Source organism: Protopterus annectens, chromosome 3.part1, assembly GCF_019279795.1.
Source record: "Protopterus annectens isolate FY-2018-M chromosome 3.part1, PAN1.0, whole genome shotgun sequence".
Lineage (NCBI taxonomy): Eukaryota > Metazoa > Chordata > Ceratodontiformes > Protopteridae > Protopterus > Protopterus annectens.
The window spans coordinates 1,771,861,293-1,771,929,808 of record NC_056732.1 but is presented as its reverse complement, the minus strand read 5'-3'; the positions used below and the strand labels follow the sequence as shown (position 1 = coordinate 1,771,929,808).

Sequence of the window (68,516 nt, the reverse complement as noted above, 5' to 3'; positions counted from 1 at the left end):
TTTCAGTGAATGAGAGTGTGAAAAGTGTGATTTTTTTTTTTTCATTCAGTTTTCAGTCAAATGAGTGATGTCCCAATATATATATATATATATATATATATATATATATATATATATATATATATATTTATATATATATATATATATATATATGTATATATATATATATATATATATATATATATATATATATATATATATATATATATAGAGAGAGTTATATAGGTTCATAGGCAGGTGCTAGGCTACTGGCCATAGGGCCTATATAAGCTTAGCCAAAGAGGTACCCTGGCTTTCGCCACCCAAGAAAATTATTTTCCTGTGCCCCCGTAGAGAAGAGCCACAGAAGTGATCACCGGGGTGAATTTCCTATCTCCCATCCAATCATCAAGATTTTTCTTGAAGAGTGCTAATGAGGAGCTTTGTTTGACATAGATAGGTAGTTTGTTCCAGAATATTTGAAGTCTCTGAGACATGAATCTATCCCTCCAGCTTGTTCTGTTTATTGTGGTGACAAGGTTTAGTTCTCTAAAGCATGTAGCTCAGAGGAATTGGGATTTCTTTAAGTAGATCATATCCAACAGCTATGGGTTTGACATAGCTTTGTATATTGGGCAGAGATCGCCTCTGAGTAGGCGATATGCAACGGAGTAAAGCTGGAGTTTTTTTGAGACAGTCTGCATAGGGCATCTGTTTGAGGCCAGTAATCCTCTTTGTGAGGTATTTCTGTGGCCTTTCCAGTTGTAGATGACTTGTGAGGTACATATGAAAAGGGGCGCTGTATTCTTTAATGGGTCTAATGAGTGACAAGTAGAGGGGAACAACGACCTCCTTTTTCCTGGATGAGAAACCTTTTTTGATGAGGTGTGTCATGTAGAAGGATTTCCTCACTACTGTGGCGATGAGATTAGCAAAGGAGAGGCTACTGTCTACCTGGGTCCCATTATCTCTTATCACACTTTTGGTGTTAAGTAGACTTCTGACTATGTGGTAGTTCATGGGTACAGAGTTTTTACCAAAGGGATGACAGTGCACTTTTTGGCATTGAGCTTAAGGCCATGGCTTTGACACCAGGCATCTGCCTCAGTGAGGCCCTTTTGTAGGATGTCCACATCATTAGGAGTTTTGATTATGGCTCCTAGTTTGCAGTCATCTGTGAACTTCATTAGCCAAAGACCTTCTGTGTTAGTCTGTACTTCAGAGAAGTAGATACCAAACAGGAGGGGACCCAGGACTGAACCCTGTGGTACTCTACTTGTTACTGGTCTGAAGTCGGATTTGGAGTCTGCTACTTTCAGAGTGTGGGTACTGTCAGTGAGACAGTTTGCAACCCATCTTGTGACATAGGGATTTATATCTAGTTTAGTGAGTTTATCTATAATTCCAGAGTGGGGGATGGTGTCAAAAGCCTTAGCGAGATCTAGATAGGCTGTGAGAATCACCTTATCCTCATGTACGGCTTTGGTGACCACTTCAAAGAAGTCTATCAAGTTTAGGAGACATGATCTGACTTTTACAAACCCAAACTGGGTGAGGTCCAGAGTTTGGAGATTACCAATGTCATTGTTTATAAGTTCCATGATGATACGTTCCATAGCCTTGCAGACCAGCCTCATCAGGCTAATGGGGCGGTAGTTCCCGGGATCCATGCTGGCTCCCACTTTGTGGATTGGGATGACAATTGCTGTGCTCCATTCAGTGGGCACAAAGCCTGAGGTAAGTCTATGATTGAACATGGCACTTAGGTGGGGTGCCAGTTCATTCTGTAGTTTGTGTAGAACACAGCCTGGGATTTCGTCAGGTCCCATGGATGCTGTGTTCTTAGCTTTGGAGAGTGTGGTTTTTACCTGTGCAACTGTGATTACAGGAACTTTGCATTCTTCCAGTTTAGAGATTAGCCCTTTAGGGGGTGAGGGGGGGTAAAGTTAGCACTGAACCTATCTGCCAGGATGTTGGCAATATCAGTTGGTTCTGTATATTCAGTGCCATTGTGCTGTAACTCAGAGCAGATCTGAGTGTTGCCCTTGAGAATCTTGACATAGCTGTAGAATGCTTTGTGGTTGTCTTTAGAATCAGTGGCAATTTTGTTTTCTTAACTAGCTTTGGAGGATTTTATGAGGGATCTCAGCTTCTTACTGAGGCTGACCAGGGAGTTCCTCCAATCATGGGATTGTACTCTTTTTTGCAACAGTTTCTTTCTTCTGTTGTAGACTTCGTTTATGGCAGGGGACCACCAGATTGCCTTCCTTTTTTTGAAGGATAGCATCTTGGCTGTGTTAGGGATTGCACGATCCATGCAGTCGTGTAAGTGCTTATAAAGTGCATTTGTGTAGGATTCAGCAGTCATACCTCTATTGTCCATCTGCATGGGTGTCATGAAGTTTGCCACGTCTGTCTTAAGAAGCGTAAAGTTGGCTTTGGAGAAATTTTTATGGTGGTTTCACTAATGGGGGGTGGGGGCAGGATGTGGATGTCTAGAGTGACTAGCTTATGGTCGGATCTGACCAATGAGGAACACCGGTTGCCCATGTTGGTAATGACTAGGTCTAAGATATTCCTGCCCCTGGTGGGGTTGTAGATAAGTTGATCCAAGGCATTGGAATTTATTAATTCCAGAAAATGTTGAGCAAAAGAGTTGGTACATGCGTAGTTTTCCCAGTTAATGGTGGGGTAGTTGAAATCGCCCATTATTAGGGTGTTGGGTTGTACCTTAATATTTTCCATTGTATCAAGAAATGAGGAGTGGGAATCCTGGAGCATGGTGGGGAATCTGTTCAAGCTACAGTTTGGATTGTGGTCTTGCCCAGAGTTAGTTGCACTTGGATAATTTTGGATGCATTATGCAGAGCAACTAGCCTGGAGGTGTGGATATCCTTAATGAATATGGACACTCCTCCGACTTTAGAGTTTCGGTCCAGGTTAGATGGCCGAAAGATGTGGTATGAATTATAGCCTGGTAATGCAGGGGTGCTGTCTGTAGCCTTGATCCAGGTCTCTGTCACTGCACAGATGTCAATGTACTCCATTTTAAGGAGTGCCTCAAGTGAGTGCATTTTGAGGTTTAGATTTCTAGCATTGAGTAGCATTATCCTCAGATTTTGCTTGCTTGTACCTGTTATGGTGGTGAATTTGCCATTTGAACCTTACCTAAAAAGGCACTATAGGGGTGGCAAGAACCTTAGCCAGTATCCAGAATCCCAAGGGCGACAAGTGCAAGCCATCTCTGGCAAAGTATCGTGGTCTGTCGATCATGTCATCCCAGGCAAATAGATACTGGATCCCCTTAGAATGACACCAGAAGATTAGCCAATTGTTGAAGCCAGTCATTTTGTCCTTGTAATATGGTATAATTCTGTGTGATGGCAGGATGCTACTTGGGGCTAGGGTCATACCTGCCTGAGCTACAACATTGGACAGCTCCTCCATGTCTCTTTTCATGTAGTCCAGAGAGGTATGTCTCAGGTCATTCACAAGGACAATGAAAGAGTCATATTTGTACTTGTGGAGTGAACTGAGTGCATGCATTATATGGCGGATCCTGACACTTGACAGGCAGCTGACAGTAGCTTTCTCTTTGTTTAGCCTGGTGATTGGAACATCAGTGTGCCTGACTATAGAGTCACCTATGACTAGAGTGTTGGGTATGTTGTTATGCCTTATGGGCTGTGGTTGAGTGGCACACTGAGTTTGTGGGCTGTGTGTCATATGGGTTGTGTTGGGGGGTGGAGGTTACTTGCGTTTCTGCTTTTGAGGTACCTGTTTCTTGGGCAGATTTTTATTGAAAGCCTCTGCAAATGTAGGTGTGTGTTTTGTGTTTCTATGTGTGTGTTTTTGTGGTGTGGTTTTGAGGGACTATGTGATGAGTGTGGTGTGGTGCAAGTGTTTACCTTCTCCTCTTGACTGTGTAGTCCAGTCTTGGGTGAAGACAGCTTTGTTTCTTGTTTGGCTATATAAGTGCATCTTGCACAGGTTGTAGTGTTGGATGGTAGGAGGAGAGGGTTGTCTGTGTACATGAGGCAATTGCTTCATTGCCCCAAGATGCCCAGATTCATCAGGTAGACAGGAGAAAACACCAGGAGCTGACCCTTAGACATGCCTGGATAGGTGCTTATTTATTAAGTACTAAAAACTGTTTTCCTCTAGACAAGTGAGGAAAGTTGAGTGCTGTAGTAATTTGTAGCTTATCTAGTGCTTATAATGAGTTCTGAACAAGTGCTGAGCTCAAAGAAACAGATTTGATTGCTAAAACTAAAAAACTGGCTAGGCACCAGAAATAGTTTAACCCTAGCTAAGCAAAGATGCATAAAGTGTTTTTTTTTTAGATAAGTTACCTAGTGCTTATCTCTCCCACTAATAAGCTAGAAGGCTTCCCTCCAACACAAAAAGGCTTGGGGGCTCAGAAACTTACAAACAGTCCTAGATACAGCAAATCTGTATCTGGACTAGACAACTTACAGGAAAGGCAGGAAACAAGCTTAGAATTGTTTTTTTGTAAAGTGGAAAGGGAGAAAGGAGGAGCAGAAGATAATTCATGGTTAAGAAACTAAGTGGGTTGGCCTTCTCAAATGTTCTCCCTGTATTAGGTAGAATGAGATAATGACACTAGACTAGACTGGGAGGAGTGTCCCAGATCAAGTTTACAGTAGGGGTGGGCATCTGCAAAACCAAGTATAAGAACTGGATACCAATATATATATATATATATATATATATATATATATATATATATATATATATATATATATATATATATATATATATATATATATATATATATATATATATATATATATATATATATATATATATATATATATATATATATACATGCATACACAGAGATACATGTATAATACATATACAAATACAAGAGCCCAACGCCCATGTGGCAGCCTTGTAAGATCTGCAATGACTTCCTTAGGAGGTGCATGCAGACTTCCACATGGTATACTCATTGCAGCCTAGAGATGACCAAGATCATATTGCTACTGTGGGAAGCCATCATTGGCCTCTCACTCCCAACCTTCCTAACCTAGTCCCCCAGTGTCCTTATAGGTAATCAGTCACAGGTCATCTGAGCCATAGTAAATTCTTTATCCCTCTGTGACATGGGTCTGAGTTGAACTGCATGACCTTCAAGCTGTCCTACAACTTGAAGGCATCTGTGCTGGTGTGGTTACTGAGACTGCTTTTTAGTGTAAAGACAGCAAACCTTCATGCTTGGGTTTCTATGTATAACTCATTCACTCCAGAGCAGCTCAGGAAAAGCTGCCTGCTGAATTCCACCATAGGAACAACAGAGCAGCCTGAGCTCATTTTCAGAAAATCCATTTGTAATACTATACAGAAAACAAATGCTCATAACTCTTTAACTATAAGAGCTACACTAAAAGTGTAAACGCGAAAGTTGTTCAGCAGACACTGACCTTTCCAACAGTGTAAATGTTGATAGTGCATATCAAAGTCATAATGAAATATTTGGCAAGGAATGCTGATATTGTGCATTTTTAATTTTTTGGAAAAGCAAAGCACAATATCTTGGTCTATGTACCATGCAGACCCATACAATTTGAATTTAATTTGTTAGTATGAATGTCAGCTTTAAAATGATACTTTAACCATAACTGTGTGACACTCCTTTCATGAGATATTCACAGAAATATGATTAGTATATTATTTCTCATAATTGATAAATAAACAAAGCATAATATCTCATCACCTGTAACAGACAGAGCCTACATATCAGTGTAGAAGTTGTGCATCTGAATGTCAGCTTCAAAATGACGCATCATTTGTGTGATTACCATGCTCCCAAGCAAAGATATGGGCATAATAATGAGAAGTATTGTAAATGTATAATTTTCATATTTGTACAAGACTAAACAAACTGTAATATCTGTACGTGTACAGTGCATAGACATAGTTCTTTTACCATGTTGTAAGGAGTAACACTGTCTTCAAAATGATGCATTACTTCACACAATGTGGTGCTCCCTTGCAAAGTTATTTACCAAAATATGGAAAAAATCATAATTTCCATAACCTAAGTCAGAAACAAACTTTGATATCTGCCTATGAGTACAACATACAGGTACCATTCTTTTACCACGTTAGAACTATAAATAATCTTTTCAAAATGAGATATTACTTGGCACATTCAGATGCTCCCTTGCAAAGTTATTTACCAAAATATGAAAAAATATCATAATTTCCATAACCATAAGTCTCAAACAAACTTTGGTTTCTGCACATGTGTCAAACATACTGGCACAATTCTTTTACCATATTAGAACCAGCAATACTGTCTTCAAAATGAGATATTACTTGGCACATTCAGATGCTCCCTTGCAAAGTTATTTACCAAAATATGAAAAAATATCATAATTTCCATAACCATAAGTCTCAAACAAACTTTGGTTTCTGCACATGAGTACAACATACTGGCACAATTCTTTTACCATGTTAGAACTATAAATAATCTTTTCAAAATGAGGTATTACTTAGCACATTCATATGCTCCCTTGCAAAGTTATTTACCAAAATATGAAAAAAAATATAATTTCCATAACCATAAGTCTCAAACAAACTTTGATATCTGCACATGTGTCAAACATACTGGCACAATTCTTTTACCATATTAGAACCAGCAATACTGTCTTCAAAATGAGATATTACTTGGCACATTCAGATGCTCCCTTGCAAAGTTATTTACCAAAATATGAAAAAATATCATAATTTCCATAACCATAAGTCTCAAACAAACTTTGATTTCTGCACATGAGTACAACATACTGGCACAATTCTTTTACCATGTTAGAACTATAAATAATCTTTTCAAAATGAGGTATTACTTAGCACATTCATATGCTCCCTTGCAAAGTTATTTACCAAAATATGAAAAAATTATAATTTCCATAACCATAAGTCTCAAACAAACTTTGATATCTGCACATGTGTCAAACATACTGGCACAATTCTTTTACCATATTAGAACCAGCAATACTGTCTTCAAAATGAGATATTACTTGGCACATTCAGATGCTCCCTTGCAAAGTTATTTACCAAAATATGAAAAATATCATAATTTCCATAACCATAAGTCTCAAACAAACTTTGATTTCTGCACATGAGTACAACATACTGGCACAATTCTTTTACCATGTTAGAACTATAAATAATCTTTTCAAAATGAGGTATTACTTAGCACATTCATATGCTCCCTTGCAAAGTTATTTACCAAAATATGAAAAAAATTATAATTTCCATAACCATAAGTCTCAAACAAACTTTGATATCTGCACATGTGTCAAACATACTGGCACAATTATTTTACCATATTAGAACCAGCAATACTGTCTTCAAAATGAGATATTACTTTCCACATTCAGATGCTCCCTTGCAAAGTTATTTACCAAAATATGAAAAAATATCATAATTTCCATAACCATAAGTCTCAAACAAACTTTGATTTCTGCACATGTGTCAAACATACTGGCACAATTCTTTTACCACATTAGAACCAGCAATACTGTCTTCAAAATGAGATATTACTTGGCACATTCAGATGCTCCCTTGCAAAGTTATTTACCAAAATATGAAAAAATATCATAATTTCCATAACAGTTATTTGCCAAGCTCAGAGAAATAAATTTTACATAACACATTTCATAATAGTGTTTTACTTACTATACTGGTCCAGCTTGGTCATGGGTGTTTTCCATTCTTCTCACAATCATGCAGGGCTCTCCTCACGCCATTGTGGAGGTTGGTCAAGAAGAATGCAATGGCCTCCTCAGTTAGGTGAATGCCATCCCTTCTGAACCAGTGAACATCTTCCCTTCCTCATCTGAAATAAAGCATGGGTGGACACTGACAAGGGTGCACAGCCAGGGCACATGTAAAGAGAAAAGCAGGGTAAGGACCGCCGCTCCACTAATATGCCAAGGACAGGCATGGGGCTCCAGATGTTGGTTATCTGTAGTGTCCCATAGCTGTGCCGGCTGCCCACTCAGACTGCTGATACCACTATGGTCTCATGACCTCCTTCAGTGCCAGCAGTCTGCCTTACCTCTGCCTTTTCTCTTTACATGTGCCCATTCAGCAATGGACCTAAGGGATGAGGGACTGAAGTAACTCACTAATTGCTGTCCTGACCTACCGGAAGGGAGGGAGACTGAGGGAGAGCTACATCAAGGCAACATGTCAAAGACCAAGACTGACCCAGGCTGTCTCCTTTTGCATGTTTTTGCAGTACATCACAGTGGCACACCCAAGCCCATGCTTACCGAGGACAGCAGCACTATGGGACTGTGCTGTAGAGTCTCCAGGTTCCCAAGTGCAATCCCGTGGATCACAAGATCCACGCTGGCTGGTATGCCCCTGTGATGCACCCAGCAACACAATATTCGGCGATGGGACAGCGTAAGGTTTCGGCTGCTCCTTTCCAGTGACTCCCAGAACAGCAGAAGACAGTCTTACCTTATCTGAAATAAAGCATGGGTGGACACTGACAAGGGTGCACAGCCAGGGCACATGTAAAGAGAAAAAGCAGGGTAAGGACCACCGCTCCACTAATATGCCAAGGACAGGCATGGGGCTCCAGATGTTGGTTATCTGTAGTGTCCCATAGCTGTGCCGGCTGCCCACTCAGACTGCTGATACCACTATGGTCTCATGACCTCCTTCAGTGCCAGCAGTCTGCCTTACCTCTGCCTTTTCTCTTTACATGTGCCCATTCAGCAATGGACCTAAGGGATGAGGGACTGAAGTAACTCACTAATTGCTGTCCTGACCTACCGGAAGGGAGGGAGACTGAGGGAGAGCTACATCAAGGCAACATGTCAAAAGACCAAGACTGACCCAGGCTGTGTCTTTTGCATGTTTTGCAGTACATCACAGTGGCACACCCAAGCCCATGCTTACCGAGGACAGCAGCACTATGGGACTGTGCTGTAGAGTCTCCAGGTTCCCAAGTGCGATCCCGGTGGATCACAAGATCCACGCTGGCTGGTATGCCCCTGTGATGCACCCAGCAACACAATATTCGGCGATGGGACAGCGTAAGGTTTTCGGCTGCTCCCTTTCCAGTGACTCCCAGAACAGCAGAAGACAGTCTTACCTTATCTGAAATAAAGCATGGGTGGACACTGACAAGGGTGCATAGCCAGGGCACATGTAAAGAGAAAAAGCAGGGTAAGGACCGCCGCTCCACTAATATGCCAAGGACAGGCATGGGGCTCCAGATGTTGGTTATCTGTAGTGTCCCATAGCTGTGCCGGCTGCCCACTCAGACTGCTGATACCACTATGGTCTCATGACCTCCTTCAGTGCCAGCAGTCTGCCTTACCTCTGCCTTTTCTCTTTACATGTGCCCATTCAGCAATGGACCTAAGGGATGAGGGACTGAAGTAACTCACTAATTGCTGTTCTGACCTACCAGAAGGGAGGGAGACTGAGGGGAGAACTACATCAAGGCAACATGTCAAAAGACCAAGACTGACCCAGGCTGTGTCTTTTTGCATGTTTCTGCAGTACATCACAGTGACACACCCAAGCCCATGCTTACCGAGGACAGCAGCACTACGGGCCTGTGCTGTAGACTCTCCAGGTTCCCAAGTGCGATCCCGTGGATCACAAGATCCATGCTGGCGGGTATGCCCCTGTGATGCACCCAGCAACACAATATTCGGCGATGGGACAGCGTAAGGTTTTGGCTGCTCCTTTCCAGTGACTCCCAGAACAGCAGAAGACAGTCTTACCTTATCTGAAATAAAGCATGGGTGGACACTGACAAGGGTGCACAGCCAGGGCACATGTAAAGAGAAAAGCAGGGTAAGGACCGCGCTCCACTAATATGCCAAGGACAGGCATGGGGCTCCAGATGTTGGTTATCTGTAGTGTCCCATAGCTGTGCCGGCTGCCCACTCAGACTGCTGATACCACTATGGTCTCATGACCTCCTTCAGTGCCAGCAGTCTGCCTTACCTCTGCCTTTTCTCTTTACATGTGCCCATTCAGCAATGGACCTAAGGGATGAGGGACTGAAGTAACTCACTAATTGCTGTCCTGACCTACCGGAAGGGAGGGAGACTGAGGGAGAGCTATATCAAGGCAACATGTCAAAGACCAAGACTGACCCAGGCTGTGTCTTTTGCATGTTTTGCAGTACATCACAGTGGCACACCCAAGCCCATGCTTACCGAGGACAGCAGCACTATGGGACTGTGCTGTAGAGTCTCCAGGTTCCCAAGTGCGATCCCGGTGGATCACAAGATCCACGCTGGCTGGTATGCCCCTGTGATGCACCCAGCAACACAATATTCGCGATGGGACAGCGTAAGGTTTTGGCTGCTCCCTTCCCAGTGACTCCCAGAACAGCAGAAGACAGTCTTACCTTATCTGAAATAAAGCATGGGTGGACACTGACAAGGGTGCACAGCCAGGGCACATGTAAAGAGAAAAGCAGGGTAAGGACCGCTCCACTAATATGCCAAGGACAGGCATGGGGCTCCAGATGTTGGTTATCTGTAGTGTCCCATAGCTGTGCCGGCTGCCCACTCAGGCTGCTGATACCACTATGGTCTCATGACCTCCTTCAGTGCCAGCAGTCTGCCTTACCTCTGCCTTTTCTCTTTACATGTGCCCATTCAGCAATGGACCTAAGGGATGAGGGACTGAAGTAACTCACTAATTGCTGTCCTGACCTACCGGAAGGGAGGGAGACTGAGGGGAGAACTACATCAAGGCAACATGTCAAAAGACCAAGACTGACCCAGGCTGTGTCTTTTTGCATGTTTTTGCAGTACATCACACTGGCACACCCAAGCCCATGCTTACCGAGGACAGCAGCACTACGGGACTGTGCTGTAGAGTCTCCAGGTTCCCAAGTGCGATCCCGGTGGATCACAAGATCCACGCTGGCTGGGTATGCCCCCTGTGATGCACCCACCAACCTAAGAGCAGTTGGCAAAACAAAAGTGAAGAGGGACCTTCCTGGCATTGTTGCTGAAGGGCTTAGCTGCTAACTCACATGGGGGCACAGAAAGAGCACATGTACACTGAAAATGCAGTTGAGGCACTCTGCTTTACCTCTGCCTCTTCCATTTACATGTGTCCTTTCTGCAATGGGCCGAAGGGAGGAGCTAATTTAAAGGCCTAGACTGACCCAGGCTGTGTTTTTTTGCATGTGTCCTTTGCCTGAGGGAACCATTACATCAGTGGCACACTCAAGGCCCACAGCACTATGGGAGAGATTTATGGCCATGGTACTCTCCAAAGCATTCAACACACAGGTTGACCTTGCAAGTTGGACATCCCCATGATGGCTCAGCACGTTTACCCTTGCTGGCACAGTTTTTGCATCTTGATTTATGCCATTTCACTGGAAAGTGAGAGCCATGCTCAAATCTGCTCACAGCCTCTGGGACAGTAATCTCAGTGCATCGTTTCCTCTTTGTGTAACTGGCAAGTAGATGCAAGCCTAGGTTCCTTCGGAACTGCAACTGTGTTGCTGGAATAATACGTCCAGAATGTGATAGTTGCTGATGTCTGATACTTTCACAGAATATAATGAAAGCATTGACAATGGCCACATCCCATAAGAACCAGAACAAGTACAGCCACCATTTGCGGGCCTTTCTGGCACTGGGATACTGCGTCCTCAGCTGATCTGCTCTGTCCACCCCATTCATGTAACTGTTGTACATGTTTACAACTGGTGGACATGGCACTGATGTCTTTATTCCATCACGCTTTCTTCTGTATGTGCTGGAGACTGGCAAGGTTGGGTTACAGTTAGTTGACAGGAGGAATACTGGTTTGCTATCCTTCCATTCAGTAGCTAGCAGTGGTCCACTCTGCAATTGCTTGTAGTAGCCTCAAGCTGCTTTTCCAATGGCCTGTCTGTTGAATGTAAGAGGCCATCCTGACCTATTGGTGTGCATGGTTCCACAACAGTATAGATCATCTTTCAGCAATTGCTGTGCTAGTGGAACAGAGGTAAAGAAGTTATCAAAGTAAATGTGATGCTTCTTGCCAATCAGTCCCCTAGTTAAGTCAACTACAACTCTGTGTGCGAGCCCGACCTCTGTATTCTGCTCCGTTTTTCCAGTGTATACCTGGAATTCACGTACATACCCATTGGTTGAGTCTGCCAACACCCAAACCTTAATGCCATACCTCTCAGGCTTACCAGGCATAAACTGTCTAAATGTCAAGCGTCCACGGAAGCCAACCATGGCTTCTACAGCCACCTCACGATGCACATTGTAACGTGTCCTACATGCATGAAGTACTGCATCCAGTATTGGCCATACGTGATGTAGCTTGTCATGACCCACAGCACCATGTGGTAGGCTCAGGCTGTTATCATTGCAGTGGAAGTACTGCTGAATTTTTTCAAACCTATCTCTGGTCATGTACTCTGCTATTGGGAAGCGACCATATACATGGTGTGTTTCCCAGTACTGCCTCAATTCAGGAACATGTACAATAGACATGTATATTCTGACACCTAGAAATGTGCGTATGTCTCCTGGGCACACAGGACTCCACACAGATCAACCTTGCCTGCTGCGGCCTGGCTCTGTGCAGCATAGCGATTGGTTTCATTAGCAATACAGGTGTATAGCTCCTCTGGGAACATCAAATTCAGGAAGTCCATCTCTGTGCTATCTGAGCCCAAGTGATCTATTGGTCCTACTGGCCCCACAAATTCCTCAATGTGTAAAGTTTGAAGATGTTTTTCCCACATGATTTTACGTGGTGGGCATGCTCGGCGACACTGACTGGGTCGCAAGGAAGAGTTGGAAATGGGAAAGGCCGAAGGGTTGAGAGATGATGCTCTCTCAATGCCAGTAGCAACTGTACTGCTTGCAGTTGGTAGTGAACTGTTGACACATGTTCCCTGCTGAGGCACACCCATATCAGTCTCTGACAAGGAGCTACTTGGACTCATATCTAGAGGATTATCTCCATCACAATCACCAAACTGTGGACTACTTCCCACATCATACACAGTCGAAGGCACATCCATACCCTTATCAGCACTTGCAGTGCCATGCACTGTGGAGGACTGCATAGCTGTGTCAGTCAGACCAGGTGCTTTCGTGAACACAGATAAAGTCATGTCATACTCTGAATGCCCTTGGTGGCCATAGTGTGTGGCCAACTTGTGTGTGGGCACCTTCCTTAGGTGTGCAAGTGGCACGTCATCCTCACTGTCTTGGTCACTGTCATAATTACTGGTCAGGTCTGCTTTGGCAACTGGTAGTGGTCTTTCAGGAATGGCGGGCACAGGAGCATCATCCTTATCACAGGCAATGGCCTTTGCACGCAGACGGCGAGGGGAATGTCATCATCTGAGTCATAATCATCATCCTCACTCTGGTTGGCATTATGTGGTACATCAAGGTGCATACCATTGTCTGAACCACTGCTAGAACCATCACAGTCAGTTTCTTCACCCAACAGGTAAATGCTGCTTGCTTTCTCCTCAACAGATGGCATCTTTGGATGGTGGCTGTGTTGCTTTACACTTGAAATCACACCTGAAAAACAATGCAATACAACATTCAGATGTAATATACCTGCAGAGAGGCACGTGAAAATCAGCAATTCTACTTACTAGCATAGCTAAATACTCTTACACAGACATTAAATTAAGAAAAAAATAACAGATCAGTATGGCCTTTAGAAATTTAATTTAATTGAATCTAAAAAATGTTTGCACTACATGCATGTAAGCTTTACTTCTGATCTTCGTATCTAAACAAATGATAAATGTATTATAACCGCACCGTTCTGCTCACTCACATCAGCAACACTAGAAGTCACAATAGAAGTGACAATACTTTTAGGTGAGCTGGCTTTCTAAATTCAGGTAAAAAATCTATTAAAAAGATTAAAAGATGCCCTGGTAAGATACTAACCAGCAACCATAATGCTCTGACTTTATTGACATTTCAGGAGTCTAGAAATGAGCGTGTTTCTCTTGCAGCACAGAGTACACTCATGCCCAGTATAAATGCATAATTGTTTTCAATCATGAACAGCTAGTCACCTCTACAACAAAGGTGAGATATTGTACTAGACCTGATAATCAAAAACATGGGGACAAAGTGCTCCACACCGAAGTATACCCCTCACTAGTGAGATCTGCCCACAAATTAATCACCCTGGATATACAGATCCCTGGATATACAGATCCACCTCTACCCACAACACAAGACTACAGTGAAAAACTTCTCAAAAGCCGACTTCACACTTCTTATAACTGAGATAGTATCCTTTAATCCGACTGGGCCAGTGGAAACCACATCCCACAAGGCAGAATCCTTCACAAATGCTTTCTACGACATCTCCAAGAATGCATGGATCATGCAATCCCAAATAAAACCAAGACCCTCTCCACCAAGGGAAGGTGTCCTGACTGGTGGACCCCAGCCATAAACAAATTGTACAACAAAAGGAAACTACTGCACGACAGAGCAAAATCCCATAAAGAGAAGGCATCTCTGATCAGCACTAGTAGAAAGCTATGTTCTCTCATAAAAAACATCCAAGGCCAACTTTGAGAGAAAATTGCTATGGACACTAAAATGAACCACAAGGCCTGCTTCAGCAGGGCTGGAAGACTTGATACTAGTGCACAGAATCAGGCTGGAAACTGAAAAGTTCACTGACAGGACTCCAACTCCCCTACAGCAGCTTACAGAGATTAATAAATACTGTAGATAGCCATACTTCAGCTTTATGCGAGCAAGCTATATGAATGAACTAATCCAACAAAATCATTCAGTCTGTACAGCAAAGTCTCAAACAATCCCCAGTATCCCCAGAAAAGTGAAACTAATCCAACAAAATAATTCAGTGTGTATACCAAAGTCTCAAACAATGCCCAGTATCCCCAGAAAAGCAAGCCATCACAAAAGTCTATTTGGAATAATTGATTAACAGAATTTACAAGAAGACAAACTGAAAGAGTCTCTAACTTAGTATTATGACCAATAAAGGCACTTTAAATTAATCTAATGCCAAACACCAAACATTATTACAATCATATAATGCCCAATACCATGCCCAAACTGAAAAAAAATACAATTTCTATTATAACTAAAAATATGAAGTAGACAATGAAGGCCATGTATAAAAGCAGTTCAAGATCCTATAACACCATATCACCAGTAATCAAATTATTAATTAATGACCAATCTGCGGAAGTATTTATAAGCAAGCAAACAGTGATTACAACAGACCACTACAATGACCACCCTTACTACATAAAGGTACTCATCTCAAAAAATTAGCACATCTACTACGCAAATGAAGTTACCCCCCCTTTCTGACCTGCTTATACAAAAAACTGCAACAATTAAAATTGAGCCAGAAAATGGTGTACCGCTGGGTCACCAATCCACCCAGTCAAGAAAAATAGCATGCATTTACTTTAGCAACAAACTATACATACATTCCAGGGAAGACCCTAACTAGCCATACAAAGCACTGCAACTGCAAGTAAACCACCAACAGGTTACAAAGAGGTCTATTATGGGCATTTAAAATGAAAAGAAACACTTATGTCCTATACTGCATGCTCCCAACTGCTCGCAACTGCTTCACTTATCAATTATCATTATAAAACATTAAAGATTCATAATACAAAACCAATGATAATAATGCATACATCTCACTTTCATAGTGTGATTAATCTGGACACATTCTGCTCTTATCAACTTACAAATTTGATAAGACTAACAGGTTTTACATTAGCATACATTTTCTGAAGGGCCTGAAGTCTTGCCACAAGCAAAACCTATTTTTACCAGTCACCAATCAGTAGTATCCACATCCCTTGCAAAAAATACACCTCAATATATGGAACTTTATTTTCAAGATGATAACCACAGAAGATGGAAATTCAGCCACATAGGAAAATAAAAGAACTAACAATAGTGGGTGCAGGTTCTTTGTCGGCCCTCCACAAATTACCATAAACACAAGAAAAATCATGGTACTCACTATCAATGCTCCTACTATATATATTATTACCATAAACACAAGAAAATCCTGGTACTCACTATCAATGCTCCTACTACTAATATATATATATATATATATATATATATATATATATATATATATATATATATATATATATATATATATACCAAGCTACTTTACAACCTACTTAGCTCACCAAACAGATCTCAGTCACAAAGGGAGGTATATATTTAATGATAAATAAAAGAGAAAGACTATAATAAATAACGCAACAGAATGACTTCATAGTTCAAAAGCAAAGGAAATAATTTACCACCGCAGTGTTGAATAGTCTCAAATAAATACAATACATGCGTTTGGATATTGTCATTGCCTTAGTTAAAAAAAATTGATTTTCTGTCAAATGACAGGATGCAAGGCAGTCAATAATAATATATACTCAAATTAGTCATAAAGTACACCACAAAGCCTCTTATTCTAGCCACTGTCTCAAGAAAAACAGCAATTGAAGATGTAATGTCTACTATTTTCCTCCTAGACTGCTGATATTTCTTGAAATTTTATTCATGACATATGAAAGTAGTATGGAGGGTGGGGTGTATTGCAATCACTGCAAGTGGAGAAAGAGCCAAATGTTAATCGTGCATTCATCAATGTGATAACGACTTCTGCTTATGTGAATCACAGTGACAGCTGCTGACAGTTTTACCTGAAAAGTGACAATGACTCAGCGCTATATTGTAACTGCACTGTGCTAATGACTTGCAAAGTTATGCATGGTGCACTGTGCTAATGACTTGCAAAGTTATGCATGCCCAGACACAGGTGATAATTGTTGACATTCATTACATTACCTTCTGCAGGTGTTATGCAACAGTCACAATCTGTTATAAGTCCATAGTCAAATAGTACAACACTTACATATTGCTATATTGCTATATATTATCTGTTATAAGGCCATAGTCAAAGAGTACAACACTTACATATTGCTGTGCCCTTGGTCCCACCTACATTCCACGCGACTGACAAAGCCAGGAGAAATGCATAAAAATATGCTGTCAGGATTTGTACTAGGTTTCTGTGACCCTACTTTCATATTTTCTAAATATCATAATTATTTGTATTATTTCTAGAGCTTTTCTCCTCAGGTGTCCACTGAAAATGGGCCCCTGGCTCAACTGGACTAACCTGGTTAACAAAATGTCAATAAAAGTTTTTTTTTTTGTTTTTACGTCAGTCCCTGGACAATCACGTGTGTAAGTATCATCACCTACAATAACCTAAAATACCTGGAATACATTCAAATAATGAAAAGTGAGCTGGATATAGTCTTTGTAAAAAATCAGTCCCAAAAAATATTATAGCTATTAAGTATCTCCATTTTTACAGAGCAAGCCTTTTCAAATTTAAAGTTTGCTGTCTCAATATGCAACATACATAACTGAAATTAAATTCACGAAACATCCCCTTCTACATGATTAAACCAATCTTGTTTATACACTTGAAAATAAAGGTAATATCTAATTTGGATCCACTTGAAACCCTGATCTTGCACATACTAACAAATTGGCAAACATATTTCCTTCCCCTTTACCCACCACACAAGGCACCACAACTACATCCTTTCCATCCTCCATTATAACATCTCAAGGAAAAATCTTTTATAGCTCCATATTTAGTGAAGTAACCACAATGACCAGTATCAAAAAAACACATACTTGATCTCATCATCACGAACATGGGATCACAATGTTCAACACCGGAAGAATACCCCTCACTGGTGAGATCAGATCATAAACTAATCTCGCTGGAGGTCCTCATCCTGCCCCCACCTGAAACAAAAAAGACCACAGTGAAAAACTTCTCAAAAGCGACTTCACACTTCTAAAAACTAGTGTGGTCTCCTTTAAGGCCCCTGAGCCAGTGGTAAACATTACTCAAACCGCTGAATCACTTACAAATGCCTTCTACCAGCACCTACAGGACTGCATGGATCAGGCAATCCCAAACAAAACTAAGACTCTTTGTACCAAAGGCAAGCGTCCAGTCTGGTGGACCCCAGCCATAAACAAGCTCTACAACAAAAGGAGGAAGCTACTACAAGATAGAGCAAAATCCTTGAAAGGCAAGACACCTTTGATCATTATAAGTTAAATGCCAAGAAATGCATAGTCATACCCTTCGGGAAAAACAAGGTTACCCCTAGCTACCATATAGGTGGCAATCCACTGAGCACAGAAGAAGTCATCAGGGATCTGGGGACCCAGGTTGACAGTAGCCTTTCGTTTCACACTCATGTTGCTAAAGTAGTTAGGAAAACCTTCTACATTGCCCACCTGATCATGAAGGGATTCACATCTAGATCAAGGGAGGTCATCGCCCCCCTGTACTCATCACTCATTAGACCTATGATTGAGTACAATGCCCCATTCGGAATGCATCTGACCAGACACCTGCAGCAACTGGAAAGGCCCCAAAAGTTCCTCACCAAAAGGATAAAGGGTCTCAAAAATATGTCTTATGCTGCCCGACTGAAAGCACTCCAGCTCTATTCAGTCTCATACCGCTTGCTCAGAGGTGAACTGTGCCTGACATATAAGGCCATGTCAAACCCTGATTTGATGAATATGCTTCACCTCAAAAAATCTAGATCCCTCAGAACCACAAGGGTGGGAGACTTAAACCTTGACACGGTTATTAATAGAACATGCTGGAGGGACAGATTCATCACCCAGAGACTCCCTATGCTGTGGAACAAAATCCCGGTACATGTGAGGCAGAGCACCTCGCTGGCCTTGTTCAAGAGGAATCTTGACCAATGGATGGCGGATCGCAGATATACCCCAGGGATTACTTCAGTGTCACTGCTTGACAGAGGCACAGCAAAATAATAGGCATAGTTTTATTCAAACTAAAGGGGTGGCGAAAGCCAAATAACTATGGGCTAGGCTTATAAATGCCCTTGGGCAGATAGCCTAGTATGAACCTATGAACCTATGAACCACCTCAGTGAATTCAGTCAAATCCAATTGCAGCAGAAGGAAAACAAAGAGGGTGGGGGGCTGTACTATTTTTGTCTAGAACAAGGTGGCATTGGCAAATCTCCCTATATCACAGTTTCTGTAGGGTGATTAATGCATGTTTATAACCCTGTGGGGGCTTGTACCATCCGTCTGACTCTTGGAGCTCTATCTTACCCAAATTAATAAAATGGGAAAAAAAGCTTCATCAGCAGATAAAATAACATCCTACATTGACCACTGTGTACAGCATTTAGAAATTCCACAAGAAAGTTTTAAGACTGCAACCTAAACACTTAAAATCATGTTTACATGTGAAAGTCTCACCCTAGGTTTGTCTAACAGCATTTTAACACGTCAATATTCAATATACAAGAATTCTACAATATACCAAGTAGCTCTCCGACTACATATTTGCTAATGATTTCCTGCCATGTTTTTATCAGAGACTTGGGTGAGCTCCAAAGCCAACATTAATCTTTTTCTGTCTGGTGTTAGAACACTGTCCCAAGGTTTTCTAAATGTTATCCTCTAAGTTGCATTTTCTGAAAACATCATTATGTCAGTAAATAGTGCCTATTTCTAAGAGATCCCAACTTCTAAGCAGTGCTGTAATGGGTGCACATTTCTGATGTCAAGGCGTATCTTAACCACTGGAAAAGAGTTACAAGTGTTTTGGAACATTTGCATAAAACACAAAATTAACTTTCACTCCAGTACCAGACACTACAGCAACCTCTACACCAATTACAGCCAAATGGAAAAAAAATCCGAGTACTTACAGATAACATGTTCAACCAGCCTAATGGATATATTTATAAACACTGCATCAGAATTCAAATGTTCCTCCAATAATGATGTATTAACATTTCAAGTCTTTATAAATATAAACTAAAAAATTACAATTCTATATTTATACATAGAATATTCCTTGATGGCATAACCCAGCTTACAGATCACCCCCCAAAGGCTCTGAAGAATGGGACTGAAAGGTTGGGGGGGGGTGTTAAATTCCAGGCAATCCTCCCAAATTAAACACCTACATACATCCCTCTCACACCTGCATCGCCTACAATTCCTGCTGCAAGGCCACTGAGGCCCACACTCAATCCAGCACCCAACTGTAGGAAGCTCCTGAACAGTGAAATAGTAGGAGTTAGAGAATTGACAATAAGCACTGCAACCACCAAGCCATAAATGGCAATAATACCCGCCATGACAACAGGAATGATGGATTTCATGATGAGTTCAGGCCTCATAACAGACATAGCAGCAATACCAGTTCCACTCTTTGCTGTGCCATATGCAGCTCCCAAGGCGCTGAATACCATAGCAGATGAAGCGCCCATTACACACGTTAATTCAATCATGTTAAACATTGTTTTACATATATCTGAAAAACAAGCATCCCCACTGTATCTGAAACCACACTGAAAGGGGTGTAAAATCCAGCAAACAATTAATCCAATATGATCTCATATTCTCGGTAAAAAAGGCTACGATAAAACAGATTGGAATAAAGTGGCAAAAACTATGACCAATCAGTTTAAATACTACTAGCACAGATCTCCGGCTAATTTTGAAAAAGTAGCAAAACTTTGACAGCAAGATGATTTGTTTAATATGCTACGTACATAAGTTAATTCAATAATTTTAAGCATTGTTTTTACATATATCAGAAAAAAACAGTATCTCCACTGTATCCGAAACCACACTGAAATCTCTGATCGCGTTTACAGCATAAACTTAAAAACACACCTAGAACTTGGCATCTACAGATTAAAGGCTTAGGGTTTGTATTCCCAATGCTTCCAAAAATAAGGCAATTATTTCCCAACTATTCACTACACTGTTTTTAATGTCCACTCAAATCAAATGGCTTCACTGCATCTTTTACCATCACAAAAGATAACTAGTCAGGATACACCACGAGACACCTTCTTCAACGAAAAGTCTTTATTCCAATAAGTAAACAGGTAGAGATAAGCGCTTTCGCTGCTGGCAAGCTTCTTCAGATCAATATCAATGTGTTTTTTCAGTTGTTTATATACCAAAATGGTGTTTGCTAATCACATCATTAAACAATTCATTATACAATTAAAACCTGTCCCCAACTGAATAATTCATTTCTGAATCAAACAACTAAACATCCTTGTATGCTGTGGTGGTTAGCTGAATAGATCTCTTTCCTTGTCTCTACATAAATTAATAAATCACTATGTTTTATATAAACCTCAGCGTGTTGCTGGTCTTAAAATGTTAAAATCAAACACATCAAAACAATCTATCGCCATATAGCTGAGTATTCACAATACTTCAGAGTTAATAGATTAATACATTTCTGTTGACTGGAAGTCCTAGCCCTTTTCTTACACAAGTACAAAGCAAAACTGTCACCAGAAATATCTCATGTAAATACTGGTTGATTATCAGCATAAGTCCTTGATGTGATTCTAAAACTATTCCAGACACATACAAATCAAATCATTCAAATGAATTCAAAGAAGATGAAAGGAAATGAAATAAATTTAAAATGAATTTTCATGGCCTTATGTAATGCAGTATAGCGTTAAATAGATTAAAGCTCCACTGATGCTTCTGTTGCTGCTGGTAAGAGCAGTATCGCATGGCCTTCATATAACCAAAGATGTATCAACCGATGCGTGAAATATATATATATAACAAATGTATGTAAATAGAGAATGTATATAAATGAATAAATAAAATATATAATATATATATATAATGTACATGTACGTATAATGAATGAAATAAAATGAAATAAGATAAAATAAAATGTTCATAGATTTCAGAATTATCTATCTTATACACAAGTTCATGTGATACATGTATACATATATTGCTGTTATAGTCCTTGCTTCATCATATAATAACGAAAACACTTCATTTGGATTCTATTAAAAATGTTGTTGTGAATTAAATATCAAGCCTCAGATGTGTCAAGACGTATATATATTTTCTAACCTATCTGACGATCGGCGCTGAAATAAGCAGCCCATCTAGTATGAGATATTAAATCTTTGACCTCAGCTATTCACTATAAATACACTGGATGTCAATTCATTTAACGGCACAAGCCTAGCTCGCTGTCATCTAAGAGAAAGTTAGTATCTCTAAGTAAAACATCCTAACTATCTATAATCTCTGGGCCTCGCTTTCATCTGTGTATAAAGTGCAATGTGCTATGTAATAGTGGTCACTGAATATCAGATGGATCTCTTCTTTTTGCATCTTTTACCATGTAGAAATAACGGAAGTACAAATACCTACATCTATAAATCAGACCACGCCATGTAAAAACTCTAAAGTATAACGAAAGGTGAACCAACAACTCAACAAAAGTTAATGCATTTCTAGCACCTCAAACGCCAGTTTCCCAACAGGTAAACATTACTTCCTTCTAACATAAAGCTATACTGATAAACGTATGCCACACTCACCCACTCATTAGCCTTAGAGTTGAACGTGTAAAGTGCTACCTGTCCGGTAACGTCAACAATACTATTTATATAGTCATAATCATGTTGTTTTAAGGCTGCAAGACTCATACTATGTCCCGCTTTACCTATCGACTCCATTTTGGATGATATTTACATAAAATTTGTTCCAAAGAGAAGACATTACTGTTCACCAAGTTATGAGAGAATGCCTATCAACAACCAGCTTCTCAACTCTACAGCAAAGTCCATGGAGTTCGAGGCTTACAATAAAAGGCAACTTATTAAAAAAAAACGAAGTTTAAAAGGGGTCGCTGGCCCTGCACCCATGCCTAAATCCATATTACAATAAAAACAGTATCTCCACTGTATCCGAAACCACACTGAAATCTCTGATCGCGTTTACAGCATAAACTTAAAAACACACCTAGAACTTGGCATCTACAGATTAAAGGCTTAGGGTTTGTATTCCCAATGCTTCCAAAAATAAGGCAATTATTTCCCAACTATTCACTACACTGTTTTTAATGTCCACTCAAATCAAATGGCTTCACTGCATCTTTTACCATGTAGAAATAACGGAAGTACAAATACCTACATCTATAAATCAGACCACGCCATGTAAAAAACGAAAGGTGAACCAACAACTCAACAAAAGTTACTGCATTTCTAGCACCTCAAACGCCAGTTTCCCAACAGGTAACCATTACTTCCTTCTAACAAAGCTATACTGATAAACCATGCTTCAATTTTAGGCAACTTACTAAAAAAAAAAAAACGCAAGTTTAAAGGCTCGCATGCCCCTGCACCCATGCCGAAATCCGTATTACAATAAAAACAAGTAGAGGAATAACTGTACAGGAAAAAACAAGTACTGTACCTCAAAAATTATTTTAGGAACGGCAGAAAGAAGGTATTTGCTGAGCTGACCGGGAACTCGAAACTCCAGTGGCTGAACGGGAACTCCTCGTAGTGCCTATATGGCAGTCCGTGAATAGAGGATCCAGTAGCAGGTAAAATCTCCAGTTCTTCGCAAAAAGAAAGAAGGAAATACCTGCTGCTGGACCCACTATTTATTAGGGGCGAACAAAAGAAGCTTGGGTATGGGGTGGAGGTGTTATGCAAGTGGTGGCTCGGAATGCAAGAATCCGATTGGCTGCCACCACTTGCTTAGCAAGAACGCTTTAAAATGATTTTTCTGCAAAAACTTCAATGTGACCTTAATGTTAAAACACACTGAATCGTAACTAGATATGATAAATTACATATTTAGTTACGATTTCAGAGTGTTTTACATTAAGTTGCACTAAAAATTAGCAGTACACTTTCTCTTGCTTGTAGAAGCACTCGGGGGGAATGGCTTGTAAACTGTATCTTCTCATGGCGCGCTCGGCCTTAAAGGCACAGGCGCCATGAGAAGGCACTCGGGGTGAATGAGATAATATGTATTTTGGCCAGGTGGTATCTGTGGAGGCAATTCCATATTTGTCAGGGACTCCATGTCTGCCTGTCACAATGCCAGGAAACCCAAAAAGTTATCTAACTGAAGTTAGCTTGAACAAGACAAGCTAACAATGACTCCCTAATAAAATGGTGGCAGTTGAAATGTTGAATGCCAACAAGCAGAAAACAAAATAGACCAAACACACAGGAAAAGAGCAAATTTTGAACAATACTCTTCTCCTTTAAAATTATTTTTGCAGGCAAAAGACCATCTCCACCCTATGTGGAAGGCAAGCCCCAATAAGCCTCAAACCTATATATGCCAGTTTTTTGAACATTCAGTTCTCATTGTTCCAGGTACATGATACTCTATTTGTCCATGATTACTAAATGAACATAAAGAAATATACACCAGAAACACCTTCACAATAACAGAGTTAAACTGGCCTTTAGGAAAACACATCACTTATACTGCCAAGGTATTGTAGACACAGAGATTCTTAGATTTAATTAAAAAATTGCTGCAATAGATAGATAAACCAACTACTAGACATAATATTCTTGACATGGTTACAATTAATATAGCCACTAAATGCACAACTCTCAAAATGTTCCATACATGAAGACTAAGTACAGCAATGAGTTTGTGTCTTTATCTTTCAAAGTCTCTAACCACTAGCAGTCAATAATTCTAAAGTCAAGGATTTCAGATGAGCAAAACTCATCAGACCCTCTGATAAGCAATCCAAATTTCATATCTACTGGTGTAGTGTCTAATGGTGTTATAGCTGCTATTTATGCAAAGGAGTTTGTTCACACTTGGAAAAAATGCCTAGACTACTTCATCCCACCCAGTTGGTTCACCAGTTTAAATAAATTCTCCAACAAGATGAAAAAAATTGGAACTACAACAGATCTCACATTCTTCATATGAAAGATTGGATAAAAATATTAATAAGCAAGTAAAAGAAGAAGAGGAGAGGTAGCAGTTTAGGTTGGAGTGGGACAAGGATAGGTCCTGTAATTAGTAAATACAGTATGTCCTTTAGAATTTTTTTTTTGAAGTTAAGGAATTTGTCATTTGTTCTTATAGAAAGGGACGTTTCTGACAGGTGTTGGCAATGGAGTGACTGTATAAAACTTTGCCAATATTTTTATTGGGTTTGTAGATGTCTGGGAGGTGTAGGTCTGTGCTGTATATGTTATGCTTAGGAGGGTAAGGAGTGATGAGGTCCGTGAGGGCAGGACAGCAGGAGGATTGATTTAAGATAGTGTGTGTGAGGTGGAGTTGGGGAAGAAAGAGTTGATTATGTAACTCAAGCCATTTTAGGTTTTTTAAAGCTATGCAGTGGTGAGAGCGATACAGAAGGTTGGCGGCAAATCTGGCTATGTTGTTGTAGGTGGTTTCAAATTTAGCTAATAGATTAGATTGAATATTAGTGAGAATTGGGGCAGCATAAAGTAAGGTTGGGAGAAGGAAAATATGTGCTAGAGAATGTTTGTCTTTAATAGTGAGGCATTTTTATGTCTGTATAAGAGAGCAAACCTTTGGTGGGTCTTTTTGATGGCTTGCTGAATATGCATATCAAACTTTAGTTGGTCATCTATGATTGCACCAAGATGTTTAGTATGTGGTTCAACAGAGGTAAGTGTATTATTAAGAGAAGATACTGTGAATATATTTTTGTGTTGCTGTAGCGATTTGGGGAAGAAGAGTAGAAGTTTTGTTTTTTTAGGATTGAGAGGTAGTTGATTACTGGTCAGCCATTTTTTGACCAAAAGGAGGGAATTTTGAGTAAGAGCAAGGAGGTGGGGAAGGTTATCTGATTATGAGATAATAGTGGAGTTGTCTGTGTATTGTATTAGTGAGGAGTTTGGACAGGAAGTATGTAAGTTATTTACAAAGATATTAAAAAGGAGAGGTCCAAGGATTGACCCTTGGGAAACATCTGTTTGGATTGGGAGGAAGGGGGAGGAGGTAGAAAGCCATTTGACAGATTGGAATCTGCTGTCCAAGGATTGACCCTTGGGGTATACCTGTTTGGATTGGGAGGAAAGGGGAGGAGGCAGAATGCCATTTGACAGATTGGAATCGGTTGGAGAGATAACTGGAGAACCATAGTATAGCAGAAGAGGAGAGGTTAGGGAAAGAAAGTTTTGAAAGCAGTAAGGTATGGAAACAGTGCTGAATGGTTTAGATAGGTCAAGGAAGAGGCACAAGACTAGTTTGTTATTGTCCGTGCATTGGTGATATTCTGTGTAAATGAAATGAGGGCTGTAGAGGTGTTATGGTGAGGATGGAAACAATGTTGGGTGGGAGTTAGCAGGTTGTCTTGTATGATGTGTTTGAGAAACTGGTTATGAATACATTTTTCTAGAATTTTGTATAAGGGAATAGTATGCCGATAGATCTATAGTTGGTTGTTTCAGTTGAATTGCCACCTTTGTGGAGGGGTATGACATAGGATTTTTTCCAGATGTCAGGGACTGTGTTCTCTTGAATAGACCTGTTTATTAATATGGAGACTGGATGTGCAATAGAGTTAGCTGAAAGTTTAAGGAACAGAGGAGGTAAGTGGTCAGCAGAGGGGGAGCAGGTTTTCAGTTTGGTAAGAAAAGATTTGATGTATGCAGTAGGGACAGGTTTAAGACAAACCTGGGTGGAATTGATAGAGGGAAGGGAGTCAGAAGGGGAGAGGGAGGTGTTGTCAGGTTTAGTTAACTTTTCTATAGTGTTGAGGAAGAAGGAATTAAGAAAGGAAGCAGTGTCTGTTGGTGAGCTGTTAGGATAGGGGCTGGGGGTAGAAGGGTTGCCTGGATGTAAGAGTTTGTTGATACTATTCCAAAACATTTTCATGATGGAGTTGGGTTATCTACTATTTTTTGACAGTATTGTTTTTGTCCATATTGACTTTTTTCTTGGTTAGGTTCCTAAGTTTTCTATAGGTTTGGTTTTAGCAAGAGGGGATAGTATGGCAATTGGGCACTAGTTACTCAGTTTTGTAGATGTACTACCTTTGTGTAGTGAAATAATATAGGAGATTTTCCAAATGTCAGGGCCTTTATTTTTTGACATAGGTCGATTAGTAAGAATGGCAACTGGGTAGGGGATTGCATTGGCAGGGATTCACAGAAAGTCAGGTTGTAACTTGTCTGCTGCCAGTGTTGTGGGTCTGCTGCCAGTGTTGTGGGTTTTCATAGGATCATAGGATCATAGGAGGTTACTAGGCTAATAGCCCTGGGGCCCTTACAAGTATAGCCAAAAGTGTATCCCCAAAAAAAGAAACCTCAGTCAGCACTTGTCACCCCTGTCAATGAGGGACAAAGGTGGAACCCCTGGGACAAATTCGTGGTCTCCCATCCACTCATCAGGGTTGGGCTTGAAGAGGGTCAGTGAGGTACTCTGTTTGACATGTATGAGAAGTCTGTTCCAGAGATGGGGCAGCATCTGGGAGACAAATCTGTCTCTCCAGCAGGTTTGTTGATGTCGCATATTAAATTTAGGCCTATTGAGTGGGTAATTGTGAGGAGCTTAAGGAGTGTTATCTTTTAAAGCCATTTTTGTATCATATCTATTGAGGTAGGTTGAAAGTTAAAGGTGTTGTTGTTGTTACATGACTTGGAAGGTTCTAAGGAGGAGAGGTAGGTTTGTTGGTTAGTTAGGGTTAGAATGGTTTCAGTTGTTAAGGTGGGAGTACTAGATTTGTCAGGAAGGAGTATGTTATTGATGACTGTCCAGAATTTTTGAGAGTTGTTTTGATACTTAACTTGTATGCTATGGTAGTAATTGATCTTGTCAAGTTTAACTAGTTTCTTTGATTTATTTCTAAGTTCAAGGTATGCCTGTTTTGTGGTTGGGGTCCTAATTTTATGCCATTGGTCCCAGGCTTTGTCTCTAGCTTTATGCAGTGACCTGGTATCTTTATTTAGCCAATGAGAAAAATTTGATTTGATTCTTATAGTTCTAGGAGGGGCATGTAGATTTAGGATATCCAGAAAGCTAGAGTTGAAGTAGTGAACAGCTTTTTCAAGTTAAAGTTGTTTGAGTGGAACCCAGTTACAACTTTTAAGGGCAAATATGAAATTGATGGGTTAAAGGTATTGGTTTCTTATTAGTTGATAGACAGTACCTTTGGTATGTTAAATACATTTTCCTAGTAGAAAGGTTGGAAGATGGTCACTCAGGCCATCTAGAACTCAACCATTGAGGAAGGAGTGGGCTGGTCTATCTATTAGTATCCGATTGTGGACTGATTTGCCACTTGGATGTTTTGTCAATTCTTGTAGGATTCCATATGATTTGTGTAAATCATAGGTCCATCGGTTCATAGGTTGGTACTAGGCTATTGGCCCTAGGGCCTATACAAGCCTAGCAATAACAATTCCCTGGCTATTTCTTCCCACAATATTTACTTCCCTGGACCCCCCCATCTAGCAAGGTGACTAATGTGATCCCCGGAATAATTTCCTATCTCCTATCCAATCATCAAGGTTCCTTTTGAAGAGGGCCAACGAGGTGCTCTGCTTGACATGTATGGACAGTCTATTCCAGAGTATGGGGAGTCTCTGGGTCAGGAACCTATCCCTTCAGCATGCTTTGTTTATTGTGATGACAAAGTTTAGGTCCCTGGACCGTGTGGCTCTGATGGATTGGGATTTCTTTAAGTGTAGTATAGCTGCAGTTTTTTTATTCGGTCAGCATAGGGCATCTGCTTTAGGCCTGTGATTCTTTTAGTGAGGTGTTTTTGTGGTCTTTCCAGTTGTTGCAGATGTCTTGTGAAGTACATACCAAATGGGGCATTGTACTCTATGATGGGTCTAATGAGGGATGAGTACAGCGGGACAATGACCTAATTTTTCTGGATGAAAAGCCCTTAGTGATGAGGTGTGCCACATAGAAGGATTTCCTGACTGTTGTGGCGATGTGGTTATCAAAGGTGAGACCACTGTCCACCTGTGTTCCTAAGTCTCTTATCACAGTTTTGGTGTTTAATGTACTGCCACCTATGTGGTAATTCATGGGTACATGTTTTTTTCCCAAAGGGGATAACTATACATTTTTGTCATTGAGTTTGAACCCATGGCTCTGACACCAATCATCTGTTTCTGTAAGGCCCTTTTGTAGACTATCCACATCATTTGGGGATACAATAATGGCTCCCAGTTTGCAGTCATCTGCAAACTTTGTTAGCCAGAGTCCCTTAGTGTTGGCCTGGACTTCAGAGAAGTAGATGCCAAACAAGAGTGGTCCCAGGACTGAACCCTGAGGTACGAACCCTGAGGTACTCCACTTGTCACTTGTCTGGAGCTGAATTTGGAGTCTGCTACTTTTACACTGTGGGTTCTGACAGTAAGCCAGTTGGCAACCCATTGAGTGACGTAGGGATTTATTCCCAGCTTAGTACGTTTATCTATGATTCCAGTGTGGGGGATGGTGTCGAAGGCCTTGGCGAGGTTCAGATAGGCTGTGTGGACTGCCTTACCCTCGTCCACGGTTCTGGAGACTGATTCAAAAAAGTCATTCAGATTCAGGAGACATGATCAGCCCTTCACGAACCCAAACTGGGTGGGGTCCAATGTTTGAAGGGTGCCAATGACATTGTTTATAAGTTCCATGATAATATGTTCCATGGCCTTGCAGATCATACTTGTCAGACTGATGGGACAGTAGTTCCTGGGATCCAAGGTGGATCCCCCCCCTTATGGAGTGGGATAACTGTAGCTGTGTGCCACTCAGTGGGCATGAAGCCTGAGGTGAGGCTATAATTAAACATGACACTTAGGTGAGGTGCCAGTTTATTTTGTAGTTCATGTAGTATACAGCCTGGGATGTCATCTGGTCCCATGGATGCTGTATTCTTAGCTTGGAGAATTCAGTTTTCACCTGTGTGGCCGTGATTACCAGAATTTGGCAATCTTTCAGTATTGAGATGGGCCCTTTAGGGGGTGGGAGAGGTGGAAGTTAGCACTGATTCGATCTGCCAGGATATTGGCAATGTCCTTGGGATCAGTATATTTAATGCCATTCTGTTGTAGCTCAGAGCAGATCTCAGCATTGCCATTTAGATTCTTGACATAGCTATAAAATTCCTTGTGGTTGTCTTTGGAATCTTTGGCAATTTTATTTTCATAACTGGCTTTTGAGGATTTTTACTGAGGCTGGTAAGGGAGTTTTTTTCCATCCTGGGATTTTCCACTTTTTCTGCAACAGTTTCTTCCTTCTGTTGTATAATTTGTTTATGACAGGGGACTACCAGATTGGCTTCCTGTTTTTGGAGGAGAGTGTCTTGGTTTTATTTGGGATGGCACAATTCTTGCATGAGTGGATGAGCTCATACAGTGCTTTAGTGTAGGATTCGGCAGTCGAACTTTCAGTTCCCATCTGCATGGGCGTCATGAAGTTTGTCACTTCTGACTTGAGTAACATGAAGTTGGCCTTGGAAAAGTTTTTTATGGATGTTTCCATACTGGGGGTTGGGATGTGGATGTCAAAGTTGATTAGCTTTTCGTGAGACCTAACCAACGAGGGGGTGACCACTGGTGTGGAGCATCGATTTACCATGTTGGTAATGACCAGGTCCAGGATATTGGAGCCCCTGGTGGGACTATGGATTAGTTGATCGAGGGCATTGGAATTTATGAATTCCAAGAACCGTTGGGCAAGGGTGTTGGTACACGAGTAGTTTTCCTAGTTAATGGCAGGGTAGTTGAAAGCACCCAGTATTAGGGTGTTTGGTTGTATCTTAATATTTTCCAGTATGTTTAGAAAGGTGCAGTGAGAATCTTGGGTCATGGTGGCGGATCTGTAGCAAGCTACAATTTGGATTGCAGTCTTACTTAGTGTTAGTTGCACCTGGAGAATTTTAGATGCATTGTGTTGGGCAACTAGCCTGGAAGTGTGAATATCTTTGATGAATATGGACACTCCTCCACATTTTGTGTTTTGGTCCTGGTTTGGTGGCTGGAAATTGTGGTAAGAATTGTAGCCTGGTATTGCAGGGGTGCTGTCTGGATCCTTGAACCAGGTCTCAGTTACTGCACAGATATCGTTCTCCATTATTAGGAGTGCCTCGAGAGAGTGCATTTTGAGGTTTAGGCTTCTAGCATTGAGTAGCATTAACTTCAGATTTTGCATACTTGTACCTGTTGCGGTGGTAATTTTGTCCTTCGAGCCTTGCCTAAAAAAGGCACTATAGGGGTGGCAAGAGCCTTAGCCAGTAACCTGAATCCCAGGGGCAGCAGGTGCAGACCATCTCTGGCAAAGTATCATGGTTTGTCGATCATGTCATCCCAGGCAGACAGATACTGGATCCCCTTTGTATGACACCAGAAGCTTAGCCAATTGTTGAAGTCAGTCATTTTGTCCTTATACTATGGTATCATTCTGGGTGAAGGCAGGATGCTACTCAGAGGGTCATACCTGCCTGGGCCACATGATTTGAGAGCTCTTCCATGTCTCTTTTCATGTAGTCCAGGGAGGTATGTCTCAAGTCATTCACTCCAACATGGACAATGGCAGAGTCATATTTGTACTTGTTGTGGAGTGACTTGAGTGCATGCATTATGTGGCAGATCCTGGCACCTGACTGGCAGATGACTGTAATTTTCTCCTTGTTCAGCCTGGTGAGTGGGACATCAGTGTGCCTGACTATAGTCACCTATGACTGAAATGTTGGGTACGTTGTCTTGCCTTAGGGGATGTTGTTGGGTGGCACACTGGTGTTGTCAGCTATGTGATCCCTTGGTTGTGATTGGTGTTTGTTTACATTTCAGCTTCGGAGGTCCTTGTTGCTTGGGCAGGTTAATGTTAAGGGTCTCGGCATATGTGGGTTTAGTGTTTCTATGTGTGGATGTTGGTGGTGAGGGTTTTGAAGGGCTATGTGTTGCTTGAGGTGTAGTGTGGGTGTTAACCTTCTCCTCTTGATTGTTTAGCACAATCTTGGCTGGAGAGAGCTTTCCTTCCAGTTTGGCTATGTAAGTGCATCTCTCGCAGGTTGTAGTGTTGGGTGGTAGAAGGAGGTAATTAGTGGGGTTGTCAGAGTTGCAGGTAAGCCAATCCATGTTAAAAACACTCATGGTGATAATTTTATATTGGAGTGCATTGCAGGACAAATACAGTAGGTTCTCGAGAATGGATATATTGTTTCCAGGTGGGATAAATCATCCGGTTATGTTTATCAGCTTTTTGGAGTTAATTTGGTTGGAATTATTTCAGTATTGTCTAAGCTGGGGATAGGTCCATTATCTCCACTTAAAGGTGGGTTTTAAATAGTATTGCTATGCCACCTCTCCTTTTGCCTATTGTGTCCATCCTTAGGATATTATATCCTGGAGCCAGGATTTCATTATTACTATTGTCGGGTTTTAGACATGTTTCACTTAGTAGCACAATATCAGGTGAGTATAGTGAAATACTGGCATGTAGATCATGAATTTTGTTAATAATGCTTCAAATATTAATATTTGATAACAGTAGCTTAGTCATTTTCTTTGGGAGATGAAGTATGCTATAGGAGAGGTAGGTAAATTGGGAAGATGGGTAGTTCTGATTTGTTATTAGTACAGGATTAGAATGAATGTCTCCACTGAAAGACAGTTTAGTTAATATGAAGGTTATAGTTTTTATGATTTTTGGCAAGTATCTATTATATTTCTGCAAATGTTTGGGGGAGTGATGGAAGGGTTGTAATTTGAAGAGAGTGTATTGAGTGGGAGACGAGTTAAAGATAGATGCGGAGATTATGAAGTTGTTAGAATTAGTATTTTGAAGATAGAGAGAGGTAGCCTGTTGTGGAATTGGTTCTTTTAGGTTGACATGATATGAGGTAAAATGGGCAATTTATGTTAGTATTGCTAGAGCAGTAAAGTGTAGCTGGGGCACGTTTTAGAGTAGGAAGAGTTTGTTGTAGGATATAATTTATTTTCTTACTTTGGTATGGTTTGAGACTGAGGAATTAAGTAGGTGTTATCTAGTGTGAGAGAAGACATGTATTTGCATGGTTAGTGACTTAGTAGATGACTTTGTTAAACTGATGGAGGTAGGAGGATGATTGGATAATGATGCAGATGGGTGTGGCTAGGTTGAAATAAGTGTAGGCATACGAGGGTAGTTGGGAAATGGGATAGGGTAGGGAAGCAGAGTTGGTTTACAAAGCCTGTTGAACATGTAAAAGAAACAGACAAAGTCTATTGAACATGTGATAGAAACAGACAAATGTAGGTTTTATAAAACAGAATTGGAAATAGTCACACATCTTGTTGTTGGTTGTGATATATTAATGGCAGAAGGACTATATACTGAAAGGCCTAATAATGTGGCAAGACTGTTGCATTGGGAATTGTGAAAACATAATATTGAGGTAGCTGAAAAACACTGGAAACATGAGCCACAAAGCATTATAGAAAATGAAGAAGTTTATATCACATGGGAACATCCATTACCAACAGTTCAAAAAATAGATGCGAGAAAACCAGATATAGTAACCCATGAAATAAGGCAAAAGTAGGATTGATTATTGAAATGTTACACCTAGTGACTACAGTGTCGTAAGTACAAAGAGACACAAAGTCATAAACTACCAGGATTTGCAGGCAGAAATGAGGGCAATGTGGAAAAAGGATACCCAGACAGTTCCAGCACTAGTAGGAGCAACAGGTCTTACCCAGACAGTTTCAGTGGTAGTAGGAGCAATGGGCCTTTTAAAAAGGAATTTACAATCATACTTAGATATTATATCAATACATGTAACTCCATATGATTTGCAGAAGGAGTCATTACTGGGCTGCGAAGAGCACTTCTGATTAACATCAAAGATTGAAACATAGTAATTTTATGAACTTTAATCATACTTTGACTTAGGAATGGGGTCCATTCGCATCATAGGTTCATAGGTTCATAGGTTTATACTAGGCTATCTGCCCTAAGGCATTTATAAGCCTAGCCCAAAGTTTTGTGGCTTACACCACCCCTTATATGAAAAAATACTGTGCCCATTAGTTTGTTGTGCCTCTGTCCAGCAGTGATCCCATCCACAGGTCAAGATTTCTCTTGAACAGAGTCAGCGAGGTGCTTGGCCTCACATGGACCAGGATTTTATTCCACAGCATAGGGAGTCTCTGAGTGATAAATCTATCCCTCCAGCACGTCCTATTTATATCCGTGCTAAGGTTTAAGTCGCTTGCTCTAGTGGTTTTGGTGGATTTGGATTTTTTGAGGTGGAGCATGTCCATTAATTCCGGGTTGGACATGGCCTTGTATGTCAGGCACATGTCACCTCTGAGCAGACGGTATGCGACTGAATAGAGCTGGAGTTTCTTCAATCTAGCAGCATATGACAGATTTCGGAGTCCCTTTATCCTTTTGATGAGGAACTTTTGGGGTCTCTCCAATTGCTGCAGATGTCGGGTGGTATTAGAAACCCAAAAGTCTTGGAGAAATGAAAAAAAAAAAAAAAAACAACTGTCAGACAATATCCCTTCTCTGGAACAAGCTTCCCAGTCACGTAAAAAAGGCTTTGCCTGAACCTCAATGCAACCTATATCAGTGGATGGTTAATCATGATTGTACTGTTGTTGCATTCATGTCCCTCATGGATAGAGGCACTTCGTATTACATAACATAGCATAGGCTCATACCTGTGTGAACATCATTCACATAGCTATTTTAAATTGCAAAACACATCATACTCCATGGTTATGCTTTTATGGGATCTTGGAACTTTAGCCTAGCACTCTCCTAGGTATCTATAAACCTATGATGTACAACTGTATCCCAGGTACAGCTATAGTGTGACTGTACAGCATCATGGACATACCGGTACATCACATCAGTATTACCACTTGATAGTTTGCATGACCAGTTCTGCATGCATGTTGGGATTTCATGGTAGTATAAAAGTTTCCAAGGAAATTTCAGGGAGGCAGTGATCATGTGTCACATATCTTGGGTTTGACATGTGCTGATATAAAGTGTGCTCCATGTATCATTTGGTATGTGAACAGTATCACAGTGGCAGTATCCTCACTCACTGGCACCACACTTTGCAGTGCTGTAGTTTCTGTGTGCATGGTCTTAACTGATGCATTGCCATCAGTCTTCCATATTGCTGTACCATTCATTATAATGGATCATTTCCTAATTCACACATCAGTTGCAGATGCTGGAGACATTATCCATTGTTATTGCCAGCTCAGATGAATGCAATATATAGCTGTGTATGGGAATCTTCTAATAATAGTGTGTTTTACAAGTGTTGTTATCCATATGGCCAATACCTATGTGTTCCAGGGATGACTTACTCAGATGTATCAGTTTGCCACAGTGAGCTTCCACACATCTTTTTGGCCATACAGAAATATTCTTTGTGATGCATAACCATTAGGTGTACACAGTGCAGACCTTTCATGGTGTTCTACAAGATACATGTGTGATATGTCATCCTCTGTACACAGCTCATTGACAACGCTGATCGCATGGATTACATTTTTGCAAGTGAGGATTGTGTCATGTGCCATGAAAACCTCTCAACTTGCCAGCATTGCTCCTAAATTGAACTACAGGTATAACTGTGTCCCTTTTAACACCTCCAAAACATGGTCATTTTTGAGGAAGGTGTGCTTGATTCCCATTATAAATTACTAACAAATGATTATAGATGTACAAGTGTTTTTCTGCAGAACATTTATAATAACTCACAATCACATATTTTATCTTAATGTCACAGATTAATGGTGGTATTATTCTGATATTTTGTCTATGATTCTACCTCCTTCTATCTACTGTAGTCCATGAGCCTGTTGCTGTGTCTCTGATTGTCTGAGAGCTATGTTGACATTTCAGTCATACTCAAGTGAGTCATTTTGCACAACTTCACAATATGCACATACAACTTTTGTATATTCCATCCTTGCTAAATGTCTTCTCCAGTGATCATACCAGGGAGTTTATATCATAACCAATCATCTCCACTGATATGTGACCTTGTGTGACAGTCACATAATATACAATAACTGTGTGATGATATGGCTACACTCACACACAAGGTGTAAACAGCATTATGTACTGTTACATGTACATATGTTATTACTTTTTATGCTACTGACTTGTCTTTGGGGTGTATGTACTTTGACATGCCCTTATGTGGTGTACATTATCATGTGTCACGTGTCCTCTTCCTCTTTCTTCATTCCTACCACTCATATCTGTGGCCCTTTTTAATATGCACACTTCCCTAAACTAGTGTATTTATACTGCATTCGATGTACGCTTGATGATCACCACAAAACCTTTAGTTCAGTATGCCAAAAACATGCTTTAGTGTACATTGCTCCGAGTACACTTTTCTATAATGTGTTATTACTGCATTCATTATGTTAATTTTAGCCCTAGCAGCCATTATGGTTTCCAAGAGCAAGTTTGCCTTAGGTAATCTTGTCAGCTTGTGTTCATAGGTTCATAGGTAGGTACTAGGCTATCTGCCTGAGGGCATTTATAAGTCTATCCAGAGTGTGTCGGCTTTCGCCACCCCACTGATTAATTAACTGTGCCTCTGTCAAGCAGAGCCAATGAAGTGATCCCAGGGGTGTATTTTCTGTTACCCATCCACTCGTCAAGGTTTCTCTTGAAGAGTGTTAGTGAGGAGCTCTGCCTAATGTAGTTAGGAATTTTGTTCCAAAGCACGGGGAGTCTCTGTGACAGGAATCTATTCTCCAGCATGTTCTATTTATTGTTGTGGCGAGGTTTAGCTCACTAGAGCACGTGGTTTGCAGTGACTTGGATTTCTATAGGTGGAGCATGTCCATCAATTCTGAGTTGGACATGGCTTTGTAAGTCAGGCAGAGATCACTCCTGAGTAAGCAATATGCCACTGAGTACAGCCAGAGTTTTTTCAGTCGGGCTGCATAGGACATATGTTTGAGGCCAGTAATCCTCTTGGTGAGGGACTTTTGTGGTCTTTCCAGCTTTTGGAAGTGTCTTGTGAGGTACATCCCAAATGGGGCATTGTACTCTATGATGGGTCTGATGAGTGATGAGTACAGGGGCACTATATCCTCTTTATTTCTAAATGTGAACCCTTTAGTAATTAGATGGACCACATAGAAGGATTTCCTAACTACATTGGCAATATGATTGCCAAAGGAGAGATTACTATCTACCTGGGTCCCCAGATCTCGTATTACCTCTTCTGTATTAAGGGGGCTGCCACCTATGTGGTAATTCGTGGGTGTTTTGTTTTTCCCAAATGGGATGACTATGTATTTTTTGGCATTTAGCTTGAGGCCATGACTTTGACACCAGGTGTCCATCCCAGTAAGGCCCTTTTAGATGATGTCCGTGTCAGCCGGAGAGTCAATTATGACTCCCAGTTTGCAGTCATCGGTAAACTTGGTTAGCCATAGTTCTCCTGTGTTTGCCTGTACTTCTGAGAAGTATATGCTAAACAGTAGGGGACCCAGGACCGAGCCTTGCAGGACACCACTTGTGACTGGTTTAGAGTTGGGCCTGGAGACAACTATTCTAACCATGTGAGTTCTGTCTGTAAGCTACTTGGCAACCCATCTCATGACGTAGGGGTTTATGTTCAGACTGGTGTGTTTTTCTGTAATACCCGAGTGAGGAATGGTGTTGAAAGCCTTGACGAGGTCAAGGCAGGCTGTGTGAACCACTTTTCCCTCATCTCCGGCCTTGGTGACTGTCTTGAAGAGAAGTCAACCAAGTTTAGTAGGCATGATCTGCCCTTAACAAAGCCAAACTGGGTCAGGTCAAGTGTTTGGAGGTTCCTAATGTCTTTGTTAAGGAGTTCCATGATGATGCACACCATAGCCTTTCAGACCAGGCTAGTCAGGCTTATGGGGCAATAGCTACCAGGGTCAGTTGTGGCCCTTCCTTTATGGAGTGGAATAACCGTTGCTGTGTGTCATTCTATGGGCATGTAGCCTGTGGAGAGGCTGAGGTTGAACAGCATGTTTAGGTGGGGGTTAGTTCGTTCTGTAGTTCATGCAAGATGCAGCCTGGGACACCATCTGGCCCCATTGACGCTGTGTTTTTGGCTTTTGAAAGTGCTGTTTTCAGCTGTGCATCTGTGATTTCCGGGACACCACACTTTTACGGTATTGTTGTGGGCCCTTTTGGGGGTGAGAGGGGGGTGAAGTTTGCACTGAGTCTATCTGCCAGGATGTTGGCAATATCAGTAGGTTCAATATATTTTGTGCTATTTTGCACTAGTTCATTGCATATCTATGGGTTGCCACTTATTTTCTTAACATAGCTAAAGAAGGCTTTGTGGTTATCTTTTGAATCCTTGGCTATTTTTCTTCTAAAGTTAGCCTTGGATGATTTTATGAGGGACCTTAGTTTCTTACTGATACTGATCACAGATGTCTTTCCTTCTTGGGATTTGCTTTTTTCTGAACTAGTTTCCTCCTTCTATTGTATAGCCTGTTTATGGCAGGGGTGTACCAGACTGGTTTATTTCTCTTAGAGGAGTGAGTCTTGGTTTTGCTAGGGATGGCATGATCCATGCATCCTTGTAGGTGCTCATAGAGTGCATTTGTAAAGGTTTCTGCATCTTGGGCAGCATTATCCTTTAGCGTGGGGGCTGTGAAACTTACTGCCTCTGTCTTAAGTAAGGTGAAGTTTGCTTTAGAAATGTTTTTTACTGTGGTTTCCTTAGCTGGGGGTGGTGATGGGGTGTGGACATCCAGAGTGATTAGTTTATGGTCTGATCTAACCAGTGACGGGTTGAGCTCTGGTGTGGAACACCTGTTGCCCATGTTGGTGATGACCAGGTCCAATATGTTTTCATCTCTGGTAGGGGAGTTTACCAGCTGATCCAGGGTGTTTGAGTTGATGAATTCCAGGAAGTGCTGGGCCTGAGAGCTTGTACTCGAGTAGTTTTCCCAGTTAATGGTAGGGTAATTGAAATCACCCAATATTAGGGTGTTCAGTAGGACCTTCATGTTTTCTAGTGTCTCCGGAAAGGTGGAGTGGTGGTCCTGGGTCATGGAGGGTGATCTGTAGCAGGCCACAATTTGCATTGCAGATTTGCCCAATGTTAGTTGCACATGGATGATCTCAGAGGTATCATGCTGCACCACTAACATGGAGGTGTAGGTATCCTTGATGAATATGGATACACCCCCTCCTTTTGTGTTTCGGTCCGTGTTCTTTAGCCGAAATGTGTGGTATGAGTTGTAGCCTGGTAGTGCTGTGGTGCTCTCTGGAGCCTTGAACCAGGTTTCATTTACTGCACAGATGTTGATGTTCTCCATACTAAGGAGTGCTTCGAGCACATGGTTTTTGAAATTTAAACTCCTGGTGTCGAGTAGCATAACCCTCAGTTTTTTTGTTAATTGTGCTGTTTACGGAGGTGGGTTTGACTTTTGAGCCTTGCCTAAAAAAGTCACTATGGGGGCAGCAAGAGGCTTGGCCAGTATTCAAAAGCCTAGGGGTGACAGGTGCAAGCCGTGTCTTGCAAAGCAACGTGGCTTGTCGAGCATGTCATCCCAGGCTGACAAACACTGGATCCCCTTTGAATGACACCAGATGTTTGGCCAATTGTTGAAATTGATAATTTTTTTCTTTATACTGAGGTATCATTCTTGGTGAGGGCAGGATGCTACTCAGGGTCAGTGTCATACCCGCCTGGGCTACATTTCATGTAGTCCAGGGAGGTACATCTCAGGTCATTCACACCAACATGAACAATAACAGAGTCATATTTGTACTTGTTCTGGAGTGACCTGAGTACTTGTGTTATGTGGCGGATTCTGGCTCCTGACAGGCAGCTAACAGAAACTTTCTCCTTGTCCAGCCTAGTGAGTGGGACGTCAGTGTGCCTGACTATAGAGTCACCTATTACTAGTGTGTTAGGTATGTTATTTCGCCTTAAGGGCTGTGATTGTACGACACACTGATTTTGTGTTTTATGTCTTGTCTGGTTTGTGACAAGAGGTACAGGTTGTTTGGGTGTCTGCTTTGGAGGTCTCTGATGCTTTTGCAGGTTTTTATTTAGAGCCTTCGAGTATGATTTTGTGTATTTATATATATTTTTTGCCAGTGCCGGTTTAGTAGGTCTATGTGTGGCTGGAGGTGTGGTGCAAGTATTAACCTTCTCCTCTTGACTGTCTGTTCCAGTCTTGGGTGGAGAGAGCTTAGCCTCCTGTTTGGTTATATAATTGCATCTCTCGCATATGTTAGTGTTTTGTGGTAGGAGAAGAGGGTTGTCTGTGTACATGAGGCAGTTGTAACATTGCCTCAGGATACCCAGATTCACCAGCTGGACTGTAGAGTACACCTGAAATTGCTCTTTGGTCATGCCTGAATAGTAGGGTGAGCTGCTTAGTCGCTTGGTTGGTGAGGGGCGAATAAAGAGCCTTGCCCTGCTGGGCAATCAAGTGTCAAGGTATATTAGTGCTTGCTATTAGGTCTGAGCAAGTGCTGGACTGTAGGATGCTTTCTGAGTGCTTAGTTTGAGAGTTAGACTAGTTTCAAGGGAAAAACTGAAGAGGAGACTTAGTGGAACTGGGAATAATTTAGCCCTAGCTAACCGGCGCTGCTTGGTGCGCAAAACTGCACAAACATGGTTTTTATAGTAAGGAAATGAAAGAGAGAGAAATTATCCAAAAATGGCCAATAAACTACTAAAACCACTCCTCCAGGGACTAACCTAAAAACTGGACTATACTAGCTTAGAAAGGTGGGAAACAAGGAATTGTTTTGTTTTTTTTTTTTTTTTGAAAAGATAAGGCAAACACAGTAAAAAATACACTTAAAACAGCTTTAAATGACCACAAACAATCAGAAAAGGCTATCATACTTTAGTGTGTAGCCTACAACAGTTAAACAAATTATTTAAACAAAAAATTACTTTTTAAAATGTGCAGGCAGTCAAATAAGTACAATATATGAAAAAAACAAGCTTTTAAATCACGATAAACACTGGAAAATCTGTGTTTAGTTGGCAAGAAAATACAGAAAACTGGTGGTGGTGTGTGGACATGCAGAGTGATTAGTTTATGGTCTGATCTAACCAGTGATGGGTTGACCTCCGGTGTGGAACACCTGTCTCCATTATATGCCTTCATGCTGCTTGCATGGTTTCCTGGCAGGCAACAGTGTTGCTGGCCATTAAACCTCCCTTGTACTCATACAAGCATGATGCATGGTATGCTTATGTGATTAGCACTACTGCTCATCATGCAAACATATAAACTCCATGTAGGCTTTGGGCTAAACCTACATGGAATTTATTGAATCCATGGGATTGTTTTTTAAATATTTTATTTTCTTAGAAACTTCAAACATAGCAAATGGTGTAAGTATGGTATTTTTAGATTTATCTGATAATTTTGGAATTTGCAGTGAGTTTAGGAAGTTTTTAATTAAGTTTCAGAAAGTGGATTTATTGTTAGAATTATTTAAGGAAGTGCAATAACCATTCAACTGTGATAGAATTTCTTGAATATTGGTTACAATTTTACCATTTTTGGCTGTTTATGCTTAGAAGTCAAAGTTACTTGAACTCTTTTGGATAAATTATGTAAACCCCTAGATGACACTGAATAGGATGTTATTTTGAGTTTTTCAAGAGCAATAGAATATCTATGTTGAAGAATGCCTTGGTAATCTTTTTAAAAGATTTAATTAAGTTTAATTTTGATCCATCACATTTTGATAGGATAGATTAAAAGTTTGCAGTTTATTTAAACTGTTGTTCCTGTCCTTGTCCCAATGTTTGATTTTATTTTTACACCAAGCTATTACTTTACCATAACTATAAGCTTTGAATGAGCTTCTTACCATTGGGATATGTACATCACTTGTATTATTTATTTTCATAAAGGAATGTATTTCACAATTAAACCAGTCTTTAAATTCTGTTAGGTTAATTATATAAGATGAAATTCTATTGATAATTGGGAGAACTTTCTACTAATTTTACAGCTGTAAAAATAAAGAGTTGTGATCTGATAAAGGACAAGGATAAATTTTAAACTTGTTTAATTTAGAGATAGTATCATAAGAAATAAAAAGTTTGTGTATAATAAGTATGATAAAAATGTGACAATTGAAGAGCATCTCTATCTTTTTTTTTTTTTTTTTTTTACAAAAAGCTCTCTTTTAGAATTAAGGATTCATTCCAGTTCCTTAAAGTTTTAGAAGTAGATGATAATTTAAAATGTGTTAAAGAGCTGGCATCTTTATTATTTTGTAAACAGCTAAAGTATACACTTAGTTTTGGAGAATCTTTAGGATTATTTTGAATGATGTTGAGAAGTTCCTTAGCAAGTTTAATTCCTATTTCTGGAAACCAGTAAGTGTTGGCTAGAGTCCATATTCTATTGTTAAAAGAAAGTAAAACAAGAGATAATAGACCAGATTTATCTTCAAATTTAAATAAAACTTTTGACATTACAGTATTCTTCTGGTATAAGATAATTACTCCTCTTCTTTTTTATTAAATGTTGAATGGAGTAGAATCTTGTATTTAGAAGGGCAGCTCCTATCATTATGATTAAAGTGGGACACTTAAATAATTAAAATAGAAGTTTTGATAAGTCACAATATTTTTTAAAGATCCTCTCTTCACTTTGTTATTAAGTCCATTAACATTTATGAGAAGAATAGATGTTGTTGTTTTTCCTTCGGCTTTTCCCAGTTAGGGGTCGTCACAGTGTAACTCCGGTCCGCTAATGATTGGCAGTCGATTTTTACGGTACCGAGGTGCCAGCCCGATGCCCAGCCTTCAACAAAGGCACGCCCATTCACGCATGTCTTTCGAACGCCACTCGACTGCAGGGAGGATATGCAGACTCCACACAGAAGGAGCTCCAGCTGAGAATCGAATGGGAGAACCTCTTGCTGTGAGGCGACAATGCTACCACTGCACTAAATCCATTAAAATGTAGGTATTGCAATATTAAATAGAATGTAAAATCATAGATTAAATAAATAGGAGTCATTTTAAAATCTGATTTAAAGAATAAGTTAGTTAAGTAGATCAATAGATATTTTATTAAGATTAAGCTGTATGAAAAAATTCACTGACATCTAGGAGGAAATATTAATTAAAGGTGAATATAATTTTTAAAGTAAAATATTTTTAACAAAGAAAAAAGACATGCCCCGGGATTCATGAAGCTCGGCGCAAGGCCGGTGTAAGGCTTGCGCCGGCAGTGCAGTAAATAATCGGCGTAGCAGCGCCATATGCATAGTAATGAGTGAGCGCCGCAACCACAGACACGTGCGGAGGGCACGTGAGCGAGCCCAAGTAGGATGCGGCCGTAGGCGTGGCCAAGCCGGCAGGCAATGAGCAACCTAAAGTGCTGACTTCCACAGGCCGCCTGCAATAGTAACCGCACCAGCCAGGGTCCGTGGATAATGAAACGTACGCAGAGTATGCAACATAGTACCCGTTCACACAAAACGGAGAACCAAACATTAACCCACGAAGTCCAAAGTGTACCCGTCCAAGGAACAAAGGATACACATAATACCGTGTCCGTCACGCAATGCACTGTCAGTGGGCATACCCAGTGAAGGTGTACCGCAGCATGTCAGCGCGCCGCACCTACATAGAAGTAGCCACATGGGCATGGTCACCAGCAGTAGTGAGAGTACACAGCCGGGTAGCCGTGTCGATATAACAACAAGAAGGAAACCAGATACCCTAAACACAGACAAACATGTGCATAGCAACATGTACTACACCCAGCAATGTGCCCGTCGCATACACATAGGACGGCGTATGCCTAAGCGTAATATCCAGAAGCAGAACCCATGCATGCAAATGTAATACACAACAGCCCCGTCATAGCATGTAACCCGCACCCATGTACGACCGTGCACTCAACCCAGCTAGCAGCCTTGCGCAGCTGCACACCTACACACAATGGGTATACCTGAAATGTAGTAAGAAGTATTGTCCTAGGCAGTGCCACGCGGGCAAATATGTACCCCACATGTTAACATCCCACCTCAGGTACAGATATCCAAATGGCTGCATGTGAATGTGTCGGCAGAATGTGTACATCCCGCATGTGGTATGGACCTGTCGAAACCCCATAGGCGTGCACACGCCACGGTGCCCATAACTGTACACATCTGGACAAGGCAGTATGTTCAGCCACCGTACTGATGATTAGCTATGCAGACATGTCAAACACAACACATATGGCGGAACATCTGCCCACCAAGCAGGACGCCCTAACAGGGTGCCACAGGCACAGAAGGTGAAGGTGGGACATCACACGTTGAGAATAGCATTGCCAGATGGCCAAACACCCATGGCCAATGCAAAGGATGGAATAACATGTATATGCCTGGATGAATGGGTATGTCATAGCATGGGAATAGGCCAAGCTATCCACCATAATAGCCATGTGTACCAGATACAAACAGCCAGTAACACGCAGTAGTAATGCAGGAAGGCATACACGACTGTGGGAATAGCACAGGACATATGGCATGTGCCAAGTGTTGACGCATGACACAAATGTCCAGGATGGGGCTCCCTGCAAAGAGGAACATGTGCCAACCCCACCCACCCACAGATGTACCGGCAGTAGAAACACATCCCAAACACACACCAACACTACCGTCCATCCCACGATAGCAACGGAGGCTGGTCAAAGACCACCATGACGCGTGCACAAACAGGGACACGTGTAACCGTTGCCCTAACAACCCCCCTCAGGCCAAAGAATAATAGTATGGACATATGCATGTAATGCTGTGAAGGATGTGTGGTAGTCCTCAGTATCACAGAGGTAGGTACACAGATACACTGTAATCAACCGTGATGTATGTGCACTGTAGACAGCATACCTGCAGGTAATACATAGTTCAATCATGTGCCAGAGAAATATACACATATGAATGAGGATAGGGGATAGACAAGTGTGAATGGGACAAACTATGAACATAGGTTCATAGGTCCATAGGTACATAGTAGGCTATCTACCCAAGGGCAGCTATAACCCTAGCCCATAGTTATGTTTCCTTTGCCAACCCTCCAGTCCGGAGATAAAATGCCTATTATATTGCTGTACCTCTGTCAAGCAGTGACAATGATGTAATCCCTGGGGTATATCTGCAATCTCCCATCCATTGGGCAAGATCCCCTCGAACAAGGCCAGCAAGGTTCTCTGCCTCACATGTACTGGGATGTTGTTCCACAGCATAGTGAGTGTCTGGGTGATGTATCTGTCCCTCCAACACATTCTATTAATGACCGTGTCAAGGTTCACGTCACCTGCCCCTGTGGTTCTGAGGGATGTAGATCCATTAGGTGAAGCATAGTCATCAAATATGGGTCAACATGGTCACCACTGAACAAGTGGTATGTGACTGAATGGAGCAGGAGTCCTTACAGTCGGGCAGCATAACACAAGTTCCTGACACCCTGCATCCGTCTGACGATGAACCTATGGGGCCTTCCCAGCTGCTGCAGGTGTCGGGTCAGATACCTTCTGAACGGGGCAATGTACTCAATCATAGGTCTAATGAGTGATGAGTACAAGGAGACGATGACCTCCCCTGATCTAGATGTGAATCCCTGCACGATCAGGTGGGCAATGTAGAAGTTCTACCGAACCACATTAGCAATGTGTGTGTCGAACGAATGGTGACTGACAACCTGGGTCCCCAGATCCCTGGTAATTCCCTCTGTGCTCAGTGGATTGCCACCCATATGGCAGCTAGGCGTGACCTTGTTCTTCCCGAAGGGTATGACTATGCATTACCCGGTATTTAGCTGTAGGCCATGTCCCTGGCAGCAGATATCCATATCTGTGAGGCCTGTCTGAAGGATATCTGTGTTAGATGTCTGTCCCACTATGGCACCCAGTTCGCAGTCATCTGCAAACAATGTCAGCCATAACCCCCCTGTGTTTGCTTGTACTTTGGAAATGTAGATGCAGAAAAAGAGTGGACCCAGGACAGAGCCCCGTGGGACACCGCCTTTGACTGGCAGTGAGTCTGACATGGTGCCAGCAACTATGACCGTGTGGGTTGTGTCACCTAGCCAGTTTGCAACCCATCCTGTGATGTACGGGTTCACATCCAAGCCGATGGGTTTATCAATGATACCCAAGGGGGGTATTGTGTTGAAGGCCTTTGCCAGGTCGAGGTAGGCTGTATGGACTGCCTGACCCTCATCAATGGCCTCGGTGACTGTTCCTAAAACGTCAACCAAGTTTTAAACGCATGATCTGCCTTTGACCAAGCCAAACTGGGTTGGATGCAAAGTATGCAAGTCCCCTATGTTGTCATCTATGAGCTCCAGTATGATCCTTCCCCATGTCTTTGCAGATAAGGCTTCTCAAGCTAATGGGACGGTAATAACCAGGGTCAGTGGAGGCACTGCCCCTGTGAAGTGGGACTACAGTCGCCGTGCGCCACAACTTGGGTACGTTACCTGAGGTGAGGCTAAGATTAAACAGCTGTCCTAACTGTGGGTCTAATTCCTCAATGAGATCGCGGAGTACACAACTGGGACACCATCTGGTCCCATGGATGCTGTGTTCACTACCTTGGAGAGAGCATGTCCCACCTGTGCGTTACAGAACATTCTGGGGCCACAATCTTCTGGTACAGACATCTCTCCATGTGGGGGGGAGGGGGTGGAGATGTCTTCACCGAACCTGTCAGCCAGTATGTTGGCAATGTGTGTATGTTCAGTAAACTTCACATCATTGTGAACCCAGTCAGAGCATATCTGGGAGTGTCCTCCCAGGTGTCCAACATAGCTAAAGAAGGCCGTATGATTGTCTGTCGAGTCCTTGGTGATATATCTGTCGGACCTGCCCCGGATGATGTCATGAGAGCTTGTAGTTCTTCACATATAATGAGCAAGGGTGTCATACCTCACAAGGAGTCTGCTCTGTCTTGTAGTAGCTACCTCCTCTCGTTGTAGAGCTTGTGTATGGCTGGGGTACACCACACTGGATGCTTGGCATTGGTACAAAGACTCACAGTTGTGTAAGGGATTGCCTGATCCATGCAGTCCTGTAGGTGCTGGTAGAAGGCATATGTAAGTGATTCAGTGGCTTGAGTAATGTTCACCACTGGCTCAGGGGCCTTAAAGGAGACCACACTAGTGTTTAGAAATGTGAAGTCGGCTTTTGAGAAAGCCATATGTATGGTAACCGGCATCACCCACAGCATTGTATGTCAATAGCAGAAGCTATTGTCCAAATAACATATTATTAACTTTATTATTAAAATATGTATTATTATTTATTTAGTTATATGTTTCAGCTAATTACACTTGAAAATGCCCGGTAAGACCGGACGAAAGTGCTCGTGATCTACCTGTTATGGTGGTGTCATTCTGACAATAAAGTGGTGATACTTCCCTATTGGGACTTCTGGGGATTATTTAAAGCAGTTGCTAACCTGCATCGTTGGATGTACACCATTTGGTTTCAGTTTTGAAAAACCTGGTTTTCGTAGCACTACATAATATGGTTAGTCAAACAGACATCCGCGATTGGGGAACATACAGCAGCAGTCAAAACCACTGGCCACATGGACACAGTCCAACAAGTTCTACACTTTACATATGCACATTGGTGTCCATTGTAGGACCCAAACATTGTTCCGTATGGAATATCATCCAGCCGTTATCATTCTACCAGAAGAAGCGACAGTCGTGAGTACGGCACAGCTAGACATATGCACCACCAGTGTGTTTTAGGTTGATGACAAGTGTCCATGAAATGCAGGATATATGAACAGAAATCCCCAGATGGTCGAGTCCATAGAAGTGCGTCCACATCCCAGTCCCGCACACATGAAGGATGTGTAATGGGTACCGTCGAGGGTTGCAGCCATGGGATCGTGGATATGCAGAAATGGGGCTCGGTGCTGTTTGGCAGATAATCCGTTGTCCCGCCTCGTGGGAGGGATGTGGGTATAGCACATGCCTTACTCCCCACTAATAATGCAAAGCATCCACCGGATAATGCTAAATGCAGGTGTGAAATGTGTACTGCCCTATACCAGTGTCCAGTAGGCAATTCCAATGGATGGACAAGCGTACGACCAAGATGGCACCCATAACTGCAAACCTGGTGGAATTACACAGCTGCAGTAAGGCATAACACAGGAAATACAGATAGGGACTACAGTAGACACTCCCCATACAAAGCCAGCCCGCCGTGCGAATCCCGGCATACACAGCACTCAATCTGCCAGCACCAAAATGGGGATCACTCACTTCCATACCGCGGAACAAATGGGTGACCTGTGGAACACATACCAATGGCACACAACTTCAGCTAGGAAGGTCATAGGATGGTTAAACTATGGCGTTCCCACTTATAAAGAACATCCTTCAGTGAATTAATAGGATTAATGTCAATTGACCATGGAATACACCTAATCAACATCAAAGAACCGCTGGCACCTGATGGCACACAATCCAAAACACACATAGGTAGATGAAACAGTCAACGTAGACATTGTCCAGGACAGGTCACAAATGGTATACAAAGGTTCATTCATAGACATGTAAGCGCTTTCACCCGTAGGCTCCGTCAGACTTACACATAACATAAAAGCATCCATGCTTTAAATATCCCCCCTTACACTTTCATTGGTCAATTTCTCAGCAAACAATGAACATTTAACCACAGCATATAAAGCACAGACGCAATGTTAGCTACACACACATATATTAACATCTCCATAAACATCCTATTAACACATGTATTATATGATATTGTACTATGCCTAATACTCATCAATCAAAGATCTAACAATATATATAGAAGATATGTATATCATATCAATGTAATACAGTGGTAAACAACTGAAAGAGTGGACTAATGTGTGTTAACTGTATATCTGTACCTAAACTACATTCCTGTTACGGGGTTTAAGCCACCTGCTTCTCAAAAGAGGCTTCATCAGTGTTTCATCAGTCAGCCCTGGTGTGTGGTCAACCCTCCACCTAATAATCCATCTAAATCCACATTCTAAAGCATAGTTGATGAGGTCCCCCCTCTGGTATTATAACCTAGCCTTCGTAAAACACTGAATGTAAACGTATGCCTTGTGATGTGCTCATAGCCGGCCGTAGGCATACGCCAATCCTGCGGCTGCCTAGGGTGCCGCACTAGTAGGGCCACCTGTCTAGTAGGTATGTCATGTAGGTACACCAGGATGGGGGCACCATGTGTTGTGGTGGTGTGCACCATGGAGCCCTATAGCCTAGGGCAGCGGCCGATCTAAGGCCGCTGCCGTAGGAAGGGTAGTACGGTCTACAGGTATGTGCAGAAGTGCACATGAAACAGCGGTTCACAAGGATTACCCATAGTGGCGACACCTGCACAGATGGCTATAGCGGGACACACACACGACCATGCATACAGCACAGTTAGACATACACACACCATAAATAGGCAATTATACACAAGGTTTATGGCGTGTACGGGTACAGTGTCAGTACAGCAAGGATAGCTGTCTGCCACGATATCCAGCAGATGTCTCTAGGGTGTTCTGGAATATGGACGTTGCATGGACAATGAGTGGATATGCATCGTACCACAGTTCTATGTGTCAGCCATGCAAATATGCGATACATGTGACAGACAGCTGTCCATGCAAGAGCAGCACTATGGGCACAACATAGGTATGTAGATATACAACGACAGAGATACAGATGGACACATGTGGCAAGGCCGTGAGTGTAACGTACACAGCACCACCCCACCACACCATAGCAGGGTGCACGTGGAGAACACGCTACGGAGGTCGCCAACCACAGCAGGCACACAGGCAGTCCACGAGCTGCGTCTCACCATCCACAAACACAGGGATGGCGGCAGGATATGAGTGTTCTGCGGAAACTCTAAAGCCATACCCTATGAACCCATGCGGCTGGGAGCATAGACACACACACACATCTGGCAGGCATGGTGATTGACCACACCCCCACATACCCAACCACATAACAGTATGACACAGGTATGGAATGCGCTACGTGGACCACCGAACACAGCACCATCAGAGGCACATGTCCAGGTGGGTGACAACATCCGTAAAGGAACAGCCGCAGATAGCCAAGGTATGTGTTGCCAAGCGTCTAAAATAACTACACTCTACTAGGGAATCTGTGAACACACACACCCCACACACACACGGGAAAGGGCCGGGAGTCGAACCTACGCCTACCTACATGTACTCACTACAGCATGATGCATTTACAGAATGTGCTACCGAGATTACTGAGCACAGCGCTGTCAGAGGCATACTTCTAGGCGGGTGACATCATCCGTAAGGGAATAGCTGACAATAGGCAAGGTATGTGTTGCAAAGCGTCTAAAAGCATGTTCATCTGCAGAGGCAGCTGGAAACACACACACACACACCGGGAAGGGCCGGGAGTCGAACCTATGCCTACCTACATGAACTCACTACAGCATGATGCATTTACAGCATGCGCTACCGAGATTACTGAGCACAGCGCTGTCAGAGGCATACTTCTAGGCGGGTGACATCATCCATAAGGGAATAGCTGACAATAGCCAAGGTATGTGTTGCGAAGCATCTAAAAGCATGTTCATCTGCAGAGGCAGCTGGAAACACACACACACACACACACACACACACGGGGAAGGGCCGGGAGTCGAACCTATGCCTACCTACATGAACTCACTACAGCATGATGCATTTACAGAACGCTACCGAGATTACTGAGCACAGCACTGTCAGAGGCATACTTCTAGGCGGGTGACATAATCCGTAAGGGAATAGCTGACAATAGGCAAGGTATGTGTTGCGAAGCGTCTAAAAGCATGTTCATCTGCAGAGGCAGCTGGAAACACACACACACACACACACACACACACACACACAGGGAAGGGCCGGGAGTCGAACCTACGCCTACCTACATGAACACACTACAGCATGATGCATTTACAGAATGCGCTACCGAGATTACTGAGCACAGCACTGTCAGAGGCATACTTCTAGGTGGGTGACATCATCCGTAAGGGAATAGCTGACAATAGCCAAGGTATGTGTTGCGAAGCGTCTAAAAGCATGTTCATCTGCAGAGGCAGCTGGAAACACACACACACACACACACACACACACACACACACACACACACACACACACACACCTCACACACACACACAGGGAAGGGCCGGGAGTCGAACCTACGCCTACCTACATGAACACCCTACAGCATGATGCATTTACAGAATGCGCTACCGAGATTACTGAGCACAGCACTGTCAGGAGGCATACCCCTAGGTGGGTGGTATCATCTGCAGAGGCAAGGCAGCCGATAGGGAATGAAGACAGAGTGCGCAGTCACACAGCATGTTACCATCCCTAGGTGGCCGTACAGTAACACGGTAGTGCTGCAGTCGGGAATACCAACTAACTACGGAGCAGTACATCACGACATGAATACGGGATGCACCACATACAGTATACCCTATGAGAGGGCATCCGGCGTGCAGGATGTAGGCAGCCATTGTGGCATAACAACCACATATGAGTCACCTGGATGGTCACCATGGCTATGCAGGATGTCATTGGCCATGGCTACATGCCTAGTAGCAGACATCGGTGCCGACTGTAGTGTGTACCCCCGAATGGTGTACTGGCCATGCCCTCACACCTAGCGGTTGCGAAGGGGAGACAGACATGCTCACGGGGTATCAACGCAGATGGGCGCGGTGTGCACTGTACTGTGTGTCCATCTACACAGCTGCTTACTGGGCATGCTCAGACACTTAGAATCTGCACAGTGCAGACATGCATACACATGGGGCGATGGCATGGGAGGCAGAATGTGGACCGTCGTGTGTGTCCACCCACACAACAGCAACCCGGCCATGCCACAGACGTGGCAGTTGCGGAGGGGAAACAGGCATGCACATGGGGTATCAATGCAGACGGGCGCGGTGTGCACTGTACTGTGTATCCATCTACACAGCTGCTTACTGGGCATGCTCAGACACTTAGAATCTGCACAGTGCAGACATGCATACACATGGGGCGACGGCATGGGAGGAAGAATGTGGACCGTCGTGTGTGTCCACCCACACAACAGCAACCCAGCCATGCCACAGATGTGGCAGTTGCGAAGGGGAAACAGGCATGCACACAGGGTATCAATGCAGACGGGCGCGGTGTGCACTGTACTGTGTGTCCATCTACACAGCTGCTTACTGGGCATGCTCAGACACTTAGAATCTGCACAGTGCAGACATGCATACACATGGGGCGACAGCATGGGAGTCAGAATGTGGACCGTTGTGTGTGTCCACCCACACAACAGCAACCCGGCCATGCCACAGACGTGGCAGTTGCGAAGGGGAAACAGGCATGCACACGGGGTATCAATGCAGACGCGCGCGGTGTGCACTGTACTGTGTGTCCATCTACACAGCTGCTTACTGGGCATGCTCAGACACTTAGAATCTGCACAGTGCAGACATGCATACACATGGGGCGACGGCATGGGAGGCAGAATGTGGACCGTCGTGTGTGTCCACCCACACAACAGCAACCCGGCCATGCTCACACACGTAGTATGTGCTACGCGCCATCCGGCATGCAGACGGAGTGCACACACCACAAGTCATGGCCAGGTAAACCCGTACACACGCACAGGGTGGACACACATGCAGTCACACGTACACACACAGATGACAGCACAGGTGTCACGGGTGCAGGCTGAACATGTACACACTGTAGTGAACACTGTAGCTGCTATGCCAGCACCATGTCATCGGTGCAGCAGTATGCCTCACGGTCCAGCAACTGCATGTGACATATGTCCAGAAGACTATGTGGCGGTGTACGTCCGTCGTGCAGAGTACACATGTACTATCAATGATCCCACAGGTGTGATGTAGTCCACCCATACCGGTATACACGGACAGGCATGCTCCACACATACCACGGGCCTGACACAGATATGACACATGACTGCAGCTGTACCACAGTGAAACAATGTCCAGATATGTCACATATGTGATTTCCTGGCTGTGTGCATGGACTGCACGCAGGACACATACGAAGCCTGTGATGTACCACATGCATAACACAGGCGTATGCGGTAATACACACACGAAGGGAAGGCGGACACATGTCTGTGGTATGCACCCCCTACAGGGTGTAGCGGTGTTCACTGGGACACATACCCTTGTACAGTTTGCCTGTGACAGCTGTGATACCATACCACAGTCCATGTTCCATGTATGTTGACACACATGTCACAACATAGCAATGCATACACACATGGCAACAGGGGATATATGTGACACGTGTACTGTGCACGGTGCAGCCGTGCATGAGCGGTGTCCAGTGTCCGTAACACAGTTGCAACCCCCTACCACATGCATACCCATCATGGGGGCCATCATATGGTGGCATAGTAACAGCACGCATGGCAGTCTGTGTGTACACCATGTGTTTAAACACCTGTCCACATGCATGTGTGCAGGTGCTGGTCACAGGTGTGTCACACACCATCCTACCCTGCCATGTGCATACAGTCTGCTATGTCGCCTTTACATGACAGCGCTGCCATGATGCATACCCATCGGCCATGCGTCATTGACCATATGTCACATTGCCACTGTAACCCCTACCACCTCCCAAGTGCAGATATTGGCACAGCTGCCAGATACAGTGGTAGTACGCAGGATGCACCACATACCGCTGCACGCCTGCACATATCCCATGTAGCGGGTGTGGCATTCCTAGCACCAACATGTGTGCAGGAATGTGTGCCCATGTATGCCACAGATCGGGGGGACTATGTGCCATGTGCCACACATCACTGTACACCATGGTAGAGATCTGTACCTACATCAGTGTGGGGTGCATCGATGTGGATGGTGCAGTACATGCAACACATCATCCCTCCGTGTAGACATGTGTGGCCACCACCATGTCAGTGTGTCAACATGTGTGTATGTCTGCTGCCTGTTGTGAGGGTGTATGCAGATATAGTGTTGTGACTGGACACTGACCACACAGGGTGACCATCCCGTACTGGTGCTGCATTGTACAGCCCTGTCAATGCCATACCTGTGAGCCTTACTGGCTACCTGTGCAAGACCACCCCCTGTGACATGGCGCGTGGGTGCATTGTCTTGTGAGGGTGCTGACCACACAGACAGGTGTCCCCATCTGCACACAATGGTGTGTGTGCCATAGAGGTGTACGCACCGCAATTGCGGGCATATCCCTGTACCGGTACAGCATCCGACTGCTGCACACCGTGCACCACAGCTGACAGGTGACACCTGCGGTCAGTAGCCAGCACACTGCGTATGACACCTGCAGAATGTCACCATACCTGTACCGTGTCATGCCATGTATGTGATGTCTCTGTCCACCGTAGCCTGTGGCACCGACCACAGGCGTCAGGTGCAGTATATGTGTGGACATGTGCGTCATGTACCGTGTAAGCACCGTTACACTGTATCCGGCTCTGTGCTCTGCAGGTTTATGTGTATATCTCTCTTCTTGCAATCCCGACTGTCTGTTCTCTATATCACAAAAGCTCTGCACCTGCTCCCATAGTATTCCTACATAGGTAAAGTACATGTATACTAAATGGAGTACTACACTGGCCTAGAATCCCCTTGTGTACCCACTTCCCTATAGGTGCCTTCTGACCCGGTTACACAGCAAATGCATTCACGTTCTCTGGCATGTCGAAGGGTCAATTGCTAGCGACCTCTCCTGTTCAGATGGTGAATCTGGGCGTCCTGGGCACTGTTACAGGTGCCTCATGGACACGGACAAGCCGCACCTCCCCCAATGAACATAATACATGTGACAGATGCAACTATATAGCCAGACAGGGGGCTGTGCTCTCTCAAACCATGACCGGCAAGACCAAGCGGGAAGGGAAGGACACCATGCACACCACAAACCCAGTGTCACATGTGACTATCGCAAATGCTAATCGAACACATGAACACACTAAGACATACCTGGAGGCACTGTTAAAACATGTCACGAACCTAACGAGCCCTCTGAAGCAGACACACAAGCAACTGCCTCCACAAGACATAGGACATGCAACACATAGTTCTCAACATCAGTGTGCTAAACTGTCAGAGCCCCAAAGGCAACACACACACTGCCAGACACACTTGTAATGGGTGACACCACTGTCAGACACACCGACGTCCCACCCACCAGACTGAACAAGGGAATGATCACAGTAGGCTGCCTGCCGGGCGCTGGAATCCGCCACATAACACACGCACTCAGGTCACTCCGCAGCATGTACAGGTATGCTGGTGTCAACGACTGGAGACATACCACCCTGGGATACATTAAAGGAGACATAGAGGGCCACTCAGATTGTGTAGCCCAGGCCGGCATGTCCCTGACCCTGGGCAGTATCCCACCCTCATCAGGTATGATGCCACTATACTGGCTCCAAGTGGTCACCCTTGATAATGTGCCTGGTTACCGGTGTCAGTCTGAGGGGATCCAGATTCCTCATACCTGGGATGACATGCTTGGCACGCCACGCCCCTTCGCAAGGTATGGCTCGCACCTGTCGCCCCTGGTCTTCAAGGGTTTGGCTAAGGCACCTGCCACCCCCACAGTGCCCACTGCAGGCAAGGCTGGAATGATAAACCTACCACCCTACACTACAAACCTGGAGAACAGACAGGGTAATACTGCTCAGTGCCAGTGGTCTACGCCCAAGCTGCACACCCTCAAATGCCCTCCTCAGTATGGAGGACATCGATGTCAGTGCTGTGACTGAAACATTGATCAGGGCTGCTGAGAGCACCCCAGCACTATCGGGTCATACCCCATATCACGCGTTCAGGACCATAACCTGGACCTAACACAGAAGGAGGGGGTGTCTCCATTTCCATGAAGGATACACACACCTCCAGGTTGGCAGAAATGCACATAGCAGTGGGGAATATCCAGGTGCAATTAACCATGGGTAGGACTGCCCTACAGTTTGTTGCATGCTACAGACCACCCTCCCAAACCCAGGATACCTGCACAGCCTTCCTGAAGACACTGGTGAGTGTGAATGCTCTCACAACACCGTCATATTGGGTGACATCAACCACCCATACATAGACCGGGAACATTACCCAGGACACAACACCCTACACCAAAGGTCCCAGGTGTTCATACACCTGAATGCTGTGGAACAACCATGCACCATACCCACAAGGGGGGGAAGTATACTAGTTCTGATCATCACACATGGGGACGATATGCTCCACACAGGATGTACATCCCTCAATGGTGAGGTCAGACCATATAGTAAACTCACTGGAGATCTGCATCCTGCACCCAACACCGGCATGGGAGACCACAGTGACGACCTCTCCACAGCGAACCACACACGTCATACGACCGGTGTGGTACCCTACAAGGCCTCCATGCCAGTGGTAAACACAGGCCACACTGATGAAACCCTTACAAATGCCTTCTATGAGCACCCCCAGGAATGTTTGCACCAAGCGATCCTGATAACATCAGGACCTTGTCCACCGAAGGCAGGCACATGGTCTGTTGGACCCCTGCCATTGGCAAACCATACAACAAGAGTTGGGAGCTAATACATGACAGAGCAATATCAGTACCAGGGAAGGCATCACTGATTAATACCGGCGTTAACATACGATCACTCATACAATCATCCAAGGCCGCCTGTGGGACTGGTACTGCAAAGGACACATAAGACAACCATAGGGCCTTCCTTAGCTATGGTAGGAACATGGGTGGAAGCACACAGTTATGCCCGGAATTACTCCAGAATGGTACAATGATCACTGAACCCACAGACATTGTCAACAAACCAGCGGACATGTTCCATGCATACATCTACCCTCCCTCCCCCCCAAGAGGGGACGTATCCATCCCACCAGAGTCTAGCCTCCCAAACATCCCGTATGCCCAGGAGAGAGCTGATATCAGTTAAGCAGTGAACACAGCATCAATGGGACCAGATGGTGTCCCCGGCTGTGTGCTACACAACCTCATTGAGGCCCTCACCCGCACATAAGGCTGCTGTTTCATCTTAGCCTTACTACGGGCTACGTCCCCGATGGATGGCATACGGCAACTGTGGTCCCACTACACCAGGGTAGTGCTCTTATGGACTCTAGACATCCCTGCCCTATCAGCTTGACAAGCCTTGTCTGCAAAGCTGTGGGGAGGTCCATACTGGAGCCCATAAATAAAGACATTGGTGTACAGCAAATACCGGAACATACCCACATCGGCTTAGTCAAGGGCAGATCCTGCCTCCCAAACCTGGTCGACCTGTTTGGAGGAGTCACTAAGGCCATTGATGGGGGTACGTCGGTTTGCACAGACTACCATGACCTGGCGGGAGCGTTCAAACCACACTCCACGTGGCCATCATAGAAAGGCTCACCAGCGTAGATGTGGAGACATATGTCACACGATGGTTTGCCAACTGGATGGAGGTCAAACCCCACAGGGTTTGTGTTCCTGGTGCCATGTCAGACTCCAAGCTGGTCCCGAGTGGTGGCCCACAGGGCTCAGTCCTGGGCCCCCTCCTGTTCGGCATTCAACTTTCCAATGTGCATGCAAACATAGGGGGATTGTGGCAGACAAGGTATGCAGATGACTGCACACCGGCCACCATACTCAACACCCCATCAGACACGGACATCCACCTGGGGTCTCATAGAAATGGATAACTGGTGCCAGAGCCATGGCCTGATGCTACATGCCAGGGAAGGTATAGACCTACCCTTTGGGAAAGACATGTTCACCCGACTTACCATATAGGTGGTAATCCATTAAACATGGTGGACGTGATCAGGGACATGGGTACCAGACCTGTCGGTAACCTCTCTCGACACTCACATTGCCAATGTGGTTGGGAAGACATTCCACTGTGCCCACCTGGTCATGAAGGGATTCACATCCACATCAGGGGAGGTCATTGTACCCCTGTACTCTTCACACATCAGACCAATGATTGCGTACAACGCCACATTTGGAATGTACCTAACCTGACACCTGCAGCACTCGGAAGGACCTCAAACGTTCCACAACACAGGGATAAAGGTGCTGAGACATATGTCACACGCTGCCCGACCGAGGGGACTCCGGCTGTATACCTTCTCAGCCCGTCTGCTCTGAGGTGATCTGTGCCTGACATACACGGCCATGTCCGACCTGGGTGACATGGACATGTTCCACCTCCTAGGCTCCAAACAAACACGGGCACAGAAGCAACTGACAGAAACCTCAACACGGACATAAATAGGAGGTGCTGGGGGGACAGGGTCATCGCCCAGAGACCCCCTACAACATGGGAAAGATTCCCAGCCCATGTGAAGCAGAGCCCCTGACTGACTTTGTCCAAGAGTAATCCTGACGTGTGGATGTGTGATCGTAGGTATGCGCCAGGCATCATCTCTGTGTCACTGCTGGACAGAGGGACAGCGGACCGATGGATGTAGTATCCTCATCCTAAGGGGTGGTGAAAGCCACACACACTCTGGCTAGGCTTACACATGCCATAGGGCACATAGCCTGGTATGTACCTATGCGCCTATGTACCTATGTAGGGGTCCATGCAGGTTGCGGGTACCTGTGGTATGCTGATATTGCCAGATGTGCCTGTGGGTAACCCACAGATACACGTGGGGGACTGATAACAGTGCTCCCAGTAGGCACATGCAAGTACACCATATTTGGCATACAGGTTAACAGAACCAACATGGTGCTACACATGTAACCGTCACGCATACCGTGTACACAGATCAATGTATGCTGCACCTGCACTACATGGTATGTCTGCTGCATGATGTCAGTACACAACCCACGTCACATACGCACCTGTCACCTGTCATACACAACCACTGCAACATACACATCACGCACTATGCGGACACAGGTATCACATACACCTCTCACTATCATGTCCACCCTGTGCATCAGAATATGTTTGCATAACCGTGCACCGATGGTGTGGATGACAGTGCTGCGGCAGAGGCTTCATCATATGCACAGGGTGATATGTGTGCCAGGGGCATAGGCTGTACCAATGGATGACATCATGTGTGTGTGTAAGGGCGGTGCATTTACTGGGCATGACTGTGCAGAATGCATGTGGATGTGGTGGAGCCCTACAGTTGTGTCTGCTGTGTGTGGGTATGTGTGTACACAGTTCAGCCATCTGTGATGCCTACACGGGGTATACTTGGCAGCCCCAGACTGTACAGTGCAGGTTGTATGGCTCACTGTGTCCGCCTGCGGCCACGTGACCCGTGCCTGCCTGGGGTCGCACGGGCACTACCGGGTGGAGGTATGGAGTGGCCACTCTCCGATGACACATGTCCGCTGGAACCGTGTCCACGCTGGGACCGGCCAGGGCCACGTCCACGTGGCCTGCTGTGTCCTGGTGTGGTTGGTGTAGCACCAGCTGCACTGCTGCTGCTACCAGCACTGTGTGAGTGGGCATGAGAGGTGGCATGCACACGTCGACCTGCACTAGGTGGTGTTGCTGGCCTATGGCCACGTGTCCTATGCCTCACCCCTACCAGGTGTTCCAGCACAGACAGCTCACGCTCGCGGATTGACATGCCTCGGTCGAGGATTCCAACCATCTCACCTAATCGCCTATCCAGAACATCGGCAAGCTGCTGTTGAGCATTCGCCAATGACTGGATGTTCTCATTTAGGGAACGGATTGCGGCCCTCTGCAGCCTCTGCCCTTCTTGGTTCTGCCGTTCAGCACGTGCCTGTGCCGCCATTACAGTCTGGAACATGCGTCTGGTGATACCAGCTGCTGCACCCTGTACGGCAGGTGCATGTCTACCAGAGCTCCTCCTACGAGCAGCACCAGCCACATGCCTGTGTGGCACATCACCAGTCATTACACTGGCAACATGGTGTGTACCCGCACCTTCTGTAGCCACCACACATTCCTGCTCAATGCCAACAGACGCTGACTGTCCTTCCTCTATGGGCAACGGTGATGTGGTATGTGTCGGCATCTGAACCGTGTGCGGAGATGAAGGGGGACATAGGTGGGATGTTAATCAATGGCACAGCTTCTGCCCGTGACGACCCTGCCTGTGCCTCATGCATATGGTCATCACCGCTAGTATCTGTGGGGACACTAGCATCAGATGGACCGCAGGAGGGGAATGCACCTACACCACCTGTGAATACAAAGACATACTGTAAGATACATTACACACACGCAGACACACGCAGACACACACACACACACACACACACACACACACACACACACACACACACACACACACACACACACACACACACACACACACACACACACGCACGCAGACACACACATGCGGAGACACACACGCTGACACACACGCAGACACACACACATGCAGACACATCATGCATGTGATATTGCAGATGGCATGCAGCATTCCCACACCACAGCTCAGTGAATGCAGGCCAGACATTAATAGTGGTAGTATGCATACTGCCCTGGGGTGCACACTACATCAAGCAGGTGTCATTTCAGTAGGCATGCAGTACACACATTCATGGTAGTTTGCATGCATCACCGTGATACACCGTGTGGCCACAGGCGGGTTAACAGTACACATGGCTGGCGTCACTTTGTCATGTACTCCGCCAACATGTGCGATAACATGTGGACATGTGACAATGGTGTCCCACCACATGCACCACATCAAACTGGACGTCACAGTGCAGTGTTATGTGTACAGGCTACAGATAGAATGCATGTGTAACAAGGATGTCTGTGCAGGTGTGGTTGGTGTGAGCTGTGTACATAGCTATACAGTGGGGAGTACGGGCACTGTGCCACTGCATGGCAGCAAGACACAGGTATGTTTCTGTGCGATGCGTAACATGGACGCATTGCATTGCCATGTCTGCAACACAGTCATGCTGTTCCACAGCACGTATCTGGTAGACATTGGTGGCACCTCCAGTGGCTGCAGACAGGCATTTCGTTTGTCTGGTGTACCACATCAGATGTACAGGGGGTCCACTACAGCTATGATCGCACTATGTGTGGACAGGGTGCAACGGTGACTACCCACTGCAGATGTACTGTGTGGCAACATGCCTGTGGGTATCACCCATGGCCATGTTTGACTGGGTCATGGACAATTGTGTGTGATGGGCATCGTGTACACATCCCTGTGGTGGCCCATGTGACATACACCCATACTAGTCTGAGGTGTCACAATCCCGAAGGCTATGCAGACATTGTGGATGTCTGCTATGTCGGCGTAGGTCATGTCATGGTGTGACAATGTTGCAGACAGAACACCACGTGCATGGGACATGTCATGTGCCATGTCACAACGTGTGCACACAATGCAGGGGCATAGGTCACATTGGTAACACCTGTGTGCTGGCCAGATCACAGCTCACTATGTGGTACTGTGTGCGTACCGCAAATGGCGTTCCGATGCATACTACACATGCAGCCATTGTAGAACACCTCCACCATTGTATGCATAGCTGACTGCACATATCACACCGATGGGTTATGTGGTGTCATGCCGGTGTATACTAACGGTTGTATCTACTGTACATGGGTGGCGTGTGTGTCGGGTGGTGCAACCTGTATACTGTGACTGGAGCAGACCCAGGTGTGCATGTCATACCTGGCCACATGGGGAATATCTATACACTGTAACATGCCTATTACTAGCAACAGTCTCACCTGCGATGGACCCATGGCTGTGCGACATGCCAGAGGTACCTGTATAGGGGCGACACAACAGTATACACATTATCCATTACTGTAGCCACATTAAGCACTGTGCATGTCACATCATGTACCTGTGTGGTAGCATGTGTTATGCACATGTCTGCAAACACAACGTAGCATACTGTAGTATGCAGCTTGTGTGGCCATATACCTGGCATGTGTTGGTACATTATGTGGTGTACTATGACACCCACACCTACGTCAGTTATCACACACACATGCAAGACTGACTTACCAGGCAGCTCCAGGCTCGTTGGTTGGGAGACACCCACCTCCACGATGGCAGCGAGTGTTTCTGCATGGTGTTCCATGGGTGTCCCCAGACTGGCCAGGAGCTCCTCCGTGTGTGTGAGTGGGTGCTGGGTTGGTGGCCCACCACCTGTCCCACCTTGTTCTCTGGCGATTGCGGCAGCACGCTGTTTCGCGTGCCGTATTAGGTCTGTGCAGTGTCGGCGGATCTGCTGGTAGGTGCGGTTGTTGCCACCCACGTTGTTCACCCTCCTGCGCATATCCTGCCACACGTCGTCCCGCTGCTGTGCTTGTTGTGGCACATGGCTGAATAGTAGCTCGTAGTTGTCGTGGAGCAATGGTATAATCACGTCATCCTCCTGGCGGCTGAAGGCTGGCAGCCGGGAACGTGGCATTATCTGTAAGACATAATGATGGTGACAGGTCACATTTACACTGATGTACTGGCATACTGCTGGACATACATTGCTATGACATGTACAACATCTGCACAGTAATCTCTGCGATGCATCATGGCAGTGACACAGCTGACGTGTTGCCGTCACACCATTAAGCAGTGGGTTTCATATCATATCTGTGTGTCAACTCATCACACTGTACACACACCATGTTGATGGTAGCCTGCTGTGGACATGTGTACCTGCCTGCACCTGTGTTCATAGCAGTTGGCACGTGTCCCAATGTGCACACAGTTCTACTGTTCACCTGGATGCTGTGTATATGTCACTAGGCATCACGTATGCGGCCATTATGAACGTCAGCGGTGGCACTGCACACATACACATGGACACCTGTACATGCATGTGTTGTGCCATGTACATCTACACAGCACTGTACGGGTGTTGGCCAACCTGCCACGGCTCACCTGTATTGCACATGTGATACACATGGGACATTGTGTAACCATGTGACATTAGCAGGAAAGGTCATGCATAGCATGTGCGCACGTTGTTCACACCAACACACAGCACCTGTGACACCACAGGGTGCATCAGTGCCACATTACTGCTGTGGACGGTTGATAGTGCAAGTGCCATTTGTCCATCGCACCATGTAGGACTGTGATAGCACGTGCAGCCTTGCTGGGCAGGGCTGCATGGTATGGCAGGGTATGTCACATACATGGCACAGGGATGTGTCCCACCTGGGGGGTACTGATATTGGCAGGGTGGCTGTCCATTCCATATGTCATTGCTGTGTGTATATGGACATTACACATGTCTATCATCATGGTGTGGACAATGGCCTTCTGCAAGGTAGGCTGCACGCTGCTTGGTGGGGGTGTGTATGGTGCATGCAGGTATCGCACATCCATGCATACACATTACCCCTGACAGGTGCTATGTGCTGCGATATTGTTCAACACAGTGCTGTATGTGCCCACACACTGCTATCCCGTGCACATGGATGGTTGCCTGGCCTGACATGGGTACCACATATGTCTACATCCAGTGCCTGCTGCCACCCCATGTCAGCTGGTGCACCACACAGCCATCCCTCCCACAGGGAGCGTGGTGTTGGGCACAGCATAGGTATCCATGTATGGGGACAGGGATGTTCACATAGCAGGGGCACTGATGGTATCATCCATCGGACCATACACGTATGACGCACACCTCACACACACAGCCCATTCAGTATGTTGTTCGCAACACTGACACAGCTATACTGCTAGGCCAGGGACATTCCCAGACGTACATACACAGATGCGTGAACATCTGTCTGTGGCATGGGCTACAATAATGGTGGGGTTCGACACATAACGTGTTTGAGTGTGGCTGGCGCAGACCTTCTGTGCACATGTCTACACAGTAAGCCTGTTCTACAGTAGCCAGCGGTGATATGCTGTGCACATGTCAATTCTGCACATTGTGTTGGTGTCTGTCTGTCCACAGGCCAGTGGTGGGACACACAGGGGTATTAGTGAACATATATGCATGCCACCCTGTACTGCTGTACTGCTAGCTTCTCGGTGCTAATGTGTCATGGACATGCACACCTTACCCGAACAGGTGGTAGTGGGTTGCCACCCGTACCCATCTCCTCTTGTGGGTTGCTATGATCCAACACCCTCTTTGTATTGTATGTTCAGGCTATGCACCTGTGTGGGGCATGTGGGCATGCAATGCACTACTGCACCTTTGCACCCATTGCAGAACATGTCACACAGGTACACTGGCAGCCATACACTTCACAGCTTGATGACGGTACAACACGTGTTGTACACACGTAACACATATCCTGTGGGACATGGTCATATGTACAGGCATGTCCAACAGTCACGTACCACTGCTACCCCTACATGATGGATATGCAGTACATGTGGCGGTACAGCAACTGTCACATGTAGTCGTGCAATGCCCCCCTACCTACATGGCGTGGTACTGCCTGTGGGGGATATGCGTCTGCATCCATGCTATGGCCATAGCTGACAGTTGTACATCGATATGTGCAACATACCTCATTTGGTGTTCTCATGGGTGCATGTTCAACATGGCTCCGCATTGTTTGTGTCTGTCACACAGTCATTGTTGTACATGGTTTACATGCCGGCCATGGCGTACTGTGTGTGATTCCATGTACTTCATTGGGATACCGGCATTATACATTATAACGGCGTATTCCAGCCATCACATAGCCTTCCTAGATGACACTGTTAGCCAGCCAGTAGGAGGTGTTCCGCCATCTGCACATAGGTCACACAGTACGAGGGCGGCTGACACCCATTCTGGGGACAGGGTTCTGACAGCTGTGGATGGGTGTGATGCTGTCGACAACCATGACTGCGCCTGATGGTCACATCTGGATGGGTAACATTCACAACACACACCTACCTTCACGTAGTAACACATCATCCACAACAATGGACATTCCTGCCAGAACAATGTGTGCAGTATGTCTGTATGACCACTGCAGGCACCACTGGTGGCCCCAGCATGGCAGCCAACAGCACCAGTGTATATCCCGTGGAACCATGGGTTACACCATTCACAACACACCTGTCTCAGATGACCCTGTTGTGGATCACAGTGCAGTTCCACACATCATGTTACACTCGGCATCATGCACTGATATGTTGCGGACGTGTGAACGGCTGTGCAACTCAACATATGCACACATGACACATCACCTGGTACAACATGTCTGTCATACCACATGTTATTGTGACCGCCCTGTGATGGCATTATACAGGCTACGTGTACTGGGACATGTGATGGCTCACCGGTATATTCACCCTCTGGGTGTGTGTCTAGCCAGGTGTACAGTAGGCAGTGGTCTGAACACAGGGACACTGTACATTGACCTACTCTGTCACTGCAACTGTTGACTATGCTCATACTGTACTTATACAGGCATGTGGTATCTGACCACTATGACAGTCCTGGTCGACCACACTGCTGTGGCACACATGACCTGCGGACATCTGCCTGGGGTGTGGAGCACACATGTACATCTTCACATGCTATACTGCCTCTGTGGCGGTGTCACATGACTGTCTCCAGCAGGGCTGTAACAGGCAGGCATGGCATGGGGTCATGTGGGACAATGCTTGCACCTTCCACTGTGCTGCACACAAGCAAGGCACACACACTAGTGCACGACTCACATTTATCTGCAGTGCCTGGGACCTGCCTCCATGCTCTGCACAGCACACCTGCAAGTACAGATTGTACACGGATCATACCTCCCAGGCACATACCTGGACTGCAACACACACAGGTGAGGGTATCCCACATCACACAATGTTTTGCACACATACTGGATATTTGATGAACACAATGCATCGTAGGTGCTCCATGTTCAGATACCCATGTTTGTGACCGCTAGACACATTGTAACACGCAACAGAGCTTACACTGTACACCACAGGTTACATGCTGTCTGTGTTGTCATACTGTACATTGGGCCTCGGACAGCTGCTACTGCCATGTGCTGACAGCAACCCACACTTCCCTAGAATGGACACCCATGTACCCACACATGCTTGGGCATGCACTCCACCTAGCTGGGTGACACATTACACAACACATACCATACCTACACTACCCTCAGCATGCACGATACCTCCATGTGTCTGGTGTGTTAAACCTGGGGTTATCCCCTTTGGTAGATGAACATATATGCTTCACGGCCCTGCTAGCCACACCCTGGACACACACCCATCGCAGCATACATGGTACATGTGTTCTACAGCCAGTACTACTGACGTCTGCTGACAGGGGTTGTTAATGGCATGGCACCCCGGCAGATGGACAGTGTACATAACTATGCTGACACATATCACAGTGCACTTCCGTAGCATGTACGCAATGGTAGGGACCATGCTATTCCACACAGAGACATGGCGGTACTGGCCTTTTCACAGATGCCACGGTGGTGGTCATGTTCCATGCACATCTGCTGTATGGGCACATGTGCAGGCTGTTGCACGGTGGGTATATTCACATGTGTGGGGTGCATCACTTGACAGCCATGGTGGGTCCTCGTGGTCCATCACATGCTCCAAGGCTAGCTACCTACACATGACTGCCGCACAGTGCAGTGTGGGTCCTCAGGCAGTGTGGTGGTATGTCTGTGTTGTTTGGCTACATCCACATTCGATGTCGCGTACAACAGTCACCCAGGCATTGCAGACTGAGATAATGTTGGCAACATGCCAGGCAATGGTGTACCTACCAACAATACACACTCTCACTCACTACAGGGTTGCAATCCATACATGGACATCGTAGTGTCCCTGTGGACACATACATGGTACTGCCATGCACACGTTGTGTCCTAAGACACTGTCCCACTGTCACCTTCCGATCTCCCTAGCTGTTATGTCCCGCCAACCTGTTTGGTATGTGTCTCCACACCAGCCCACTGAATTCACTGCTAGCCTGTTGTCGGACATTGTGTACCTTGACCGTCACACTGCCGCATCTATCGCACTACACATGGGTGGCACTGCATTGCACGTGTGGGACTGCATTCGTACACCCATGACTGGACCATTCTGTATGGCACTGGGGCACATCCTCACAAACGTGCTTCACGCACTCATTGATGTCCTCCATGCCTTTACTGGCACCCTTGTTGGGCTTCTGTGTGCCACAGCACGCCACATACACATGCTGGCCACCTGTCATACCATTGCATGGGTGGTTGGTGTGGTACAGAGGGCAACAGATCACACATTGTCCTCACATTGCCCTTCAGCACCATTCCACGTTCTGGTATTGGCAATGTACACATCCACCGTCACATCATACCCTGTGTCTCAGGATGTTAGGCTATATGACTCCTGGACAGGACACACAGTGGTGCAAGCATATCATGCTACCTACTACATGTCAGGTACATGTGGCATTACACAGTCCTCAGTCATGGGGCCCCTCATGTTCACTATTTGCTTACATACACAACATGCTGTCACAGAGTACTGTCCATGCCTAGATATCCCACATCTACATACCTGGCACCATTATAGCTCCACCAGCTCATACTGATAACAACCGTATGGGTGTCGGTGTGGCAGATACATCATGTGGGTGTCATGGCATCAGGATGCATGACACATGGTGCATGCACATCACCTTTGCATAGCAACATTCATCCACTGAGTATCACATGGATACTGTCCCCGTACATGCATATCAAATTGTACATGGTTGCTGTACACACACATGCCCCACATGGTGCTGTGGTTACCATATTCCACTGTGGCATGGGTACACATCTGCAGGGCCACACCTATCTGTACTGTGTGTGCTGCTGGTACATAGGTAGCCATTGTACCTGTGGCATACACACATCTACACACGGGCAGGGTTACAATACCACATTCGTGGTGTACCTTCCACAATGGCTACGACTTTACATGGCACAGCATTATCATGCCATGATGTGTACCAGGCTCAGACAGTTTACATATGCGGCTGACAGATGGGAAACACATCTGTACACATCTGCATACCACATACACAGGGGTGTCTTCTGCTCTGACATGGACCATGTCCTCCGCATTACTGATGCATGTAGTACTCATACATGGCAATTGCAGTGGGCAGTGTGAACGGAGCACTCATGGATATGTGCACACATGCCACATTGCATGGGCTGGGCTTCTGTGTTACTTCCGCAGACACAACACACACCATGCTGTGGAACATAGGTCCTGTGCACATCCCACAGGGACACACAGTGGCACTGTTCATGTGATAGCTCCCTTGCTGTTTGAGTGACACGTAGTCATGGTACCACCACAGCAGCAGTACTGTGTAGACATGCAGTTGACACCCACCTCTGCTGTTCACTGGACACTACCATGGGGAGGTGACACTACTGTGTACACTGCACATGTGTTTACACATGGACCTGCCGGACTTCATTGTTGCCCACATTGCACCTGCTACAGATCGTTTGGCCATGGTTACTTGGTGTTCCTTCCATTTCGGATGGCTATTATGCTACTACTCTGTCCCATATGTACAGGCCATACGTATCCTGTTGTTGTACATACCAATAGGCCATAACTCCATTATGCATGATATGCCTGTGATACTGTGTATGATGTCTGTCATATCCACCATGACAGCTTTACATTACACATAGTTGAC

General features: G+C 44.4%; 1 protein-coding gene across 1 annotated transcript; it reads right to left on the bottom strand.

The window, feature by feature from the left end:
* Positions 1 to 20,050: 20,050 nt before the first annotated feature.
* On the bottom strand, positions 20,051 to 20,389 carry LOC122797859 (V-type proton ATPase 16 kDa proteolipid subunit-like). The gene has a single exon (XM_044066380.1). It carries the CDS (start codon positions 20,387 to 20,389, stop codon positions 20,051 to 20,053), a length of 339 nt encoding a protein of 112 aa, XP_043922315.1.
* Positions 20,390 to 68,516: the final 48,127 nt, after the last annotated feature.

Excerpts from the sequence above, each read along its gene's own strand:
- LOC122797859 (XM_044066380.1), bottom strand. The coding sequence starts at position 20,389 with ATGATTGAATTAACGTGTGTAATGGGCGCTTCATCTGCTATGGTATTC.